Here is a 72,089-nt window from a genome sequence, read left to right on the forward strand (position 1 = left end):
TTTTACACAATGCCCACAGTAGTGACCCTTTTACACAATGTCCCCCAGCAGTGGTGCCCCCTATGCAGTCCCCTTAGTAGTAGGGTCCACTATGCAGTGCCCCCAGTAGAATGCCCCCCAGTAGTATGCCCCCCATTAGCAGGCCCCCCAAGTAGTATGCCCCCCATTAGCAGGCCCCCCCAGTAGTATGCCCCCCATTAGCATGCCACCCAGTAGTATGCCCCCCCAGTAGTATGGCCCCCCCAGTAGTAGGCTGCCCCAGTAGTAGTCCCCCCTGTAGTATGGCCCCCCCTGTAGTAGGCTGCCCCAGTAGCAGCCCCCCCCCAGTAGTAGTAAGCCCCCCCAGTAGTATGGCCCCCCCAGTAGCAGGCCCCTCAGTAGTATGGCCCCCCCAGTAGCAGACCCCCCCAGTAGTATAGCCCCCCCCAGTAGCAGGCCCCTCTGTAGTATGGCCCCCCAGTAGTATAGCCCCCCCAGTAGCGCAGATCCCCCCCAGTAGCAGACCCCCCCCCAGTAGTATAGCCCCCCCCAGTAGCAGGCCCCTCTGTAGTATGGCCCCCCCAGTAGTATAGCCCCCCCCAGTAGCAGACCCCCCCCCAGTAGTGCAGACCCCCCCCCCAGTAGTGCCCCCGGCCCTTGCACAAATAAAAAATAAAAAACTTACCTGTATCCCCGCTCCCGCGCCGTCCGCTCTGTCACACGCTGAGGAGGGAGCCGGAAGACGGAGCTCATGTGTGAGTCCCAGCCGGCTCCCTCCGTGCAGCAGCCAATGAGAGTCTGTGTGACTCTCATTGGCTGCTGTAACAAACACACAGCTGCCGCTGGCGGCTGTGTGTCTGTGTCTGTGTAGGGCAGAGCGCTATCACTGCGCTCTGCCCTACACGCGAGGAGACCTGATGTCGGATTCTCTAGTGAGAATCCGACATCAGGCGGCCGCCGTTCGGCCCCGAATGGGGATCCGAGTCAGGCGGTGAACACCCGAACAGGGTTCGGGTGGACTCGGATCCCCAATGTTCGGAGCGGTTCGGATTCCACAGAATCCGAACCGCTCATCTCTAGTTTAAAGCTGTGTCTGCTCCTGTTTCCCCCCCGGGTCCACAACAAATACAGACTCTGACAATGAGATTTCCGATATTGTAAAGTAAACTAATCTGATGTGAGTGAACATTGTGCCTTTGAAAAACGGATTCCCAGGCAATTGTCTTGTACAACGAAGGGTGAAGCATAAGAACATTTTGAAAGAACTCCGAAGAGGGTGTGTCTAGTGCCAGCCATTGCATTTGTCTAGTTTCACTTGTATTACTCTCCCCTTCTCCTCTTCCTGCTTATATTATGCTCCCTGTTAAAGGACATCCCATCCCCATTTCACCTGAGAAGGAATTGTTAGTTTATTGGTATACTGTTTGTTCAAACTGTGGGGCCTATTTATCAACGAGTTTTATTATAAGCAACGAGTGATAAAACTCGTTGTGTATGATAATGGTGCTCCAGCCAATCAGCTCCCAACTGTCATCTGTTTGAAACATGACAGCTGGGAGCTGATTGGCTGGAACACCATTTATCATACACAGTGAGTGTGAGTAAAATTCAGACAACTTCATCTACTTGCACTAAGATATACATTACAATTCATGTGAGGTATATAATCCAATGTCCAGGGGTGCCTCCCTCAAAGAACACAATGGTATTATCCAAAAAGTAAAAGAAGGAAAGGGATATATAGTGAAGTACAATTTTAATTAATAGAAACATCAACAGGATGAATACAACAAATCACGGGGATATCCTTAAGTAGCTGTAAAGAGCACAATTACCAGGTGAAGGTAAGAACTGGCAACGGACAGTTCTGATGAGCATGTGGTGTATATCACCGTGTAGTCTCCGGATGCTGCACGGGTCTTTCTGCTCCAATCACTGGGTGTTGAGACCTTTAGAGGCTGCCTGATATCCCCCGTACCGACGCGTTTTGACCCCCATTCTGGGGTCTTTTTCAAGGTAAAATTGACAAGTGAATAACCTCCTCTCCCGCCCAGGTCCTATAAAAAGCCCCACGTGTCCAATTACTGAGGTCCCAGCGTGACAGGATCCCTAAACAAAGCTCAACTACAAGTCCCAAGATCCTCTGTCTCGCCGGGCCGTTTCCAGCGTCATCATGAGGTAACTTCCGGGTGAATACTGGAGAAACGTCCACTCTCTCCTTTGTATTGCTGCGGCTGGGATTTCTATAGCGTAACGTCACTTCCGGGTGGTAACCAAGGTGATCGGTCAAAGCCTTTGCCCGTCAGCTGCTCAGGGGGTCTCATGGTGTGTGTATACTGCCCAGTATGGGCATGTGCATCAACACGGACGTTCATTTGTATGGAAGTTCACCCGATGAATGTATAGAAAATATGAATATAGAAAAACACTGATTAGAATGTTAAAATCTATATATGCTCATGAACAATGGGCATTGAAATATAAAATACATATTTAGAAAGTGCATGGACAAAGTGCAGAATAAAAGTGCAAGTGCCAAAGTGCAAATGGGATCAAAGTACAGAAGCATTGTAGTGACACATAAGGCAATATCTAAAGCTTCTTTATAGGAACCATTTGACCTCGAAATTGAGGTTCAAAGCACCTGGATGTAAGGTGCCTAAATCAAATATATGTTTCATTTCAGCTTTTGCCAGCTGAGTCCATAACTCTCTTCTGCGCCAATGTCCCTTACTATTTTGTAAGCCACTAAAACGTATGTCAGATGTGTTGCTGTTGTGATATTTTTTAAAATGATTGGATAAGCCATGTGTCTCTAGACCTTTTTTCACATTTCTTAAATGTTCTCCTATTCTCACTTTTAAAGGTCTTGAAGTTCTGCCTATATAGAATAAATGACAACTGCATTCAATAGCAATAATAACACTTTTTGTGTCACATGTAATAAAATCCTTTATTGCTAATTTACTTTTATTGATGGTTCCTTCACTTGTTTTACTATGCCCATCCCCTTTGATGCCCCTACATCCTAGACAATACCCGCACCTAAAAAATCCTTTTGATTTAATAACCATCGTGTTTTCTTTTTTCGGTAAAGCACTCCTAACTAGGCGGGAACCTTTGTTGGGAGCTTTCCTATAGATACACTTTGGTACATCATACGCAATGAGATTTATCACTTGTTCTGTATAATCAAACTCGTTGATAAATAGGCCCCTGTGTGAGAATTGGACCCTATTAAACATGAATGGATCATTGCCAACTTCCTCTATAGCGGTCCCACACAGACATTGGGTCTGATGCAGAGATCTACGTAAATTTAATATAACAGTGCAGAGCGTACCCCACTATAGATGATCCCTCACAACCACATAGCTGCTCTTAAAAGGAAGATTGGCTGAACCTTACAAAAAAGTGCTAGTGTGGATATCCTGGAGATTCATTTCAATTTCACAGTAGCAAATGAAACACCAGGGTAGGGAAGCCTGGCATTGAATGGTTGCCGGGCTTCCTACATCAGATCCAGCAATGCGATGGCAACTAGCCATCACATCGCAACAATTCGACAGTATAACCATCATAATGCTTATACTGTGCACATGCGCAGAAGCAGTAATAGCGTCTCGCATGCGCAGTTAGGAAAGGGGGCATGGCCAATGTGAATGGGGCGGAGCCTCACAGCACCCCTGTTCATGTCATTATGGGGGTGTGCCCAGCTCTCTCCTAGATGCTGGGCTGCCCCCAGGCTCCCTCTAACACTGTGAATGCGTACGGCATCTATTCTCTCGCTACTCACCCGCTGCTGCAGCGGTGTGTATGTTCCTCCCCAAAGCCAGCCATTGGATAGAACCATATTGATTATTCACCACTGATTGAAGAAGTCCTTTCTCTATGATCAATTTACACCATAGAATTTATGTCACACTGTTATCTACTATTCATCTGAAAATTATTTTTATTATATGTTATATAATCTAAATATTACTTTTAATATATCCAGGTAATTTTTATGTAATACATTTTTCTGTTTTGTGATTTTGTTTATTATTCAGTAAATGTATCAATATTTATTTAATCTATTTGTGTTGTATAAATCTTAGCCACACAAGTGTTTTTTTCTTTCCCTTTGTGAAGTAAGGGCCTGATTCAGAGCCGGATGCTCTGAACGAGCGCCCGCTCTGAATCAGGGCATGTTTTTTTAATTGCGAAGCGGCCTTTTGGACGCTCGCATAGCTGTGGGTTACCACCCACAGCTTATGTGAGCGTCCATGATGATGGTCGCGATGGTCAAGACCATCGGGCTTGCGACGAGACCCTTGCGGTAGGGTCTCATTGCCGCAAGCCCTGGAGTGATTTTGGCTCTATCAGAGCCAAAATCACTCCCACTGACATCACTAGTGATGTCAGTGGGGCCGGACCCAGACGATAGGCGTTCCCATGGGAACGCCTCAATCTGGGCAGCCACGCCCTCGGCACGCCCACCAAAGGGGGCGTGCTGTCACTCACCATCGACAGCACGCCCCCTTTGGTGCGAGACCTGGAGCGACGGCTTCCCCGTCGATCGCCGGGTCTCGCGCATGCGCACGACGGAGCTCCCTCCGTCGTGCACATGCGCACTTGGGAACCATCGACCCGCTTGCGAGCGGGTCTGAATGAGACCCTAAGTGCAGTATATGATGCTGTGATTAGCATTACTGCTTCACAGCACTGAGGTCTTGGGTTTGAATTCTCACCAAGGCCCTAACTGGAGTTGCTATGTTCTCTCCATGTTTGCATGGGTTTCCTCCATGTGCTCCGGTTCCCTCCCATAATCCAAAAAATGCTGACAGGTTAATTTCATTCCATGAGAATAATTAACCCTAGTGTTACATTTTGTAGGGACTATGGATTGAAAGCTCCACTGTGGCAGGGACTGATGTGAATTACTACATTTTTCTCTCTGTAAGAAGTTGCAGAATACATGTGTGCTATATAAATAACGGTCTATGGTGTTTGTGACTTAGCATGTAAGAGCAAAAGGTTTGACTTGAGATTTGTAGTCAGTAAATATGAGAATTGAAATACTGTAGTGTGTAGAGGGAATAGTAGCGTTCCCACTAGGCTGTTTAACCCTTTTTTGGCGGCATAAAAGGGCCTGTTTGTTTGTCTGTCCATTTATGCATTGGGACACCCCTGCACCAATTTGGATGAAACCAACACAAGGTGGTCCAGTTGGATCCTGGCCAGGTTTTAAGGCGGTTAGGGTCACGGTCGAACCTCCCGTTGGTGTATGCTGGGCAGAACATTAACCCGGGGAGCTTGTTCTGATACTTCCACTGGATGGATTTGATGAAAACTTCACAGAACAGCAGCATTGGATCCCAGAAGACATACTGTACTAGGCGGTTGAAGTCCCGGTCGGACCTCCCATTGATGTACGCTGGGCAGAGCTTTCACCTGGGGACACTGGGCAGAACTTTGACCCGGGGATCCTTTTCGGTCACCGGGTCACAGTGCAGGATGGGAGACCAGCTGACCGGAGTCACAGAGGACATCACCGGAGCACCGATCACTAAAGGTAAGTGAAACTAAGGAGGGGGGGTCGCGGGGAGGGGGGGCGGAGGCGATCACAGGGGGGTGGCGGCGGCTGGATAAATCCCTGTGATATTGCCCGAATTCGCAATGTGAATTCAGTTGGTAATATCACACTACAATCTGCATTTTAATTAGTCCATCAATTCTATTAGCATATCCTTTAACACGTCTTTCCGCTTAGATGATGCTCCTTTGTCCCCCTCCTATTATGTAACACTTGCCTTATATTATGCTACCCATCAGCTCTTTCACATGTATTATTCCCCTCTTCCTCTCTATCATGTGTATTATGCTCCAATCACCCATATTTGTTTTATGCTCTCTAACCCACCACCTGCTTGTAGTATGCACTCTTATCCTATCTATTCCCCCACTTGTATTACACTACCCTATACTCCTTTTATTATACCCCACTCATTCACTTATATCATGCTTTCCTTGTACCCTGCTTGTTTCATGCCCCCCTTCCCCTATTATTTTATATTCTCCTTTCCCCTGCCCCATTTGCATTATGATCTCCTTCCTCTCACCCACTCACCCACTCACCTCCTACCTTCCTCCACCTACACTCACTGCTGCCTGCACTTCCTTACAGAAGCACCGGCCTGTATGCATCGCTCCAGCACTGACTAATACCCCTTCAGATATAGCCAAAAATCCATGAATTTGTCGGGACACGCCGAGTCGACACGGGTCCTCCTTATGTCTGATGTCCCTTTCACATCTCCAAAATAACCCGGGTTATTGCCGTGTTGAGGCGACTCGACCCGGGTCGAAGTGCAGTCTAATAGCACCACTTTGGAATAACCCGGGTCGAGCACCCCGGCATTTCAAATCCGGTTTTAACTAAGCAGTGTTAAACACGGGTCGGACTTGGGTCTATGTGCACTTAAAAGTGTCTGACCCGGGTTATTCATACTTGCCTACTTATGAAAATTAGTTTCCGGTAGACTATAAATTATATTAGAATGCGCCGCGTGAAGTGCAACATGGCACTGATGGGGCGTGTCATGCTCTGCCCAAAGGGCATGTCTAACTCCACCTATGAGCGTATCTAATGCCACTCAGGGGTTTGTGTGGAACATTCTGACCTGCCTGTTGAATATAATATTGAATTTTTAAGTTGTGCCAGTGAAAACATATCAGCCTACACATGCACGCAGACACAGGGTTCAGAGCCAGCCTACACACATATACACACACACGGGTCAGTGCCAGACTACACACACACCCTACACACAGGGTTCATAGCCAACACATACACACACACACGGGTCAGTGTCAGACTACACACAAATACACATGGGTCAGTGTCAGACTACACACAAACACACCGTACACACAGGGTTCAGAGCCAGCACACACAACGTACACACAGGTTTCAGAGCCAGCACACACACACACACGGGTCAGTGTCAGAATACACACACACACCCTACACACAAACACACAGGGTTCAGAGGCAGTCTACAGACACACACATGGGGCAGTGCCAGCCTATGGAGCTGCTGTAGTTAAAACCCGACACTCACCCTGGGAAACAGGCACTCCTCCTTCTCTGCCCTCTCCTCCGAGCACCCCACCGCTTCATCGCTGCTCCAGATCTGCTCTCCACTGTGGGGCCAGCAGCTCTGCCAGTCCGGACAGCTGCTACCTGACGTGCAGCTCCAGTCCACCAACTTAGCCTTAGTGTGGGGAGATGAGTGTGCCGCAATCACTGTCACTCCCGCCAAACCGCTAGGGAAGTTATCTCTCCTGACCTGTCTCTGTGGGGAGACAGGAACTCTGCAAGCCTGTGCAGATGCTCCACTCCTGCCCCAATTGGAAGTCCCGGGTTGGTTATGATGTGAAGCGCATCGCTCACCTCCCTCCTGCAATCATCGCTGACAAAGCTCTTGGGACAGACTGTAAGTGTCCCTGTACAGACTGGGGTACCAGGTGACCGTGACTCCAATTGCGCGGCGCCGGGCTACGCTACCTCATGTTGTTCTGTTATTCAGGTTCCACCTCATATGATCAGAGGGAGCAGTGGGGAGTCCGGGGTTTTATTTATCTTTCCGGGGCAGCGGGAGACTCCACGGTAAACCGGGAGTCTCCTGCAGGATTCGGGAGTGTAGGCAACTATGGGGTTATTCAACCTGGGGCTCAGGGAAAAGTGCTGATTGGCTGCTTTTTTTTTATGCCTTGATGATGTCAGCAGCCTGATCCCTGCCAGCACACTACACAGAGAGAGAGTGAGCTCTCAGATTTTCAGTACCATGGCAAATTGGGAGTCCAGATGAGGTGAAGGAGCTTCTGAGAATTAGGGGTGAGGCAGAGATTGCCAGACAGCTGACAGGAACTGTAATGGATTCTGTTATATATAAAAATATAGCACAATTGCTGCAGTCAGGGCTCCAACCTTGTTCTCTGTCAGCCATGATTGCTGCAATGCTGTGAGCTGTCCCCACCCCTCTCCTTTTGTTTCATTCTGACACCTCATCTTTCTGAGCCTAAAAGTCCATTTAAAATGACATCCATGGAGATTTGGAAAAGGGCAAACCCATGAATAACCCGGGTCGAAAGTGCAGTGTAATACCTCTTTCACATTGCAAACCTGGGTCGGACCCGAGTTTTGAACCTGGGTCCAATCCGGGTCAGGGCCTTTCACATCGCCATAATAACCCGGGTTATTCCCGGGTTATTGCAGATTTGGTGCCTTTTAACTCAACCCGGGTTGCCCATGTTAAAACAGTGTGATGTAATTTTTAAAGGATTTTATTGGCTCACAATTATGTTTTCAGTAAAGAAAAAGGAGGGGCTGGGGAATGCTTGCAGTGCAGCAATCACGGCCGACAGAGCACATGTCACAGATGCAAAGGGCCTGATTCAGAGACGAACGCTCTGAAATAGCGCTCGCTAGGAATAAGGGCGTATTTTTAATTTTTTTGTTCGGCCTCCTGGCCGCTCGCATAGCTGTGGGTGACCACCCACAGCTATTGCGAGCGGCCAGGTTGATGGTCACGATGGTCAAGACCATCGGGCTCGCGACGAGACCCTTGCGGTCTGGTCTCGTTGGCCGCAAATCCCAGTGAGCTTCCGGCTGTAAACAGAGCCGGAAGCTCACAGTGGGGCCGCCCCCAAACGGCAGGCGTGCCTCCGTTTGGCCAGCCACCCCCCCTGCCCGCCTACCAAACGGGGCGAGCTGTCAATCACCATCGACAGCTCGCCCCCTTTGGTGCGAGACCCGGAGCAACGGAGCACTAGCCGGGTCTTGCGCATGCGCACGACGGAGTCGGCTCCATCGTGTGCATGCCCAGTGGGCAAACATCGACCCGGTTGCAAGCACTCAGCGCTTGCGACCGGGTCTGAATCAGGCCCAAAGTGTGCAGTGCAGGACAGTAATGTAAATACAGAGACGTGCTCTGTGTGCAGGCTGGTCAGCTGACTGGAAAAAGCCAATCAGCACTATTTTCTCAGACCCGGGCGAATATCCCGGGTCTGTACCATTTAAGAGCCAAATAACCCGGGTCCGACCCGTGTTTAACCCTTCTTTTAACCCGGGTTGAAATACCGGGTCGGTCGACCCGGGTTATTCACTTTGGTGCATTTTAAAATCATGTCTACCCGGCAACAACCCGGGTTATTTTGGCGATGTGAAAAGGGTATAAAAGGGTTTGACCCGGGTTCAATATCCCTGGTCGGACCCGGGTTTGAGATGTGAAAGGGGCATTAAAGGATCAGGCCTGGGTCTGCGACCCCACAATCAACCAGGGTCAGTGGCCTGGCTTATGTGTGAATAGCACGATGTAGCTGATTGGCTGTTCAGGACTGCTTGGGGCTGTTACAGATTAGCTCAACAGCGGCAGACGAGAGGACGTCCCCTTTAAATGACTTCACACTGAATGCCAGGGCTGACACGGCTTATATGTGAAAGGGGTCGTCCTGGGAAAAACCTGGGTCTGCGATGTAGCGTGACACGGATTGTCAGAGCTGGGAACTGGGTAACACCCATCTTAAAAAACCTGAGTTGGAGCCGTGCATTTGCCGGGGCATATGTCTAAATGGGGTATAAAATGCCTGCTAGCACTAGGCTCTCTGGGCCTGATTCAGAGCCGGACGCTCTGACCAGAGCGCTCGCTCTGAATCAGGGCTGGCCTAGCTGAAAATGGTGCGGCCTCCTGGCCGCTCGCATAGCTGTGGGTGACCTCTCACAGCTTATGCGAGCGGCCAAAAAGATGGTCGCGATGGTCAAGACCATCGCGACCATCAGGCTTGCGACGAGACCCTTGTGGTAGGGTCTCGTCTGCCGCAAGACCGGAGTGCTTTTGGCTCTATCAGAGCCAAAAGCACTCCCACTGACATCACTAGTGATATCAGTGGGGGCCGGACCCAGACGGTAGGCTTTCCCATGGGAACGTCTCCGTCTGGGCAGCCACGCCCCCGGCGCGCCCACCAAAGGGGGCGAGCTGTCAATCACCATCGACAGCACGCCCCCTTTGGTGCAAGACCCCGAGCGACGGCTTCCCCGTCGCTCGCCGGGTCTCGTGCATGCGCACAACGGAGGGGCCTCCGTCGTGCGCATACGCATTTGGGTAACATCGACCCGCTTGCGAGCGTACAGCGCTCTCGAGCGGGTCTGAATGAGACCCTCTGTTCATCCCCCAACTTCACTCATCCATCTGTTAGTAGTGAGATAGAGAGCAAGAATGCAGTTAGAAATGTTCCTTATGTGTCTGAGTGGGGATATGGTCGTTCCTCTCTGCCACAATCCCAACCCTGCCCTTGCACTAACCTTCACATATACAAACAAAAAAACATTGCCTCCATGACAGGGAGCTTGGTAGGCAGGTCCCTTCATCCCCCCCGCTTAGGTCCCTTCAGGTACCAGGTCCCGTAGCACTTGCACACCACTTACCACTTTATACAACTAAAGTACTTGGAGCAGTAATAGCCGACCTGCTACATTTCAAGGGCCACTTATGCGTCTCTACAACCTACAATGTGCATTATCCTTAGGCTCTATAATACAAAAAGCCCCAAAATAACATCACTTATTCCAATATACCCCAAATGACACTAAAGGTGCCCATCCACTACTATTACCTTGAGCGATTGAACGATAATGATCGTTATCGTTCATAAATAGTTTGCAAATCGTTAAGAACAATTTCTAAAACGACCAGCGATGCGCGCTCCCTCTGGTCGTTTAGACATCTGTCATCGGGCAAACATGCTGGACAACCTGACGATAACGTCAGGCTCAGCATGTTTGCAGATGATTGATGTGATTGGTTGGGAGAGGGACACGCATCCTATTTCAATTGTCAATGTGTAAAAACAAAAGCAACACTATATTTGTGCTGCCTGCAGAATAAATCAGAATTTTCACTACATGGAAAATTGAATAAATTAATTTGTTTTTCCACTTACATGGAGCAAGAGGTTTAAATAAAAGTTTAGAAAAAGAACAGTTTTGCTCAGGGACACAATCTCTACACCTTCTTAATATTATATATAATATGTATGATGCAAACCTATTTTTGCTATGCTGGACCTTCCATGTTTGGTAGATCAGTGCACCTATTCTGTACAGTAGCAGTAAGGAGCAATAGGTATCCCTGCTCAACCGATGATCTAAACAGTTGCTAGTTCAACTATTTACCATGCAAATCTATGTACAGTTCTACAGAATTAAGGACACTTGTCAGCCACTTACAGCTGCTCTGATTGCAGGTTGCAGTAAAACAACAGAAAATGCTGGCTGTATATGACTGTGACTGTGCTGCAAGCTGCATTCCCTAGTGCACTGCTGATACATGACCTGTCATTCTGCATCCAACCAGTAGAGGGAGCCGTGCTACATTTCTAGATGCTGAATCAGAGCTGTGTGGAGATGATAGACCCAACCCAGGATCGCGTTTTGATGATGTAATTAGAGGAGTTCTGATGATGCAAAGAAAACTATGCAGCCTGGGAGCTTTTGACTGACAGTCACAGGCGTCGCATCGTTTCATTTCGTGTTTATTTGTAGTTAGTTATTAGTGTGTGTATACTAAAATAATAGTTGTATTAACTAGCTCGTATAAAGTAGATCGCTATGACAGAGCTGGAGATTGGACAACACTGTGATGTTGAGCACTGTGGTCAGCTAGGTAATGTCATATCAGTCATCAGTCATTTTCATTTCATGAGCTGTTATGTTCATATTTTGTGTCTCTTTATAATATTCTGATTGGGCTCAGTGGATGCTGGAACTGTATGATTGTTAGGGGCAGATCTACTAAGCTCTGAAAAGTGATAAATTGGAGAGTGATCAGCTACCAACCAATCATTTTTCAAACACAGCCTGTAACATTACAGGAGTTGAGAGCTTCTAGTTTATCACTTTCCAATTTATCACTTTACAGAGCCTTTAGCTGATATGTCACGTCCGTTATTAGTATATTTTTTGGTATGTAAATTACCTATACTATGTGCACACACTGGTTACGTTTGATGATTATAATTGTTAATTTCTATAATTGGTTATGGCTAACCCGATCAGAAATGTTAAGCTGTCTGCAAAATGTATAATGCCATGACCAGAATTAAGACATTTTATTGTGCTTAGGTAGTTTAAAGCACAATCATGTACAGTTATGGTTTCCCCAATGCATTTCCACTTGCAATATCCTGAGTTGCATCAGTAATTCGATTTAAAAAATAGAAGTCCTTTCATACATCTGAGAGTTTATAAACCGGCCAGATCACACAGGATTCTTGCCTGACCTCTTCCAGTGGTATGACCATAGTAGTCACTAGTCTTCAGGTAGTATTGTTGTCTTCATAGTGCCAGGCAAGGTGGCATCATTGCTCAGTGACCTGGCTGCTTCCCTTTTGTCTATAGGGTTGACTGTGGCAGTCATTCTCCAAGGCATCTATTTCATATAGGCGCCATATTCTGAATTTCACATCACTCTTTTTCTATTTTTTTGTTGCAGATTTCCTCCCCTTTGTCTGTGATGGCTGCTCCAGGGTGTTTTGGTGAGTATGCCCATTCATATACAGTGCATACACTCGTTACCGGTACATTGTATATGTTCATCATTATCCTGAATTACATCTTTCTTTGTAATTCTGTATATTAATGGGTGCTGTGATGTTTATTATGTGGCCTATATAATTATTTTCACCTAACATTATTCAAAGGAGCAAAACTATAGCTAGATGTCTGCAATCAATGTTCATCTATCTAGTAAGACAATGACAGCAAAATGGCTGACTGGTTGTTATGATTGCAGTGCGATTTGAGCAGTGCTATGCTGGGTACACACTGGCAGATATCTTGTGCCCGTCGGTCAGTGTGTACCAGCGATATGTCTGTGAACGACATAGTTCACAGACATATCGCGTTGGTTGTGCTGCACAGCCGATGCCTAATATATCTGCAGATGCTGTGTATTGGGGCATCGTGCTGTGTGTAGGGGTGGGCAGACGACCGCCCAAACACTTGCAGCAGAGACCGATGGGAGTTTTGGCGTGTCACGCCCCTGGCCAGCGGGACCGGCAGCTAGATGACAGATGATGGATGTTCAGGGTGTATGAACAACCATCATCTGCAAATATATCTGTTAGGTGTGTACCCAGCATTAGTAAATAGCCCCCACAGTGTAATGAGCTGAGACATACTTCTTGTACATGGTGTAGCTATGTGTGAACTATTCTGTGGTGTACACAAATTATGAAGAGTAGATACCAGCGGAAAGAACTATTGAAGCTCACCAGCCGTATAGACTTAACCAGGAGCTTTAGTTTATTTGTAGTGCACGGATATAGTCTAGTTGATACACAGGTGGATAGCGGAGATGGAGCGGAGTATACAGCTGAGCAGCCCGTCATGTATGTAGGCACAGGATATCGCAGGGTCACCCACGGAGCTAAGTGGTGTACAGCTGTTTACCACTGTGGCGCTCAAACACTGTAGTGAGAGAGACAAGATGGCCCGGCAATGCGCAAACTAAGTATCTGCAGCCATCTTGGTAAAGGAAGATGCTTCATTTATGGAGGGAAGTGCAGTAGCACACTCCATATTCTGACACAAGAAATACAGGGATACATTATACATTGCAGGAAGTGGAACATATTGATTTACAGTTTAAATATTTTTTTCACCCTCTTTGCAATTGAAGAGACTGTCCTTTTAAAATAACTAAAGCAACACAGTGGCCATTTAGTTGTGTGTTAAGCTACAGCGAACACACAGTATAATTATCATTGTTTATTTATAGGGTGCCATGAAGGGGCAGATTCAGTTATGTGGGTCCCGGAAGCTTCTGCTCATTAACTGTAGAAGGCAGATTCTGCTCGCAACCTATAGACCAGGGGTTCCCAACCACAGTCCTCAAGGCACACTAACAGTCCAGGTTTTAAGGATAGCCATACTTGAGCACAGGTAATTTAATTAGTATGGGTGATGGGAGGGATCTGCGAATAGAAGCCCATAGGCTTCTATAGGGTAAGATGGCGTCACCCACAGCATCCATTCCGGGGCTTAGTGCATATGAGAAATACTGTCAAACTGCATTTTCAGGAGTGTGACCGCATTTCCCACATTGCTGCAGCCTGCTTCAAGTGACTTAATTAGTACCTCAGTCAATTTGATTTAACCTTCTCGACTCAAGCATGGATATCCTTAACACCTGGACTGTAAAGGTGGTGTTTGGGAAGCTCTGGTCTAGGGGCCAGTAGACTGTATAATGTGTTATAGGCACTGTAATTTGTCATTTTAATTAGGACATCACTATTTATAATTAAGTTTCACGGTGTTGTACGGCGGCTTCCTTGCGGCTGTGCACTACCGTCCATTTCTGAATCTGGCCCATAGAGCGGGAATGAAATCTGAGTCACTTGGGAGAAGAATCCTGTATAACGCTATTGTTATCGCTCTGTTTACAGCCTGACGCACAGGAGCAGGGATTCCCATGGCTGTATCCAGGTAAGTGAGTAACTTGAGCTGAGCCGCGGGGCCCATACAGTGTTATGTACATTATATAGATGAGGAAAGCATCAGGGTGGCTGAGATTATTCAAAACAATGGAAGAGAACCAGTGCTCACCCAAAGTGTCACATTGGGTGAGCGCTGGTTCTCTTCCCTTGCTTTGTCACATTTGTTTTGTGTAGGTGGGGTAGCCTACATTCTTTCCAACTGCCCCCTCATTTCTGTAGGGATCATTATAGTAGCACAGCCTCTCTCTCTTTCTGTATTGGCTGAGATTATTGTTATTGCTTATTTATATAGCACCACAATATTATGCATTATGCAGCACTGTACAGAGTATATTTAATCATTCACATCTGTCCCTGCCCCATTGGAGCTTACAGTCTAAATATGCTCTCTCTCTCTCTCTCTCTCTCTCTCTCTCTCTCTCCCTCTCTCTCTCCCTCTCCCTCTCCCTCTCCCTCTCTCTCCCTCCTTCCTACCAGTACAGTATGTGGGAGGAAACCAGAGCACTCGCAGGACCCCACACACACAAACTGGGAAAACTGTTCCTTGTGACTTTATAATGTGATTTTTGGTATTGTCCACAAAATGCCTGTCATCATTTTGTTTAGCTGGTGGGTATACCTTTTAGGAGACATTCCTCCAAATGACAGGCTTGTGTCATTGTATCCTGTGTTGCTGTTGTTGAAGGTTCCCACGAGTGTCAGCGGTGGTGGAGAATCTGAGGGGAGCACACAGTATCCTTGTACTTATACAAGCTGCAGGGGGAAGGAGCTAGTCCAGGTCTTATGCCCTCTCTGTGAGAACCATTTTTGCTTCAGGTATGTTCAGTGCGATACACCGTATAAACCTCGCTGTATATTATCCCGGTTCCTATGTGGCACGTACAATCTCTTACAGACATCGTCACCAGTCAGACCATGAGTGTGCAAAACTGGAAGCACCGCAACCTCGGATGGCCGCAACCCAGCAGCTCGTGAAAGAAATTGTGGGTATGTGGGTGCGTTATTTTGTTCTCCAGTCATTTAGAAAACAAATTGGATATCAATTTGAAATACAGTATTTTGCAATGTTATGCAGATGTTGGCTAGCTGTACTTTTTTTAAATGTATTATTATTAATTTACCTTTTTTAACACACAGATTTGTTTATTGCCATGTGCTTTGCTCTTGGTTCAGCCCTATTTTGTAGCGGCTCCAAGTCAGTCACAGATTATTATTATCATTTATTTATATGACGCCACAAGTCTTCCGCAGCGCCTTACACAGTACATAAACAAATAGGTGACCAGTGACTTACAGTACAATTCAATGCAGGACAAGGACATGGATAATATACATTGCTACATTAGCAACCATAACATCCACATAAGCAGCAGAGTATAAGCAACCAAGTGTTAGGTGTACTAGTGGGGAGTAAGAAGTGATGAAAGTAAAGTAAGAAGTACAAGAGGGTAGAGGGCCCTGCTCGTAAGAGCTTACATTCTAAAAGGGAGGGGCAGACAAACAGGTGTGACACAGATGGGGTAGGCAGGGAGGAAGGAACATGTAGCAGCAAGTTAGGATGAGAGCTGGAAGGCTTTAATGAAGTAGTGAGTCTTGAGATGAGGTTGAAGAACTTAAGAGGGTCTTTTGTAAAAACCTGTGAGATGCAGGCTCTGGCTAGATTCTGGCAAGCCTGCCCATATTTTTAAAGCGGCAATCATTGAATAGGCAAAACCAGGTTAGCGTTGCCTATTTAAATGTTTGCCACTTTAAAAATATTGGCAGACTTGGCGGAATCTTGCAGACTATTACATAAGCCCCAAAGTTTTATGTCTTTCATTGAAGTTATGAGTCTGCCCATTGTTGAATTACTATACTGTATGTCCTGTTCCCCTTTACAACAACATGGCGATTGAAGTTTTGTATGTTTGTCAGGCAAGCTCTCTCCTGATTCCGCACCAGCCTGGGATTTGTTTATCATCAGCATCCTGCATTGGGGTGTTATGAAAACTAGGCAATATAATAGGTGCTGCCTTCATAAAAGAGTTACACAAGCTGGGTCTTCTCTGCAGTTAGAGATCACTTGTAATAATCCTGTACCGCTGGCTGGCAAGTCATCTAACATTAGACCTCTATTACAAGTGATCTTAAGGTGCCCATCCACTAGACGATTTATGCAAGCGATTGAACGATAACGTAATCATTCATAAATCGCTTGCAAATCGTTTGTAAAAATGTCTTAAACGACCAGCGATGCGTTTGCCCGCTGGTCGTTTAGAATCTATCATTGTACAAACATGCTGGACAATCTGACGATATCGTCAGGTTCAGCATGTTTGCAGGTGATTGATGAGCCTGCACTGAACGACTGCTCGTTCAGTGCAGGCTCATCACAGACTGACGAACGGCTGCACGATTACAATGTCGTTTTCATGTCTGCTAGTGGATGGGCACCTTTACAGTGCTGCAGTGCAGGGGAGACCTAAATCCTGCACCACTGCATCCCTAACAAACACAAAGAAAATCCAGCTATAAGAATAAAAAAAAAGTCTTAAAAAAAATAATCTCCAATCACCTCCCGGATATCATACAGTATGACTGTGCCACCAACTCAGGGACACTGTCACATTTTGTCTCTGTCTCATGCAGTCATATACAAAGCATTAGTGTCACCCGCAGATGAATTGTGTTACGTACATTTCTAAGAAGCATAAACGGAAGTTGGGAAAAATAACCTGTTTAGTAACAGAATCAGTATAAATATGGATAACAAGGTGAAAATTCTAAATGAATCAGTAAATGGTGCTGGCTGTAGGGATTGTACATGTGTTTTTAATTTCCCGGCAATTTCCCATATTGCCGCAGTTTGATTTCTCCACCGATGATTTCTGATCATGGCGTACATTAGCATGGCCATCACCTTCTGCTATGCAATGACACGAATCCCTTGCTTCACTTTCAAGCCATTAATCCCAACCATCTAACTAATATGGAATGAGTGATTATTTGCTCATTCATCTATAATTTTTATTATTATTGTTATGGTTTTGGGCAGGAATTGCTGCTTTCACCCATATAGTGATTAGTACAACAACGATCGCTCCCGCTCAGAAGAGAGAGCCGTTATGTGACAAGTGGCTGTTCAGTACAAGGACAGGACTATCGCTGACAGGAGTCTATCTCTGTATGAGCAGCAAGATGACAGTAAGGATGTCCTGTTATTTATATGTATTTACTGCACATGAATGTTTTTTTTTTTACTTCTGTTAATTTATCCTAATAGGTTTGTTAATGTTACATAAGTGATCTAACAACATCATCAGAGTTGTATGAATTCATGTATAGGATGGTCACGTGGGTACTACTTATATCTATGTATGTAGGATCTATATCTGTGTATTAGTTGTATCTGAAATTGAATCTGTGTATACTCAGAAAAAAAATGACACGTGTGATATGAATGTTCTCGGGGCCATAACTAGGGGTGTGCAACCAGTTCCGCTGCGCAGGGCACTGTGGGCGGCATTGTCGCTGCCCCATGACTTTTCCTTCTGGCTAGCATGGTGCCTGGAACTGCACCCTGCATCCAGTATCGCGGCGGCAGTGTTACCCATAGCGTTCACAGGCAGGCACCCTGCATTGAGTACAGCTGCCCAGAGTGTCTTGTAAGACGCTACACTTCCAGGTGCTGACAGCCCCGTCCCCTATGATGTCGTGCACAAAGGGGGGCAGTGCCAGCACAGGGCGCTGTTAAGCCCTGTATGTTCTATATCCTTATATTTGGTAGATAGTGATTGCCGCTGACACACATGACTCAATGGGGCGCATTTCAATTCAGTGCAATATTGCCACTCCGGAATGGAAAATCACGTACTCCACACTGCAAGTTTTTCCTCTCACACCATAGAGGTGCGCAGGAAAACTTGCGATGTCGAGGGCACCTTAACTGGCTGATATGTGCGCATTGCGTCTATGCTAGGTGGCACATCACCAGTAATTAAATTCCCCCCCATGTGTAAGTGCTCCATGATGGCATTTATAATTAACAATGAAGATAAAAGCCCACCTCATATGAGTAATGTACTTTTTGTATTAAAGGAATAATAAACCGCTTACTATAAATATAAATATACCTTACTATAACTATAATATACCTTACTATAAATATAAAGTACCTTACTATAAATATAATTTACCTTACTATAAATATAATATACCTTACTATAAATATAATTTACCTTACTATAAATATAAAGTACCTTACTATAAATATAAAGTACCTTACTATAAATATAAAGTACCTTACTATAAATATAATATACCTTACTATAAATATAATATGCCTTACTATAACTATAATATACCTTACTATAAATATAAAGTACCTTACTATATATATAATATACCTTACTATAAATATAATATGCCTTACTATAACTATAATATACCTTACTATAAATATAAAGTACCTTACTATAAATATAAAGTACCTTACTATAAATATAATTTACCTTACTATAAATATAATATACCTTACTATAAATATAAAGTACCTTACTATAAATATAATGTACCTTACTATAAATATAATATACCTTACTATAAATATAAAGTACCTTACTATAAATATAATGTACCTTACTATAAATATAATTTACCTTACTATAAATATAATATACCTTACTATAAATATAAAGTACCTTACTATAAATATAAAGTACCTTACTATAAATATAATGTACCTTACTATAAATATAATATACCTTACTATAAATATAATGTACCTTACTATAAATATAATATACCTTACTATAAATATAATATGCCTTACTATAACTATAATATACCTTACTATAAATATAAAGTACCTTACTATATATATAATATACCTTACTATAAATATAATATGCCTTACTATAACTATAATATACCTTACTATAAATATAAAGTACCTTACTATAAATATAAAGTACCTTACTATAAATATAATTTACCTTACTATAAATATAATATACCTTACTATAAATATAAAGTACCTTACTATAAATATAATGTACCTTACTATAAATATAATATACCTTACTATAAATATAAAGTACCTTACTATAAATATAATGTACCTTACTATAAATATAATTTACCTTACTATAAATATAATATACCTTACTATAAATATAAAGTACCTTACTATAAATATAAAGTACCTTACTATAAATATAATGTACCTTACTATAAATATAATATACCTTACTATAAATATAATGTACCTTACTATAAATATAATATACCTTACTATAACTATAATTTACCTTACTATAAATATAATATACCTTACTATAACTATAAATATAAAGTACCTTACTATATATATAATATACCTTACTATAACTATAAATATAAAGTACCTTACTATAAATATAATATACCTTACTATAAATATAATATACCTTACTATAAATATAAAGTGCAGTTGAAGTCACCTTGGAGTTCTGTGATCTGTCATAAAACTACTCCATGGCTTCTGTTATCACTATATTTTTAAGTAGGGGATGAATTGTTCATGATTTTCATTTGAGCTGAAGACAGCCATCCGAAAAATATATACGCCGACCCCTATAGAAGAAAAAGAAACCAGGAGCGGGGCAGCCTCTAATAATGATAAAAATAGATATACTTCAGCAGATGTTTTCCAGTGCTCTACAATATCATCTAACTGTTACGCTGGGTACACACTATACAATCCATAGTACGATATAGAGTTCCGTCACGGATCGGAACAATATATTGTATGGATCGTGCAGTGTGTACGACTGAGCGATCGTTCGCGATGGTCGTTCATCACATCGTCCCATCTGCTGTTCTGCACAGCAGATGAGACGATGCAATGAACGACGCCATGTTTCTACATGCAGCATGTAACGATATATATTGTGCTGTCGTGAACGGGATCTTGCAGTGTGTACGGCGTGCATGATGATTCATTACATCTGTCGCTGGGTACACAAATCGTTTATACTGTGTACCCAGCTTTATATTCTAAAATAGATTTGTTTTTTTATTTTTTAGTAGTTTATTTTTATTTTGTGTTTTTTTTTTTAGAACAATTTATTAGATAGTTTTACACCTGTATTTTTTTAAGCTTGTTTGACTAAAGAATTGTGTACGTGGTAAAAAGCTCTATTCTGAGCAATATGCTACGCTATAACGTATGTTTTAAGATTGTCATTTTGTAAACGCAGATTTTTATACTGCACGTTTAACAAAACATGGTGTACAGCATATTTTAAATGCTTATGTATACAACTAGCAAACTTTGTCATACTGTAGGTGGATCAAAACAATTATTATACAAATAAAATAGACTGATGGATTGTTTAATGTTTTCATATGTTGTTTTTCTGTTTTGTGGCCTCATTTTATAAACCCATATATTATACATGTTTTTACAATGCACAGCTGGTCTGGTACATTTGTATGTTTTATGTTTTCCTCTAAGACCCTCAGGAAATATTGCAGCAATGAAGTATTTCAGATGGCAGGTTCTGAATCTGTCCAAAGTCTAAAATCCGATAACAGTGGAGCCAAGAAGACTCCCGGATTACTGCAGCAAGGAAGAAAGACATCGACTGCATGAAATATTGAAACAAACCTTGTTATAATGATGGTAAGTAAGAATCTGAAACAAATGCGCTTTTCTCTTTGTGAAGTCTCTTCTTAAAGAGAAACTTAGCTATATGCAGATGAGAACACAGTAGAGACCCATGTAGCTCCATACACGCATGCAAATTATCCCATGCGTGCACCAATTCCTTAAGGAGATAAACGGCAAATTCTAACCACCAACATTTATTACTTGTCCAACCACGCCACTGACAACCGCGCAATTTCAGCCACCAGCCAATACTCCCCCACTCTCTGCTGATTGCATAAGGTCAAAATTGTTAGCAAATAATACATTTTCTTTTCTTTTACAGTTTCCCAGAGATAATCTCATCATTAAACTCATAATTCCAGTTGCCAGCAACCTCGTCTTCAGACTTTGGACACAATCACACTACAATTTATAATAATATTTTTTCTGTCATAGATTTTTGAATATGATGTTAAAGGTGTACTGTATTTGTACATAATACACGTTTTGTTTATTTTACATTACTAGTTTTATAACATAAATAAACATAACTTTAATATGTTAACAATTGTGTTTAATTGAACAGTTTGTTAATGCTCTTCTTTTTTTATTTGGTAACTAATAAAGTTTAGCATGGTGGTATCCCTATAACAGTCTGAGTATTTCATTGTATTGGGAAAAAACATTATTGTTTACAGTGCAACATAACAAAGTACCAAAGTAAAGTAAAAATGTAACAAAGCATGAAAGATATATGCTTAGTACAGTGGTTCCCAAACTGGGTGATGTGGCATCCTGGGGTGCCATGGGGCACTTGCAGGGTAGGGTTGCCACGAGCTGGTGGTTCAGGACCAAATCCTATTACTTTGGCCAATATGACAGGCAAGACTAGAGCTCCTGGCTGCCAATCATAAAATATGTGGATAAACAGAAGCACAACTCTGTCCTCCACCACACAACTGACCCTAAGGATGACCGCTAAGCACAAGTTACTTAGGGATCCATGTACTAAGAGTACACATACTGCAGTGTTAAAGCTGCTCCTGCTTCACCTGTTATCAGTGCGAAGCAGGAGGTGGCTACTGTGACTTGTACAAAGCAATGTCCTGCCTGCAGAGGGTGAACGGAGGTCACCCCCTCGGTGCTGACAGGCAGCAGAGCAGAGACTGTGGACTCGCCCTCTCTACCTGTAGTGCCGCAGCGGTGAGTTGTTTTGTTTTTTTGTCCAAACTATTGACAACTGGACAAAAGTGACAGAGCTCATTCCTGCTTCTCCACTGCAGGAGGCAGATACCGTCAGCAAGAGGAGGCAAAGCCGGCGATAGAGAAGACCGCCAACGGTCAGTGACCTCTCCCCTTAGTAACAGCTGGCTCACTTAGCGCTGCTATAGATGCCTATGGCACAGCGATATTGTAGCCTGCTGTTATCGCTAGCAGGCAGAAGTCAAAGAAATATCTTTAGTACATATCGAGAAGTGATATGTACAGGAATTTTCTCTGCCTTTTCTTCATTTTGGCCCCTTATATCTCTTTAGTACATGGAAACCTCAATTTAATATTTTTTTTTCTTTTTATTATTATTATTAAGAAACATTTAGACTAGGCTTGCCATGAAAATAAAAATACTGATACTGTAGGGAGCTGTGATTTAAAGATAGTTTGTGAACCACCGTCTTAGCAAATAGGAAAAAGAAATAAATAATTTGTGAAATCTGGAGATGAAAAAAAAACAATTGTTCAATAAAGTAAAAATTAAACAGTGTAAAATAAATGTATACATTTTTCTCTACATGAATGAGGGCTCAGCTTTAGGCGTATATGAAAATATATATTTAGCAAACATGTCATATCCAGGTACTACTGGGTTGCTTGCAGTTGTTGGGTAAGGGAGATTGTAGATTTGTATTCAGTCCTCTGATACTCTTTTGGAGAACACACACATGGGGCGGGATGCATGACACATGGCATTTTGAATGCGATGCATCCCACCACTCATCACAAGCAAAACAGCATTTATTAACGCCGTATGCTTGAAAAAGAATCACAAAGGACAACTCTCCCGGTAAGAGCTGTTATTGCGATAGATGGACTTCCAGGCTTGTAACCTAGGAATCCTTCTGCACATGCTTCGAGTGACGCACGAGCCGCAGGGGGTGGGATCCCTCTCATGGGGAGTTGGTAATAGAAGCCCATAGCCTATTGGGCAACACCATATAAATGGTGTTGCCCACCATATCCAAGCCCTGGAATGTATCACATTCCGGAGTTTGGTGCATATGTGGTAAGTGGCCACACCTCTGAAAACGTCAAGTTTGATCGTAAAATCAGCATTGCTGCATCCCGACGTAGCTTGTTGTCAATGCCCCCCATTTTTTAACTACAATTCCAAATGCACACAGCACACTTCTGCCATCACTAGGCAATCTCAAATTGAAAACTGTTGTAGGATGATTTAGAACATAATAAAAGATTCATAGCTCCTGGGATAGGTGAACTCTAAAGGATATTTAAGGCTAAATTTACTAAGCAATAGCTTCTAAATCCCGCCGATTTCCTAAATTCAAAAGCACTTGGCATACTTTAGAGTTGAATATCAAAGCACCATTGATCTTTTTAGACCAGGGGTGGGGAACCTTTTTTCTGCAGAGGGCTATTGCGCCGCAATTTCTGGTGATTACAGCAATGCCCTAAGCATCCTGAGGATGCTCCGGGAGCTGTAAGGGTAGCAGTGGGACTGTCTGAAACATCCTAAGGACACTCCAGGTGGCACTGCTGCCCATATTCTGGCTGCAGGGTGCCATTCTAGGCACCCTGCTAGCCAGATAAGGCTAGCAGAAAAAAGCTCAGAGGTCCATAAAAGTGTTTCCGCGGGCCTTATATGGCCCCCAGGGCCTGAGGTTCCCCATCCTGGTTTTAGACCATTTAAAGAATAGAATAGAAACCCCCAGATTTATGAGGCAGCGGTTGAAAACCGTCAGGAAACCTGCTGAAAGAAAAAAAAATGACTAGCCTCATACAGGTGTGATTGGTGAAACAGCAGTTAAATGACCTGATTATGACAAGCAAGTTTGATTGACAGGAGTATTATCCAATTGGACTATGGAGGATTATGATGTTTCTCCCCAGACATGAGTGGACTTTAACAGAAATACACAAACAAACAAAAAATAACACAACACACAAACCTAACATACAAAAGAAAGACCTACAGTCTATATGGAAAACACACCTCAATTAGACGATATATATAGAACTAGAAAGACCGTTTTAAAAATAAAACTCACCACAATTAGGAATCACTTTATGGGCGGGATGTACTAAACAAAAACCTGTGGTGAAACCCCCGAAAATGCAGTTTTCGAGGATTTTACCGCATACACCATATGTACAAAGCATCGGCTCGCGATGCATTCTGGTGCTTCGTCCCGGTGAGTAACGCCATCTTCAGGTGGTGCTACCCAATAGAAGCATATGGACGATCCCTCCCATCTCCCCCCGTGGCCGGCGTCCTTCTGCGCATGCGCAGAAGAATATCAGAGACACTTCAAACCCAGAAGTCCCTCTGTCTGGGGGCATCGCTCTTATCGCTAGAGCTGTCCTTTGCGATATCCTAAGTACATACTGCAGTATTAACTGCGGTATGTACCCGAAGACAGGCTGGATGTACCGCATTGCGCATACCATGCTTAATACATCCCGCCTTATATCTTTTTCCTACTACTTTCCTATAACTTTCTCCTTCTCCACATAAACACCTTACAGTCCCACAAAGTGAGAGTAGCCAGTGATCTGTTTCTGTGATGTCAATTGAATGTTGTTTCTATAAAAGCAGCACTAAATTAATGACTAGAATAGTGGTTTCAATAGAAAGCACCCGCCTTATAAACCACGGCGTGGCAGGTTGTCCTTTCTTATCAGACGGGGATTGACTACGGATTATGTTTAGACATCAAAACTGACCTTTGGTAAATGCCAGCAATTTAACATAAAAATCGCCATCAATTCATTGCTTTTCCCGTGAGTTATAAATTACACCAAACTCGCCACCTATTAAATTTAAGGGTTTATGTATGAAGCTGTGAAAAGTGTGGAGAAGTTGCCCATAGCAGCCAATCAGCTCCTACCTATTATTTTATAGACTGTAGTTGATAATTGCTACTTCAAAGCTCTTTGGATGCTACTGTATGGGCAAATTCTCAACTGGTCCACACCTTTGACTGATTGATACATAAACCCTTTAGGGGTCTATGCACTGAGCCTTGGAGAGTGATAAAGTGGACGGAGATAAGGTACCAACTAATCAGCTCCTAACTGTCATTTTTTTTCAAACCGAGCCTGTAACATGACAGGAGCTGATTGGTTGGTACTTTATCTCCGTCCACTTTTGTCACTGTACAAGGCTTAGTACATAGACCCCTAAGTCCTTTAATGTTTCAGCAAACAGAAGATTAGCCTTTAGTGCAGTGTCATCTGCCTTTAGTATGTCACAAAAAAAAATAATATATACAAACCTGCCCATATATACTTAGGGACTGATGCAGAGTGAGTACTACACACATTTGCACAGTATATCTTGCATATGTCCGCTCTGCGCATGTTCAGAAAGCGGACGTGTGCCTGTGTGTAATTGCAGCCAGCACCATCTGACGTCACTCATTTCTGTGGGGTGGGTACGGTAAAGGCGTCTTTTCACAAATGTGCCTCCTGCAGACGAGCAGTACAGGTCAGGTGCAAATATAAGAAAAAATGAGGTGGAAAGCGCTGCACAAACACACATAGAATCAGAAAAGTGTAATAAATCACTTTTTAATACTCAGTAATACACAATAGTAGGTCTCCAGTATGCTAATACTAGAAGATAAATGTCTGAAGTAGCATGGAAAACTGCTAACATAAATACATAATGTCACAATACCACTGGATACAATAATAAAAAATGACGAATAAGTAGTAGATAAAATGACTAAATAGTCCCTCCTACATAAAAATAAAGTTACTAGTAGGACCATAATATTTGTCCATAGGAAAAATTTTTTTAAGTATATGCTTATAGGCCACACTATAGATGAAGCGATGGTGGCTCTGCTAGATGAATGAATCAGGACAAATGATGGCTATTGTTAGCTGATGAAATGTCCACATATATTGCACATACCCACAGCGTTTCCTCAGGTAGACAGATCTGTCACCGCCGCAATTGATATATCCTCCGGCAGCACAGTGGGATCGCTGTTCCTACCAGCTGTATAGTGACCCTGCGGTCAGTGCTAGGACCCGTCCTCTCCTGTGGATGTGTCCGTGCCGCACCAATGTGAGCCGTGTCCTCACAGCCGAAGTCTGCTGTGTTGTGGAGAGGAAATCCTACGCCACACAGGGCGAGTGGGTCACGTCAGGAGTGTCAGCTATCCGACAGTACAAAGTAGCGGTGCCGGTGAATGCGGCTCCACGGGACAGCAAGCAACAGCTCCAGAGATGTGGGAGTGCACAGGTTGAGCAATCGTGTTCCCTTTAACGCGTTTCCAGATGAAAAATTGGTAATATATTGGATGATTTGACGTATTATACTGTAATGAGAGAGTTCAAAATTATTCAAGACCCAATCGGCTGCACTCATTTGATACAAGCCAAATGTATATTTGGATTATCGCAAAGGTTGCAGAGATGGTATATTTGTAGGAGGGTGAGGAAGCCACCATACAAATCATACTAGCAAACGAAAAGGGAACAATAAATACAAGGAATTATTAATTCCTCTCAAGCCATTTATTTAGAGCAGAAAAATCCAGATACAAAATTAGATCTATTCGTATTATAATATTAACTGAAGACTCATCAATAATGATAAAAATGGCTGATAAGGGTGGAGGTGTGGTCATTCAGGACACCATAGATTATGTTAAGGAAGCCCATAGACAACTGTCGGATATATCCTTTTATAGGAGCCTTTCCTCAGATCAACAATACAGTTTCAAAAATAACTGAAATCTCTTCTCACTTCTGCAATGGATGACAATGTCATTTCAAAGGAACAATTTCACTTTTTCCTTCACATCCTGTCACTCCTATTTACTATCACCTCCCCAAAATTCACAAGTCCCTTCACCATCCACCGGGGCGACCTATTATTTCAGGGATTGGGGGTTTGACATCTAACTTATCATTTTTTGTTGACCATTTTCTTCAGCCACACGCTGCCTCTCTGAGATCCTACATCTGTGACAGCACACAATTCATTAAATTGGTGGAGGGGAAACCCTGGAAATCTAATTATCTGTTTGTGACTTGTGACGTACAAGCTCTCTATACCAATATTCCCCCATGGTAAGGGAGTAGAAGCAACCGACTGGTATTTGAGCCGTGATAGTGGGATCTCGGAGGGACAGCGTAAATTTATTTTGTCATCCATTTTATTTATTTTTAGTCACAATTATTTTTTGTTTGATCACCGTCCCTATCTACAGACACTTGGCACGGCGATTGGGGACCAGGTTCGCGCCGAGCTTCGCAAATCTTTACATGGGTCGCCTCGAGGATGAGCTTGTGTGGGGCGGGGAGTTCGCCGCGAACCTGGTCCTTTTCTGCCGATATATTGATGATTTGTTTATCATTTGGGATGGGGATGTTTCTTCTATCACGAATTTTATTAGTTATTTGAATAATAACACTTTTGGTTTATCATTTACACACGTTTGTCACCCTTCACTGATAAACTATTTGGACATCACATTGGAAGTGATAGAGAATAAGGTTTCGGTTTCTACATTTAGAAAAACAGTAGATGTCTCCTAGCTTTATACCATACACCAGCAATCATAAAAAGAAATGGCTTAATAATGTTCCGAAAAGTCAGTTTTACAGAATTCGTAGAAATTGTACATCGGTAAATAAATTTAGTGAGCATGTGGATGAACTGATGAAAGATTTTTCCATGAAAGAATATCCACAAACAGTTTTGGATGAAGCATTTGACTTCTCACAATCTTTAGATAGAGAATCTATTTTGGGTCTTGATAAGGAAGGTACTAATAAGAATATTAAGAAAGATAGGAAAAATAAGGAAAATATAGATACTAACTTCAATACTTTGAGACCAACATTTATCTCTAAATACAATGTAGCCGCAAATAAAATATGTGGTATCATGAGAAACAACTATAAACTACTGTTAACAGATCCTATCCTGAAGACCACCCTTGAACACAAACCATCTTTAGTGTTTAAAAAGGCCGCAAATTTAAGAAACATCTTAGCTCCCAGTTGTTTTTAGTAGCAAACATGACCCAGATGTTACTTCAGTGCAAAAAACCATTATGGGCCCTAAAGTACTTGGGTGCTTTAAATGTAATCACAACAAATGTATCACTTGTTCTCATATTCTAAATAAAACTAAACATGTGTCGGCTTCGGTGGCTCCAACTAAATTTGAGATTAGGTCATTTATTAACTGTAACTCACAATTTGTGATATATCTGTTAATATGCCCATGTAATTTATACTACATCGATCGTACAATCAGGCCACTTAAGCAAAGATTCCTTGAGCACAGACGGAATATTATTAAGAAATGTGTCAACCATAGGGTACCTAGACACTTTTTGGAACATCACTCTAGTAACCCTAGCGGTCTTAAGGTGGTGGGGGTAGAGCAGATTCCACAGATGCCAAGGGGCGGTGACAGGTTCAGACACTTATGCAGACAAGAGGCCGCATGGATTCTTAAAATGCAGACATTAAGCCCGCAGGGTCTCAATGAGACAATAGATCTTGAATTCATCTAAACATATAGTCTACTGTTCCCGTCACATTTATTTCTGCAATTCAAGGTGCTCACCCTGGATACACTTGGTTTGTGTATTTTCTAGGGTTAGCAAACCTGAGTACCTATATTTACCTGTGCTATTTATATTTACCATCTGATGTGTGATTGAATAGAGATGTAGCTAGCTATCCCTTTCATCTTCTTATTTCCCTTTGGTCTCTCTTAACTCCCCTCTATACATACATATGGTACTTCTGTACAATTAAATATCTTTCAATTCAGACTTTATTGCTGGGTATTGTATAGACCTGCTTTGTGTATGAACTCTAGTATATACATGTACCCTTTTTATCAATATTTATGTCTATACATGTATTTTTCTCAACATCAGCAAACTAGAGATATAGTTAGATATTCATCTTGTTTTGGTTCCCCTCATATCCGTGTATAAATGTGTATGATATTTTTATAAATGTTTATGAGATTTTGACTACTGTAAAATATCTTTTAGTTTAGATTTAATCGCTGGGCATTGTCTATACGCGTTTATATGTGTATTATAGAAATATAAGTTCAATACGAATAGATCTAATTTTGTATCTGGATTTTTCTGCTCTATATAAATGGCTTGAGAGGAATTAATAATTCCTTGTATTTATTGTTCTCTTTTCGTATGCTAGTATGATTTGTATGGTGGCTTCCTCACCCTCTTACAAATATACCATCTCTGCAACCTTTGCGATAATCCAAATATACATTTGGCTTGTATCAAATGAGTGCAGCCGATTGGGTCTTGAATAATTTTGAACTCTCTCATTACAGTATAATACGTCAAATCATCCAATATATTACCAATTTTTCATCTGGAAACGCGTTAAAGGGAACACGATTGCTCAACCTGTGCACTCCCACATCTCTGGAGCTGTTGCTTGCTGTCCCGTGGAGCCGCTACTTTGTACTGTCGGATAGCTGACACTCCTGACGTGACCCACTCACCCTGTGTGGCGTAGGATTTCCTCTCCACAACACAGCAGACTTCGGCTGTGAGGACACGGCTCACATTGGTGCGGCACGGACACATCCACAGGAGAGGACGGGTCCTAGCACTGACCGCAGGGTCACTATACAGCTGGTAGGAACAGCGATCCCACTGTGCTGCCGGAGGATATATCAATTGCGGCAGTGACAGATCTGTCAACCTGAGGAAACGCTGTGGGTATGTGCAATATATGTGGACATTTCATCAGCTAACAATAGCCATCATTTGTCCTGATTTATTCATCTAGCAGAGCCACCATCGCTTCATCTATAGTGTGGCCTATAAGCATATACTTAAAATAAATTTTCCTATGGACAAATATTATGGTCCTACTAGTAACTTTATTTTTATGTAGGAGGGACTATTTAGTCATTTTATCTACTACTTATTCGTAATTTTTTATTATTGTATCCAGTGGTATTGTGACATTATGTATTTATGTTAGCAGTTTTCCATGCTACTTCAGACATTTATCTTTTAGTATTAGCATACTGGACACATACTATTGTGTATTATTACTGAGTATTAAAAAGTGATTTATTACACTTTTCTGATTCTATGCGTGTTTGTGCAGCACGTTCCACCTAATTTTTTCTTATTCTTACTGTTGGGAAGATTGGCAATTATTCCCAGGTGGCAAGCGGCAGCATATATCACCTGTATATTTTTACTTCATCAGTGACTGCTTGGCGCCTGATATATTGTATCTATTTAACATTTCAGGTGCAAATATACACAGATTGCTATGGGGTGTCAGGTGCAAATATACACAGATTGCTATGGGGTGTCATAAACTTGGTGCATGTGCTGCCAATATAAGAACATATGCATCCCGCGATACATATGGGAAATACGCTATATTGTGGGCACTTGGAGTGATATAAGCATATTTTGCTGCCAACACTGCATCTGCCTCTTATTGCGCAGCGTAAAGATTAATTTTCCTTATGATACATTTACTGTAATGTCACAGAGATCCGCTCGTGTGTTGAACTCTTAATTGACGCTTATTGGTAACCCAGTGCTGCAGTTGTGGTTTCATCAGCTCCGGAAAGCCATTAAAACTGAGTGTAATCATATAAAAGTAATAGATAAAATGATATGTACACTTCCTGCAATCAGCCAGTGTAATATGATCGCCTGCACTGCAATAACTCTCCAGCCTCCCTTTCATCCTCTCTTTGTAGCACTAGGGGAGGAATGTATGAAACCTTCTAAATACTGTAGTGGAGAAGTTTCCCATAGCAACCAATCAGCTTCTACCGATCATTTTATACAATGTACTTGATAAATACCAGCTAAAAGCTGATCGGTTGCTTATGGGTAACTTGTCCACTCTTTACAAGGTTTGATTAATATTCCCTTAAATAACCACAGCCTGCTATCAACATAGGCCCAACAGTGATTTCCTTTTTCAACATTTAAAGGAAAAATAATCACTCTGCCATTATGGCGAGATGATATTTTGCATAATTGATTACAATAACATTAGTTACTTAGTAACTAATCTCATGACTGTCACTTAAAGTAGAGTGGCGTAAATCTCGTACTCCAAGTGACTTCCTCACATATAGTAGGAAGCCAAACATTTCTCATCCTAACCCTCTGTCCCATGCTCACTATCTACCCCATCTGTGTCACCCCTGTCTGTCTGCGTCTCCCCTTTAGAATGCAAGCTCTCACGAGCAGGGCCCTCTGTGTGCTTTTTCTTACCTTACTTATTCGGGATGTAGTCAGCATCCCGTCGTGCGGGATGCCGACGGTCTGAATATCGGCGCCGAAATCCCGACAGGTTGGGATCCCGGCATCAGTTTCCTGAGCACTGACATCCTGAAGGTAAGTGTCGGGGTGTTAGGGGGAGGTTAGGGTTAGGTAGCGGGGTTAGGGTTAGGCACTGGGTAGGGAGTGTTAGGATGAGGGGGAGGTTAGGTTTAGGCACTAGGGGGGAAGTTAGGGTTAGGCACTGGGTAGGAAGTGTTAGGATGAGGGGGAGGTTAGGTTTAGGCACTAGGGGGGAAGTTAGGGGTAGGCATCGGGGAGGGAGGGTTAGAGTTAGGGTAGGAGTTTGAAAAATACTTACCTGTCTTCCTATGGGTTAGGATTCTGGCTGTTGGAATGCCGCTGTCATTATTCTGACCAGCAGCATCCAGACAGCCTGGATTTCAAAACCAATCCACTTATTCTATTATCTACTCCATACTTCTTACAACAACCCCTAACCCTTAACCTGCAGCAATATTTATATACCACGTACTTGTCCTTAAATGTCTTAGGGGTCTATTTACTAAGCAGTGTTAAGAGACAGAGTGAAAAGTGATAAAGTACCAGCCAATCAGCTCCCAACTGTCATTTTTCAAACACAGCCTGTGAGATGACAGTTGGGAGCTGATTGGCTGGCACCTTATCACTTTCTTATCACTTTTCACTCTGTCTCTTAACACTGCTCACGATTTGGAGTAAGAAATGTCCAATCTGACTTAAGATCTATCGTGCATCCAGTGCATTGTGTCCCAGATTGTGAAATCTGCCATACAGCACAGCAGATCTGAAGATGCGATGTAGGACGAGCGGGGACGCGCATCGTGATCGTGAGTAGAAACTCACAATTTGGGCATATTTTACACGATTCGTCGAAATTGGGCAAAATGTGAAAAAAAATTGCCATGTATGTAGGCACCTTAAGTCACTGTTATCTTGTTCTACTCAACTGTTTATGTACTTTGTTAGGCACTATGGAACCCTTATGGCACTATATAAATAAAGGATAATCTTAGTAATGAAATTTAATAGCATAATCTGAAGATCACTAATGTAGCCTTAGCCAAAAGGAATAAAGACGTAATAAATATCAATATATCCCTAGCAGCCATTCTAATCTGAGTCTACCTAACTCAAAACTAGAGAAGTCTCTCTATGTACAGTTATAGATTTTGTGAGTTGTTTGTTAAATTTCTTTTTGTGCATCATTTGTATGATTGAAATGACATGTTCTGTTTTTCGGTAAATGACCTGAAGTAATTGCCCTCTGCTTCTTAGCAGCATGGTGCATTATGGGATATGTGGCCATGGAAATCTCGCTTGTTTTTGCTTAAACCCAGCAAGATTTTTATACCATAACGACCGCAAATCAGCACCGCTGCAGATGGCATGAAATTCCGACAGAAGCTGGTGCTGTATTGAATCTGCCCCTTGTGCAATTTAATGCAGCTAGTTCCTGTTTTTTTTAAATCACGGTGCTTATTAAAAGAATTGATAAAACAATTTCTTTGTATGGAAAATAACTTTACACAATTTTTTGGAAAGTAGTAAATTCAAAACAAAAGAGAAATTATTTAACCTTATTCGCATAGCTGGATGTGATGATTTCATAAATTGAATATATTCCTTATCCTAGCCTGTTCATAAAATGACCATTTTAATCTCATTTCCAGATTCTAAAAAGTCTGCTCCTCCCAACAAAGTACGAAGAGGAGCGAAAAATGCTGAGACGGCAGCAAAGGTTTCCCTGATGAAGCTGAAGTTACATGCACTGGGGGATAAGTCTTTACCTCAGGTAAATGGGACTGGTTTTATACATAATTTCCTTACACACAGAAACCATTTTCCTGCACATATCTATTAATAAATGAATAATGCCTACAATTGTATTTACTGGGAGGAGAGAAGGGGGAAAGGGGGATGCAATTAACTCTCATAGACAGCAAGGAAACCATGTCATTTAATTGTAAAATTATGAAGAGCAAAGCAGTGATAAACACACCTGCTCCTTACAATTATTATTATTATCATTTATTTATATGGCGCCACAAATGTTCCGCAGCGCCTTACACAGTACATAAGTTGTAGACAAGCGACTCACAGAACAATACAATACAGGACCAGGACATGGATAATATATATTGCTACATTAGTGACTATAACACCCAGATAAGCAACAGAGCATAAGCAACCAAGTTTTAGGTGCCCTAGTGGGGAGAAGTAGATGAAACTAAAGTCGGGAGAAGCACAAGAGGGTAGAGGGCCCTGTTCATAAGAGCTTACATTCTACAAGAGAGTGGCAGACAAACAGGTGTGACACAGATGGGGTAGATGGGGAGGAAGGAGCATGTAGCAGGGAGTTAGAATGATAGCTGGAAGGCTTTGATGAAGTAGTGGGTCTTAAGAGCCCGTCTGAAGGATTGCAAAGAAGTGAAGAGTCTCATCGGGATTGGGAGAGCGTTCCAGAGGTGGGGAGCAGTGCGGGAGTGGGAGGAAGTAATCAGCTGGCATGAAAAGCACCGTGCATTAGTTGAACAAAGAGAGCGGAGAGGAGAGTGAAGGGAGATGAGATCAGAGATGTATATGGGGGAAGATTTGGTGAGGGCTTTGTAAGCGAGCATGAGAACCTTAAATTGGGTTCTAAAAGGGAAGGGGAGCCAGTGGAGGGCTTGTAGGAGAGGGGAGGCAGATGTAGAGCGTTTGGAGAGGAAGATGAGCCGAGCAGCAGCATTAAGGATAGACTGGAGAGGAGAGAGATGGGATTTGGGGAAGCCAGATAGGAGGAGGTTACAATAGTCCAATCTGGAGATGACCAGTGAGTGTATGAGGGTTTTAGTAGCATCCTGAGTGAGATAGGGTCTGATCTTAGAAATATTTTTGAGATGGAAACGACAGGACTGTGAAAGATTCTGGATATGTGGTTTGAAGGAGAGGGATGAGTCCAGGATAACTCCAAGACAGCGCACCTTGGGACTAGATGAGTTAGTTATTCCATCAATTGATAAAGAAAGAGTGGGAAGTGAGGTTATGTGGGAGGGTGGGAAGACGATCAGCTCTGTCTTAGACATATTAAGTTTAAGAAATCGCTGGGACGTCCAGGAAGAGATAGCAGAGAGACAGTTGGAGATACAAGTCAGAAGAGAGGGGGAGAGATCAGGGGAGGAAAGGTAAATTTGAGTATCATCAGCATAGAGATGATAATGGAGGTCAAAAGAGTTCACCTAGAGAGGAAGTATAGAGGGAGAATAGGAGAGGTCCAAGAACAGAACCTTGGGGAACACCTACTGTAAGAGGCTGTGGGGGGGAAGAGGAGTCATGAGAGGAAACTGAGAAAGATCGGTCAGAGAGGTAGGACGACAGCCAGGATAGGGCAGTGTCACGTAGACCAAGGGAGTGAAGAATATGCAGCAGGAGAGGGTGGTCCACAGTGTCAAAAGCAGCAGAGAGATCAAGGAGAATGAGAAGAGATTAGTGGCCTTTGGATTTGGCAGCAAGAAGTTGTTGCTGATTTTCGTGAGGGCAGTTTCAGTGGAGTGGAGAGAACGGAAGCCGGACTGAGAAGGGTCAAGGGGGGAGTGGGAGGAAAGAAAAGTGGTAAGGCGGTTGTAGACAATCCGCTCAAGCAGTTTGGAGGCAAAAGGGAGGAGAGAGATGGGTCGGTAGTTAGAAAGAAGGTTAGGATCAAGGGTAGATTTTTTTTAAGAATGGGGGAGACAAGGACATGATTGAATGCAGAAGGAACAGTGCCAGAAGAGAGGGTGAGGTTAATGAGGTGGGCAAGATGGGAGCAAGCAGAAAGAGAGAGGAAGCGGAGGGGATAGGATCAAGGGGAGAAGTGGAAGGGGGGGGGAACCGGATGAGGGTCATGACTTCCTCTCCAGATAAAGGGGAGAAGGATGTTAGAGTTGGTAAAGTTGATGGGGAGGGGTGATCTGGGAAAGGAGGAGGTGGAGAGCTGGGGGTCTGGTTGAATATGATGTCCTGACGTATGGAATCAATTTTAGATGTAAAGTAGGTAGCAAAGTCAAGGGCAGAGAGCAAGGAGGGGGTGGGCGAAGGAGGGAGTTGAAAGTGGCGAAGAGACGTTGGGGATTAGAGGACTGAGAGGAGATGAGGATTTTGAAATATGACTGTTTAGAGAGGGAGAGGGCAGCACTGTATGATGAGAGCATAAATTTCAAATGGAGAAAATCTGCCTTAAAGCGTGATCTTCTCCACTGTCGCTCGGCGGTTCGAGAACACTTTTTGCAGGTATCTGGTGCATTTGGAATGCCAGGGTTGAGGAGTAGATCTGCGAGTGCGAGTAATGATCGCCGGAGTAACAGAGGGCCTGATTCAGACCCGGTCGCAAGCGCTGAGCGCTCGCAACCGGGTCGATGGTGGCCCAGAGCGCATGCGCACGACAGAGCCGGCTCCGTCGTGCGCATGCGTGAGACCCGGATAGCGACGGGCAATCCGTCGCTCCGGGTCTCGTACCAAAGGGGGCGTGCTGTCGATGTTGAGTGACAGCACGCCCCCTTTGGTGGGCGGGCCGGTGGGGTGGCTGCCCAAACGGAGGCGTTCCCATGTGAACACCTCAGTTTGGGGGCGACTCCACTGTCATCACGAGTGATGTCAGTGGGAGAGATTTCGGCTCTGTTAGAGCCGAAATCTCTCTGGGGCTTGCGGCAATGAGACCCTACCACAAGGGTCTCGTAGCAAGCCCGATGGTCGCAATGGTCTTGACCATCGCGACCATCTTCCTGGCCGCTCGCTATAGCTGTGGGTGGTCACCCACAGCTATGCAAGCGGCCAGGAGGCCGTTCTAAAAAAAAAAAAAAAGACCGGCCCTGATTCAGAGCGACCGGGTCTGAATCAGGGTCAGAGTCCAGAACAGAAGTAAGGGGCTTGTTCAGGGCATGAGAGAGAGGATAGGGGAGAGAAGTGAGTCAAGCAGGGAAGAAAAGGAAACTGTGTCGATAGCGTCAATGTTACGCTTAGTAATGGTGGCTTTTGGAGGCAGAGGAGGGGAAGGAGAGAGGGACAGGTTAAAAGAGAGAAGGTGATGGTCAGAAAGTGGGAATGGGGAATTTGAGTGATCAGAAATATCACATCGGTGAGTGAAGACCAGATCAAGCAAATGGCCACTCACATGGGAGGGTGAGGAGGTCCATTGGGAGAGACCAAGTGAAGATGTGAGGGTGAGGAATTTGGAGGCAGAGGATTCTGGGCCTGATTCAGAGCCGGTCGCTATTTGCGGTCATTCGTTCAACAAAAAGGGGTGGCTATTCAAATGAACCGTTCGCTCTTTGCGGTCTGTTGACGCCTCTATGTCTGAACGAGCAAACAAAACTTGCGGTTGTAATTTTGAAAAAGATGCCCCCTGGCCGCTCGCACCATACATCATGTCCGCTATTTATTAGATTAATCGAGTACATCGAACAGCGTATGAACTGCTCGCTATTCTTGGGGCTGGTGTTTGCTACCACAAATTTGCGAGCAGTTCTGGCTATAAAATAACCCAGTGACGTGGTCAATGACGCTCCAGTATTAATTATGCACACCCTTAAAACGCCCGTTTTGACCTTTAAGCACGCCTGCGTTCTGATTTCCACTCCCCGTTTTCAAGCACCTTCCCCTGTTACCACCCACATACGCCTCCTCCTGTCACTCATATTAGCAGGCATTCGCTATTTAGCGAACAAACGATTTTCGGCCGCACTGACTGGTTCGCGCATGCGTATAACGATCCATACGCATGCGCAGTTGGGCAAACATCGCTCGGAGCGAACGAGCGGCTCTGAATCAGGCCCTCTGTGGGGATATCAGTTGGAATATTGAATTCAATATTGAATACAATTATTGGGGGCAGCCATTTTGTGGGCTATACCAATATTAAGAACACAGCAAAGAACTTGATATAACGAAGGAACGTCACTGGAGCCAGCATTGATAGGAATGCGTCAGTGGTTTATGGGTAGACTGCATTTTCATGAATATTGACTTGACTCAAAATGGCTGCTTCCATGCTAAGCAGCATAAAGAGGCATTTTTAATTAGACTCACATACTGTAATCTTGCAGCTCTATAATTGCCTGACATTTTATGTTATACTGACAGTTAATTAGGAATGACCATGTTGTTTTTTCTTAAATGATAAAGTGACAAGTATAATGCACGGTGGCTGCACTTCTGTATAAGAGTCTGCACACCTCTCAGAAATTAACTATATTAGGTGTCAGTGGCATTGTGATTAGATGATTTAATACAACACATTGGACTCATGATCCTTGTGTAAAATAACCACTCAGTGCATAGTTAGCATCAAATAGAGGATCTCTTGTGACCCATAATAGATAAGGTTATACTTCATCTGTCTTTGTAATGTTAGATTTTTGGACTATGCAATAATATGTTTACCTAAGCTCCCCGCTGATTAATTGATTACAGATACTAGTTGTAAATGGGTGCAGTACATTAATTATTGTGTTCTTCTCCGAGCAAGTGTGATGTGGATGGATGCAATGTGCCATTCCGGAACATCACGTCCATAGTGCTGAACTGAATTTCCCCCTATGAATCTAGGCAGTAAGATAGGGAATTCACTTAAAGGCGATGGAAGGCCCAGAGTTACCATAACTCCCCGAGGGTAGGGTACAGGATGCCGGCGCTCAGGATCCAGACTATCAGAATACCGACAGGGTTAGGATACCGACACCTGTCAGTAAGTATCCTAACCCTACCCTCGGTGTTATTTTTCAGCAGGAACAAGCAGGAACTCTGTTCATGAACCACTCATTAACTATGACGTGATGTCCTGGGCCAATATGTGTTTTCAATAAAATACGTTTTATTTTAAAGGCTCTTCTTTTCTAAATAATATATGTACAGTATATAAAATTGTTTTTCTATAGCTCCACTCCCAGTAGCTTCACCCACAGTTCCTGAACTTATTTTTCAAGAAAAATAGCTCTGCCTACCCCTAAACCTAATTCTCCCTCCCCGCTGCCTAAACCTAACCCTCCCCCCTAGTACCTAACCCTAACCTCCCCCTAATCCCAATACTTACCGTCGGGATGCTGGTGCCGGGATTCTGACTTGTTGGGATTCTGTCGCCGGCATTCTAAGCGCCGGTATCCCAACCGCTGGGATTTAAACTACATCACCTCCCAAATATGTGTGCAGCCAGTCATCACCTGTAATTGTATATCCCCCCCCCCCCTCCCCCAAGTGCAAACATTTAGTAATAGAGCAAAACAGGATCTGTAGAAGCATTCAGTATTGGGCTAATAGTTGAACTGCAATCCTCAGTACAATATATGTGGACAACATATGGTACCAACCCTATGGTACTACGATCTCCTGTCACTTACTTTGGATCAGGACCCACAGAGCTGTCTTTGAGTTCTCTGGATACTGGACTGGGTAACGATGAGGATGAAGATGTCGGAGAATGTTGCAGCATTGTTTTGGTAAGTGGATACACAACACACATACACACAAACACACACACACACACCATGCAGAATGTTCAACAGTACATTGGTGTAAATTGTGCCAGTATTTTTTTACTTAATAAAGTAATTCTGCCGTGGCACTGCCCCCACACCGCTAAAGTATCTGAGGTGGTACTCCTGTACTTGTTTGGCACGTGCAGAGGATGTTGGTGTAACCTCTGCTGTCACAGAAGTCCAGCGATCCAATTCCTTACTGTGCTCTGGCTTATCTGGCATAACTGTGTATGTTGGCTTTTGCTGGTGGGTTTTTCTCCGGAGAAAATTATGCCGTACACAGCATTCCATGACGACCCAGTCTGTCTTGTCTACACACAGATTGATGGCTGTGTGAAAGATGCTGAAGAGATTGCTTAAAATCCCAAAGGCATTTTCCACAATCCGCCATGCTCTTGAAAGTCTGTAGTTAATAAATCTGCCTCTCCTTGGGTGAGTGCCCTTTGTGGATATGGCTTCATGATGTTCTCATGTAGTGCGAAGGCATCATCACCTACAAAGACCTCAGCAGACGGTATATTGAGAGTTTTGGACATCAGCTTCTTGTAGAAAGTGGTATGCTTGAAGGAGCCACCATCAGAAGCTCTAACATTCTTGCCAACGTTCACAAACATACATTTTTATTTAGCGTTGACCACAGCCATCCAAACAATACTAAAGAATCCCTTGTAATTGGCGCATGTGGTTATTTGCACCTTTGCTATCCATGGCTCCCCTGCAGTTTGGGAAGTTCCACTGACCATCCAATTCTTCAGCAATACTTTGTGTATCCTCCACAGTTGTAGGGAACTAAAACAGAAAAGAAAAAAAAAAATCACACCTTACCATATCTTTAATATTTTACAGATTGCAACACCAGAACTGCCGTTGGACCTGTCACCTGAAACCAGCTTGAGCAGCGAGCAGTTGGAATGGGAAGGTGCTGGGCAACCACTGCCACCAAAGAAGAAGATGAAAAAGAATGTGATGGCACAGAGGGGCGACCACTACCAGCTGTGACTGCAAGTGCTAGCCAGTGCACTACAAAGCGTTGCAGATGATTGGGATATTTTTGGTTTACACATCGCATGTAGGGTGCGCCATATGACCGAGGACCAGAGGATGCACTTTAAGCGCCTAGTATATAACCTATTGGTAAAGGGGGCAGCCGGGCTACTTCAGGAAGACACTGAGATCATAAACAAGCCTCAACAGTGTGATACAAGTAGTCTCATACAGCCATCCTCCCATAACCCATCAGTGTCAAATACCCCACAAAGCTAGGGTGGTCAGTCCGGCATTGCTAGTGCCATTTACTCTGCCATGATGCAGTATCCACCAAATACAACTTCACATGGCGTTAGCCCACCTGAGGGTTAATTTATTGTTAGTGCCTTTCTTTATGTAAAAAAGGGACCCATTCATCAACTACTTTTTTCATATGTAACGAGTATTAAAACTCATTGTTTATAATATATAGGGCTCAATTAAATTCAGCGCAATGCTGAATAGACCTGGGAGGGAGCATCCAGAGCTATTCAATTCAGCACGCTGTTTGGTCCGACAGTTGCCAGTTAAGACGGAGAATACCGGTTCTCGCCACTTAACCTGGGTGTTTAGTCGTGTGATCCGGCATTCTCAGACTAAAGTGCCGGCCGCAAGGCTGTTAGCGCCGCACTAAGCCGGAAAACAGCCTCGCGGCCGGCACTTTTGTCGGATTTCTCCTCGCACCCGCAGGGGGGTGCAAAAAGAAATCCTTTAGTTGGACCAAACAGCGCGCTGAATTGAATAGCTCCGGGAGCTCCCTCCCGAGGCTATTCAGCATTGCGCTGAATTGAATAAAGCCCATAGTGTTTTAGCTAATCGGCTCCTAGTTGTCATTTTTCAAACATATGACAGTTATAGTAGCTGATTGGCTGGAGCACCAATTTTCATACGCAATGAGTTTTAACTCTAGTTGCGTATGATATAACTTGCTGATAACTAAGCCTTATCTCAATTCTTCTGGTTTAAAATGTATAGTTCTTGTATTATAAGAGGTATGTTCTACATTTCACAGTTTCCCTCTGCATCTTCTAGTGAGGGGCAGAACCTTCCCTAAATTATTGTCAAGTTGCAGATGATAAAAACTTTGGGGCCCATTTATCAACAAATGTTATCATAAAAGTTTTAAAACTCATTGCGTATGATATATGATGCTCCAGCCATTCAGCTCCTATAACTGTCACATGTTTGAAAAATGACAGTTGGAAGCTGATTGGCTGGAGGAGCATCATATATCATACGCCAACAAGTTTTACAATTTATTGCATTTGATAAAACTTGTTGATAAATGGGCCCGAAGTTTATTATTTCATATGTGAGAAATGTTGAAAGGTGTATAAAAAAAGTTATTTAAAAAAAAATAATAATTATATGTATTTTTTTATTATGCTGTAAATGCTATTTTACACTATAAAAATAAATTCTAAAAGTTATTTAAGAAAAAAATAACACTTTTGTATTATATAATAATTTTTTATTATATTGCATGATTTATATGGTGCTAATTTCCTAGTACTCTTTTTAATAAAAAATGTAAAAAAAAAATTTCACAAAAATAACAGACTTGTGTTTTTTTTACCTTTTAAATACTGCTGTTTTAGGATCTGATTCAGCAGAGGACAGAATTGCAAAGCCACACACAAGTGGTTTTGCAATACTGTTCTGCAAAAATTAAAATGCAGGAGGTGTCTGACACCTCCTTGCTGCATCTGCGATCCCAGCACTACAACCTGGGATCCACATTGCGACCATCGGTCATACTGGTTGCCCCTTGGGTCAGGCTGCGGTAGCTGAAGCTTACCGTAGCCTTGCCGGGTCCTGACAGCCTGCGAGGCCAGGAAGTCTGTGTCAGTGAACGCAGATCCTGGCCTTGCCACTCCCAGAAAACGGGGACGACACCCACGTTTCCGGGAATGCAGGTTGTCCCCGCATCGGCCCGCAAATGCCTTTGCCTGTCAGTCAGGCAGGGGTATACGGGGGCCTCTGTGCGATTTCGCAGGACCCGTTTTAAACATGTGTAGAACGGGTCCTGTCCATGTGCAGATTCTCGATAATCAGGAATCTGCCTTGAGCAGTGAAAGCTGTATCAGACCCTTAGTACAGAAATGACGGCTTTGCAGGTCTCCGGAATAATGTTCCCCAAAGCTTGAGGTGAGATGAGGGAGCAAAATTTCAGGTCAGCCAGGGATTTCCCAGTAGCCAGGAATCGCAGGGTAGCAACCAGCCTCTCCTCAGCAGGGATAGCCCTCCGCAACCTTGTATTCTGCCTCTGGATGGGAGTCACCAGATGCGGTAAATCCTGGAAGGTGCCATCATCCATATGCAGGAAATCACGATAATCCTTGGGATTATTTTTCCGAATCTCCTGAAGCAAAGGCATGTGAGAGACATGATCTCTCTGCAGCAGCATTCGCTCCTTTGTCCAGCAGGACCTCTGCACTCTTCTCCTCTTCTGTGCCCTCATCATATCACCATACCCACAGTGTATGATGCCCAAACTTGATAGCGAAAAGTATCCATCACAAACAAGTATAGTGTAATACCCCGAAAAGGTGAGAATACAAATGTCAAGGTGTGGGAGAAAGCTGGAGTTACCTCTGTGGTGGATCAGTCTTCTTAGTTCTTCCTTTGGTGCAACTCTCAACTCAGACCAAACAGAATTGCAGCCACAATGTATGCCAATCATTTTTGTATTTATTAAGAATGACACCAAACGATGGCTGGAATGGTTCAGATTTACTAAAATTAATCAATGAAGTAGTTCACACATAACGTTCAATATGCACAACCTCACTTTCATTATGAATTATCTGGCTCTGCACAATGAGCCTAACATAACAATATTACTACAGACTTAACTAACAGGGACTATAATACCTGCAGTTCTAGGTCACATTTGAGTTCCTGTGTGTACACGTTGGGGCCTGTAATTGCATGCATCCACAAAATAGTTTTCTGCTTAAACAGTATTGTTGCAGCAGCAGCAGCGCTGTTGTTGAGATAATAGCAGCTATATCGATGCCACAAAACGACTGCCTGTGACTGTAACCAATAAGCTTTCTCTCACCAAATCCCAGGTAGGATCTCAGGATGCAACTGCCCCTCCGGAAGGTAGGCACAGCTTACTGGAACACATTTGCTTTGTGCTAACCACATTAAAACAGACTCTGGCACTGCAAGTCCCAGCCACTCTTTTGCTGCAGCTGGTTTCCTCTGCTTCTGTACAGGACCCTCACTCTCAGCACACACAGACCCCTCATGTGTAATGGCCGCAGCCTCTGTCAGCTTCTCCTCCAAATGCCATTTTAGCCTGCTGGCCATAACTCTCCTCACCCCAACTGTCTTTTTTTCTTTTAGATCAATTTTATTAAAAAATGTCACTGGCCTCTAACTCCCTTTTCCAAGATGGCCAATGAGATCTCATCTCTTATAGATAACCGTTGACCGAAACATCTGTAAGATAATAGTCTGCAATGGCGGGGTATTATCTGTGGCTGGGGCAGGTCTTTAAGTGATACCACGCACCTTCACAATAGAAGCACTTTGTTGAGGCAAGCAAAACAAAGCAGAGCAGTAAACTTTATGTACAGCATTCAGCAGGTATAAACCAAGCCACACTAGTCACAGAGCATAACTGCAGATACCTAGAAAAGGGTCTTGTTTTTCGTCCCTAGAAAGTACAGCCTGTTATTTTAAATTTTGAAAAAATCTTTAAGATGGTCATCTGGTGTTTTAAAAGCAAACAATGTATTGATAACGACCTAACGACTGAATGTCGTAAGATATATCGTTCAGTCGTTTGAAAGATTGCACAGTATGGCCCTGATTTAGAGCCGGATGCTCTGACCAGAGCGCTCGCTCTGAATCAGGGCCCACCTCCATTAAAATGGAGCGTCCTCCTGGACGCTCGTATAGCTGTGGGTCACCACCCACGGCATATACGAGCGTCCAACAAGATGGTCGCGATGGTCTTGACCATCGCGACCATCGGACTTGCGAGTGAAACCCTGTGGTCGGGTTTCTCAACCGCAAGGCCAGGAGTGATTTTGGCTCTATCAGAGCCAAAATCACTCCCACTGACATCACTAGTGATGTCAGTGGGGCCGGCTTCAGACGGTAGGCGTTCCCATAGGAACGCCTCCGTCTGGCAGGCCCGCCCCCGGAACGCCCACCAAAGGCGGCGTGCTGTCAATCAAAATCGACAGCACGCCCCCTTTGGTGCGAGACCCGGAGCGATGGAAAGTCCTTCGCTCGCCGGGTCTCGCGCATGCACACGACGGAGCTCCCTCCGTCGTGCGCATGCGCAGTGGGGACCATCGACCCACTTGCGAGCGTACTGCCGCTCGCGAGTGGGTCTGAATGACCCCCTATGTACTCATTATGGGGCTGATTCAGCAGTGCATGCAAGTGTACTGCTGATCGCAGATTCCTGATTATCGGGAACTGCTTAGCGGTGCGAGGTCAGTCGGCATTCCCGGAAATGGAGGCGTGTTCAACCCATTTTCCGGGAGGGACAAGGCCAGGGACTGCATCGACCAACAGTGTCCTGGCCTCACAAGTCCACCAGTCTGAGTAAGCTGAGGTTTACTCAGCTGGCTGGTGGCCCCGCGCCGTCCACATTCGCGACCATCGACCACTGATGGCTGCGATGGTGATCCCAGCCTGCGACCTTCGTCGCAGTGCTGGAGATCGCAAATGCAGCAGGGGGGGGTGCAGCTTTGCAATTGCGATCCTTGCTGAATAACATTCTGTATCATCTGTTCTGGGGTTTAAGGAAAATCGGGACGACCGTCGGCGTCGTTTGCACATCGTCTTGTGTGTACCCAGCTTTAGATGTTATAATTGAGATGTCTATAGCAGTGATTCGCAAACTCTGTCCTCAGGACCCCAAACAGTGCATGTTTTCCAGGTCCCCTCACAGAATAACAAGTGAAATAATTAGCTCCACCCGTGAATCTTTTAAAATGTATCGGTGAGTAATGACTACACCTGTGTACCTGCTGGGTGACCTGGAAAACGTGAACTGTGTGGGATCCCGAGGACAGAGTTTGAGAACCTCTGATCTAGAGCATTATGCTGTGTGCAGCTAATGAGAAGTGCAGATAAGTGACACAGAACTGTCAGCACTATAATTTGACCAGTTACAGTAGATTGAACAATAGCCATTATTCTCGTCATTAAACAGCAATTTATTGGGTCATGTTTTCACATATCATTTTTGCAGCTGTCAGTTGGATTCATGTTCGATTTTAGTGTATAACACAGAAGGAGAGACGTGATGTAGAATACTTTTCTCTTTGACTTTCAACTTGAACAATGGCCTGACACTTGATATTTTGTTCATTTTAGCCGGAAAGGGTCTACTTTCAAGTCTACTTGCCCAAGGGTGGGAAAGAGAGGAGCGCGCCCATGTTCTTCTCTAAGAAGTGGAGTATTGGGAAGGTTGTGGATTATGCAGCTTCTATAGCAAGCCTGAGAAATGAGAACAACAAGGCAGCATCCAAGGTGCGTTATATATACAGATAACGGTTACTCCTCTAATACAGAATTTTATCTTAGCACTAAATAATTGTTATTGGAATGACTGCATGATAACACCTCCTCTCACTGTCATTATATTTATTACCCATCTACTAAATGATGCCTGTGCAATTATATGTTCTGAAAGCTTCTAGTGTAATAAAAAAAATAATAATAAAACTGACCAATGACTGACTGTATATTATGCATGCTAGTGGCTCCTAGAATTAGATCCACATCTCTCACATGGAAAAACAGACAATCGCTTCTTTATATATTAATAAAGTGTAACCTGGCTCCAAAGGCCTGATTGAGAATGGAGCGCAATCCGACCATAATTGCTCCCACATTGCATACACCGAACTACATGCCAGGGCCGAAGCTAGGATTTTTGGCACTCGGGACAAGACAGTAATTTGGCGCACCCCCTGGTAATTCCCCCATATTAATGCCCACTGCAGCAGTGCCCCTATAGTAATGCCCCCTTCAGCAGTGCACCTATAGTAGCCCCTGTAGTAGTGCCCATATAGTAATTCCCCTGTAGTAGTGCCCATATGGTAATGCCCCTGTAGTGCCGCTTACACAAAAAAAAAAAAAAAATACTTACCTTAAACCCCACTCCTATGTCCGTCGCCATCCGGTCTGCCCGGCTGCTCCTCGGAACTATGGGAGAGACATCATGACGTCTCTCCCATAGTGCCTGTGGGGAGAGCCGGAAGCTGGAGTTCAAGAGAGAACTCTGGCTACCGCGGCGCTGCAGGGAAGGAGCTGGGCGCCCGCTGGTGATAAAATCTCAGCGGGCGTTCGGCTTGGAGCCCCCCTGCGGCGTGGAGCTGGGGAACACCGGCAGCAGGTGCAGCGGCACACCCGATGCACGTGCACCTCCAGCCCCCTCCATAGTTGCAGCCCTGTACATGCGTATGTTCCTCTATATACAGAGTTGGACTCATCTGTGTGGCTGGACTGCCCCCATGCACGTGCACCAGCCCCATACAAAGCGTATTAGTAGTAGTATTCTCTCTACGTCTCATGGCCTTTGACCTCATTGTGTCATAGGTCCCCATTCAAAGTTGGACGCTACTCTGATGCTTGCACAGTTGGCCAATGTTCTTTGTGCTGAGCATGCATCTGAGTTGCACTGCGTATGTGTTGCGATGGTTTACAGACGGCAGCTGTAGTGAGAATTTGGACGCGGAGTGATTGACAGTCAGTATGCCGTCATGGGAGGTAAAGGGGGGTGGGTAGACAAATGCGGGCGTTATGAAACTCCTGCACTATTACATTAGAGCCCCTTTATGGAGGGTCTTGTGCTGTTAACCACCCACTGTTCCTTTAGTGTTGGACGCACACACCAGTACTTAGGCGACCGCTAGGTTTTGTACCTCAGAACAGTAGGTGCTTATGCAACAGACAGGTGATCAGTGGGTAATAACTGGAGTAGTAGTGTATAAGCAACAGTAATATGGCAAGGACACCGTTAACTGAAGTACTGTCAACAACCACTAGTTTTGTCTAGTACACTGGAACAGGTAGTAGCAAGGGTATAATATGCAGACAGGAAATGGACATCATGTAGAGTAATACAATTCTTGAAGTGCAGCATAGTACTTAACCACAGGTGGAATGCAAGTAATAGTACACTGAGATCTGCACCACAGTTCTTAATGTAGTAGCAATGGCTAAATACAGCAGCAGCATAGTACAGCAACCCAATGTAGAAAAGCAGTGGTATTGAAACAGTGATTCCAGCAAGGTACAGGTGAATAATGAATGAACAGGTCACACAGCAGTATACTAAGGAAAATATATCAGCAGGGGTAATGCACAGTAGGGAAACACTTAGCTGAATAAATCCTTCAGGAAGACAGCTAGCGTTATCTGGAACAGTAACCAAGAACGGGGTCCGAATTACAAGGCTCCAAGAAGAACTATCACCAGCATAGAAGTGTGGAACCGACTGCCTTTTAACAGCACTGAAAGCCAATCAGCACTTTAATTAAACATATGAATTGCAGCTGCTGGGCTGCACATAGCAGTAACAAAGACAGGACCAGAAGGCGCTGCGACTGCAAAGAGTCCTGGTAGCCTAGCCACCACTGGCACCACCAGATAATGCAACTTGCATGATGCGGCGTCCCGGTCGCCTAGCAATGCCCGGGACTCGCGATGGAGGAGTGCTGCAACGGTGGGTCATAACACGCAGCCAGTGACTGCGTCTGTATACGCAGATTCACTGGCCCTGGCGACTTGGTTCCAAGGGACATTCTGAGCAGCCATAGGGTTACTCAGACGTCTGATGGTGTGACTGATGGTGTGTCTTTGTACATAAGCTGCAGATTAGAGTCACAGCCAGTGACAGAAAATTACAGCAGCTGCTTCATTAGCATAAATTCTCTGTATCGCTGCATACAAAGACGCAGTCGCGACGGGATCAGCCTCCACCTCTGAATCAGGCCCATAGTGCTATAACATGAGATTGTATGGTTCCTCTTTTCATCTCGCATCTATATACATATCTCATGTACATATGTTGTCACTGTTCCCCTGCAGAAGCTGAGAGTGTGTCACGCTGCGACGGGAGAGACGCTACCACTGGACAGCTCCGTGGAAATGTGGCTCTCTAGTTCCGAGAATCCCTTATACAATGGGGGGACCATCATCATAGAGTATCTGGATAATGAGGGCAGCGCCATTGAAGATACCAATTCATATTTAATATAATGTCAGAACATTGAATATAGACATTGAGAAATGTTCATATCCATTCAATAAATGTTTATTTTCTTTAAATGTTTTTATGTTGTTCCTATTAAACATTTTCTTTTTTTTTTTTAATCATTTTGTTTTTATTAAGAACAAGTTTCTAGAGTTTCAAAAGTATAAACAATTCAAAACAAAACACACAGTCATCAGCAGCATATATAACAAAAATACATATGCAGAAAAATCACGTTCACTGAATAAAACGCATGTAAAACATATACAGTACATTCATATAACAGACTTACAAATTTCCGAGAAAATCGCCTAATAAAAAAAAAATACAACAAATATCAGTACTTAAACATAAAGACCCACTACGATATTCAGTATATTGCTAGATGAGTAAACATAACAATTGCCTACGCCCAAGCCCACGCATACATATCCCACCCATGCAAAAAATTAAATAAAAATAGTTATATATTTGCAGCAACATCATTAAATCTACCTAATCTTGAGTGACACCATCTATCCCACTTATCATGAAATTTAGACAGATTATTACGGGATCTGAACATATGTTTTTCATGTCTGATTACATCTCCTACCAGGATTCTCCACTTAAGTATGTCAGGCGGGTCAGATGCAAACCATTTTCGAGCCACAATGACCTTGGCCAAAGTAGAAAGACACATGACATAACGATATATAATACCAAAGAGTATGTTTCATCTAAATCGAGTCCAAATAAACATAGCTCAGGACTGAATCTTGGTAAAGAGGGTTCCGTTACCAGGATATCCCTCCATACCAGTTCCCAAAATTTAAAAACTAGCGGGCATTCCCATAAGTACCAAAACCCAGCATTTTCATCCTGACATCGGGGGCACATAGAATCTTCCCTAAGGCCAGCACGGTGCAAAAAAACAGGTGTACGATAAACTCCTATGCAGGACATAAAAATGGACCTGTTGGTATCTAACACATGGTGTAGTATATTTAATTGAGCCTAGTAATTGAGACCAGTGTTCAACCGAGAGTGGGCCCAAATCTCTTTCCCATTTTAACTTAAGAGGCAAAAATAATTCTGGACCGAGATTATCATTAAGAACTGAATAAATAGAGGGCACCCTACCCCTAGACCCCAGCAATAAAACTAAGGACTTGACAGGAGACTGTGAGAGTACAGGAGAAGCACCTGCAAATTGTGTGCGAACAGCATGTTGCATGTGCAGATAACGAAAATATGCTGTATTTGGGATATCAAAATCAGATTGTAACTGCTGGAATGACTTAAGACTTTAGGTCAAATATATGAGGATGGAAATTTTAACACACTTCAGAATCCAAATATTATCTGCCGATAGTTTATGTAGTTCAAAGTAAAATATATTAAACCAAAGAGGGAAGTCAGCCTCTACATCAGACCAGTCAAAAAGGGTGTGAGCATATCGCCAAATTAACAAAGCCTGACGAAGTAGAGGAGGTAGTCTAGAGGCAGACATACCAGAGAGTAGAAACAATAAGGGGACAAGGAAAGCTCCCACACGCTCAGCCAGGAACCCCAGTAATGTTGCACCCGCGGATCCAGACACTGACTCACCCAGATGGGCCAATTGAGCGGCCATGTAATATAACCGAAGATTAGGTAAAGCCAACCCTCCAGCAACTCTAGACCTACTAAGGGCTTTAGTAGAAATTCTAGCAGGCCCATGACCCCATATAAAAGACGCAAGTATACTCTCAACAACTGAAAACACCCTCTTGGCAACATATACTGGAGAAAGTTGTAAAATATACAAATATTTGGGTTGAATACACATCTTAAATAGATTTATTCCCCCCAAAACTGATAGGGGCAATTTTTCCATACATGAACCTTCGTTTTAAAAGTAGCTGTTAAAGGGTCAATATTTTGTGAAATATAATCCGAGGCTAAGGACGTAATCCATACACCCAGGTATTTAAATCTTAAGGTCTACTGCAAGGGACAGGACCACCGCTCTCGGTCAGGAATATGGCCAGAAATAGGGAATATGCTGGATTTATGCCAATTGATAAGTAGCCCTGAAAAAACACCAAACAATTCAATAATATGCAGCATTGACTTCAATGGGGGTCATTCAGACCCACTCGCGAGCGGCAGTACGCTCGCAAGTGGGTCGATGTTCCCCACTGCGCATGCGCACGACGGAGGGAGCTCCGTCATGCGCATGCACGAGACCCGGCGAGCGACGGGCTTTCCATCGCTCGGGGTCTCACACCAAAGGGGGCGTGCTGTCGATGTTGATTGACAGCACGCCCCCTTTGGTGGGCGTGCCGGGGGCGTGCCTGCCAGACGGAGGCGTTCCCATGGGAACGCCTACCGTCTGAAGCCGGCCCCACTGACATCACTAGTGATGTCAGTGGGAGTGATTTTGGCTCTGATAGAGCCAAAATTACTCCTGGGCTTGCGGCTGGGAAACCCGACCGCAGGGTTTCCCTCGCAAGTCCGATCGTCGCGATGGTCAAGACCATCGCGACCATCTTTTTGCACGCTCGTATATGCTGTGGGTGGTGACCCACAGCTATACGAGCGTCCAGGAGGACGCTCCATTTTAATGGAGGAGGGCCCTGATTCAGAGCGAGCGCTCTGGTCAGAGCGTCCGGCTCTGAATCAGGGCCAATATCCTCAACTACACCAACTTTAATACCTTGAACATCTGGATCAACACGCAGCAAACAAGTCAGAGGCTCAATAGCTATGGCGAAAAGGGCAGGGGATAACTGGCAACCCTGATGAGTCCCCCACGCTAAAGGAAAAGAAGCAGACATATACCCATTTACAGATACTCGGGCTGCCAGAGAAGAATTCGGGAGACGAATCCAATAAATGAAGCGGGCCAAAAGCAAACCTGTGAAGCACGGCCCACAAATAAGCCCACTCCACTGAGTCAAAGGCCTTAGCGGCATCCAAAGACACCACCAGAGCTGGCCCTAGGCATAGGCATTATAAGCAAATGCCTAGGGGCAACTCAGAATGCTAGGGGCATTCCAGGGCTCTGCCTGTCTGTCCCCCTCCACCGCCTGCCGCTAGCCCCCACCTCCTCCGGCGCCTGCCGCTGGTGTAACTTAATGAGCACTGCCCCAAGAGCGTCATCTACAAAAGGGGATCCATCTCTTCCCCCTTCTCGGCAGCTGCTACTGGGTCCATTGAAGCTGCTGCTGCTGCACCTGTAACGCTGTACAACATGCAGCGGCAGCCTGCTGCACAGAAGTGCACACACTGCACTGTGGGCTGAACCAGGAGGGAGGCTCTTCACAAAGTCCCGCCCCCTGCTGTTTCCCCTCTTTCCTCCCCTTTCCTTCCCGCTCCTCCACTGCGCTGTACCTGACCCCTCCTTCGCTGGAAGCAGGGGAAACCTGTAAGTGCAGAGCAGTGACGTCAGGCACATATCGGCAGGAGCAGGACTTGGGACATCAGCGGGAGAAGGGAGTCGGAGTACCGGTGATGAGTACAGAGGTACCTCAGAGCGTCCTTGCTGTGTGGATGGCGGGTGGCAGCCAGGAAGCGGGACTCCCAGATGCGGCCAGCACTTGGTGGCTCTACAGTGCGCCAGGTAAGAAAGAATGGGGGTAAGTCTGCCTGGAAAGGGGGGAAGGGTTCTAAGTGTGCCCAGTAATGGAAGGGGGGTGCTAAATATAGCCACTTAGTGAGGGGTTGCTATGTGTGCCCAGTAAAAGGGGGAGGATTAATAAGTGTGCCCAGAAAGGGAAGGGAGGGTGGTACCAAGTGAGCCCAAGATGGGGTTGGCACCAGAGGAGTAGCATGGAATCATGGTGCCCGGAGAAAGTGCAGGTCATAGCGCCCCCCCCCCCCCCCCTCCCTGTACTGAACAGTGCTAGTGGGGTATGGCCAGCCTGCGGGGGAATACTGAAGTGAAGAGAAAAGCAGCAAACAGTGGCAGTATCATGCTGGGCATTGAGGTCCCACTGGGGGAATAGAACGCTTTGGTGACCTGACATTAAGGAGTAGCTACTTTGACACTGTTTATTTATGTATAGCACCTAGGATCTGACTTTTATCTCCTTTGCATCATTGTTGTCAGTCAATAGAGGAGATTGTATTATATATTCTGATCATTTAACTTAAAGTGACAGAATACATGTGCTAGAGTGAGATTCCACAGGGTGCATAGCTAATGCAGCGATTACTGCACCAAGCTGCTGTCACTGGAGTGTGAACACCTATTGCAAATATACATTGCACCTATATTAATGTGAGTGCTACTAACCATGTCATGTTCTGTCTACCACCATTATTATTATTCCAGGTCTCCTAATAATATATTTTAAAAATCCGTAACTTATTTAGGATATAGAGCAAACTAACCGAGATAAAACTAACAGGCGGTCGTCATACTATGTAGCTCCCCATTTTGGCGCCCGGAGCTCATGCTCCACTGGAACCACCGTCGCTACTCCCCTGGGTGGCACTGTCTCCTCTGTCCTGATCCTGTTCCTGTCACCTCTAGGCCTTTAACCCCTGTCCTGGGTTTTGTCTCCTCTGTCCTACCCTGCCCTTTTTGTCCCTCTTTCCTGGCTCTGTCACCTCTGTCCTGTCACCTCTGCCCTGGCCCTATCCCCTTTTTCCTGGCCCTGTCACCTCTATTCTGGCCCCTCTGTCCTGGCCCTGTCACCTCTATCCGGGCCCCTCTGTCCTGTCCCCACTGTCCTGTCACCTCTGCCCTGCCCTATCCCCTTTTTCTTGGCTCTGTCACCTCTGTCCTGTCACCTCTTCTCTGGCCCTATCCCCTTTTTCCTGGCCCTGTCACCTCTATCCTGGCCCCTCTGTCCCTGTCCCCACTGTCCTGTCACCTCTGCCCTGGCCCTATCCCCTCTTTCTGCAGATATATCCATCAGCTGTGTACCCACTTTAAGATTGGTGGTGGATTATCTTCTAGGGGGCACCAGCCAAAATCTTGCCTAGGGCACCAAATTGGCTAGGGCCGGCCCTGGACACCACCACTGCCTCCTTCCCGAGCAAATCACTTCTTTGTAAATGATAAAATAATCTGCGAAGATTCTGGACCGGCATAAAACCAGTCTGGTCAGGGTGTATAAGGGACGTAATTACTGAATTCAAACGTGTAGCAAGAATTTTTACATCCGTAGCTAACAAAGAAATCGGACGGTAAGATTCAGGTAGAGTAGGGTCCTTCCCAGGTTTGGCCAGCACTACAATAATGGCTTCAGACATAGAAGGTGGCAAAGATCCCCCTTCAAATAAAGAACTAAACAAATCTAATAAATACGGAACAAAATAGTCTTTAAATTGTCTGTATACTTCCACAGGAATCCCATCACTGCCAGGAGTCAGAGGCGGGAAAGGAAGAAATAGCTGCATCAATTTCCTCCAACGTGAATGGGGCATCTAAATATGTAATAGCCTCTTGAGTAAACTTCGGCAGGGTAACCCGATCCAAGTAATACTGCAGCTGGTCAGTTGAATAAGAAACTCTGGTAGCATGCAGAGAGGAATAGTAGTCGCAAAACACCTCCGGTATATCAGCACCCAAACTACACGGCTGACCACTAGAATTAAGAATACACTGAATAATATTAGTATGGGAGTCCTCCTTAGCCAGAAAAGCCAAATAACGTCATCCAGCCTGATAATAATAATTATGTCTAGGGAAGAGTAACCTGCGCCTGGATTTCTCAAAAAGATACTCCGACCACTCCCTCTGAGCGCCCAGCCACAATTCCCGATCCAAGGGCAATTGGGATAGAGTGTATTGAGACTCCAACTGTAAGCACAATATTTCAAGTCGAGATTCCTCCTTTCTGTTATGCATTTTTATTTCAGAAATACATTTAATGAAGGAGTCCCGCATACAGTATATGCTTTAAATGCATCATGCCTAGTATTAGAATTTGGATGGGAGAGATGATCTAAATTAAAATCTTTCCATGCTGCAATAAGCTCAGAACTGGCTCCCATTACGGACAGCCAAAATGGGTGTAACTTCCAAAAGCTAACCCCTCTATCCTGGGACAAAGCTAAGGTGAGTAGCACAGGAAAGTGATCGGAGATACCTCTGGATAAATAATCCACCCCAGACACCATGGGCAATATATTAGGGGAAATCAAAAACAAGTCAATGCGAGACAACGTATGAAAAGAAGCAGATTGACATGAGTATTGGAGAGTATCTGGGTTCCTGCAATGCCAGACATCAATCAAATCTAGTTCTGCAACAAGATTAGCAAACGGAGTGAGTGAAGGGGAAGGCATAACGGTATTAGCACATTCCCTCCACCTGTCCAACCGTCGGTCCATAACGTTATTAAAATCACCCGTACATATCACAGGAGTACCAGGGGATTGACCAATAAATAAAGCAGCTTGTCGGAGAACTTCATTGTTATATGGAGGTGGAATGTTTATAGCCAATATGTGGAGAAGCATATGATTAATAGTGACCCGGAGGAAAACAAACCTACCATAAGAATCCACTAGACTAGATTCTAAATTGAATTGTAAGGATTTTTTAATTAAGACTGACACCGCCCTTGCATTGTGAGAAAATGTAGAATGGTACATATGTCCTACCCAAGGTTTCCTGAGTGCCAAGACTTTACTACCACATAAGTGTGTTTCTGACAAACATATAACTTCAGCGTGATACTTCTTAATGTGAGACATAACCAACGAGCGTTTAATTTTATCATTCAAGCCCCGAACGTTCCTACTAAGAAGTCAGAATGTACCTCCACAAGCAGTCATCAAATCTCAAAAAGCAGAATAATATATCACATGGAGCAAGTTGATCCAGTACGGGCCCGAGCAGCCATATCAAACATAAATAGCATAGTAGATGACATACTGTACATACATACTGATGTCAGAAAATAAAAACAAACAAACTGCCCTAACCCACCCTGTATGACCTACAAAACCTGAGGTATACCTAATCCCCATGCCCTTACCACCCCCCTATAAAATAGCTAAACAACTATGAATCCAATCTAAAATCTATATAGAGCACAGAGTACTGGGGGTATAGAAAATTATTTCCTATAACTATATCCAGCAGGAAACTCCCTTAAAATATAATTATAACCGGTCCCCTGGTGGAACAATCTTATATAAATTTTGCATCTAGAAAACAAGCTTACAATATCAACCAAGTCAGAGAGCTATACATTACAGTGTTGCACAAATTACTACAAAACCTGTAGCACTGTATATACTAAACATTGAAAATAAAAATTCAAATAATTTGAGACAGAGGTTTCAACTTGGAGCACGGGGCTGCCTCTCCAACCATGCCTCTGCATCTCTAGGAGTATTAAAAAAATGGGTACGATTATTATGTATCACCCGCAGTCTCGCAGGAAACAACATTGAGTACTGCATATTGCTGTCCCGGAGTTTACGCTTGACCTGCAGGAACGACTTTTCTGCACCTCCAATGTGAAATCCGGGAAAACTGAAATAGAATGGTTCTCCAACTGTGACGGCCCCTTAATGCAGGCCAAACGAAAAACAGTTGCCCGATCTTTAAAGTGTAACAGTCGTGCAATGAAAGTCCTAGCAGGAGCTCCAGGTGGAGGAGGTCTAGGGGGGGAGCCGATGAGCACGCTCCACAGCAAATTGGGGACTGAAGAGCTCACGGGTAAATGACTGAATTAGCCAGTCCTCGAGAAATTTCTCATGATTAGGACCCTCCGACCTTTCAGGAAGCCCAACAAGACGTATATTGTTGCATCTGAGCCGACCATCAACATCGGAAAGTTTAGTTTGAATAGATGCTACCTGAGAAGATAAATCCTCATCCTTATGATTTAGCGGGGAGGTGACATCCTCTAAATCTGAAATGTTTTGTTCTGTTTCACCCACTATTTCCCGTATTTCTTGCAAATCCTGATGGAGTAAAGACACATCAATCTGAACCTGGCCAATTTTTTCAGTGACTCTTTTCTCAGAAGTAGAGAGAGCCTGCAGAATTGCTGAGTGGAATGTGATGCATTATTATGATCAGCTTCACCCTCAAGTGATGGAGGGGAGGGGGGGTCAGCCACAGCCTGATGAGATGATTGAGGTGCCTGAGAGGTTCTGGCATATTTCTCCAATCTGGCAGCAGCCCCTGTGGCATTGCCAGTTTTACCCATATTGATACTAATAATATGGGAGCACTGCACACACACTATAATATATGAGCAGCACTACAAAGAGCAGCAATTAAACAGGTGCTAACTATACCTCAACAAACTGCAATATAGTCGCTGTATTATGTGTGTGTAATAAGTTCCGCTTAGTAGGGTTCAGGAGATACTCTTAATCAGACAGGATGGGTATGTTCCAGCTAGTCCCCAGTAATGAGGGACTCTGTATATTAACAGCTGCAGCAGAGCAGCACCTCACAGCAGGATAATGGAGGATCATTTCTGCCTGGGTTTTTATAGGACCCAAGATGGCGGCCGCAAGTGACTCACCATACCAGAGACCCAGCAGAGCGGCAGCGTGCAGTGGACATCCCCGACAGCGGACCGGAGCACCTCAGACGGGACACCACATCAACGGGGGAAGGTAATACAGAGCCTCTCTACAGCTGCCCGCTGTAGTCGACAGGAGCGCACACAGCCAGGAGAGCGGACTCCGTCACAGGCCCCAGGACGCTGCACAACGAATACAGCCGCAGCCAGACAGCGGAGAAACCCTTGGAAGGCACCGGAGACAGGAGCTCTACTGGGTAAGTAGCCAGCCCTAGACCACCAGGGGAACAGGATTAAATTCCGGATAGTCCGCAGGAGCTACAGCGCTACGCTGCTACTCCATACTCTGCCAAGCCACGCCCCCTCCTATTAAACATTTTCTTACGTTTGTATCATGATTGCTAAAGCATCAGTGACGTGCGGTGAGGTCAATGGCGGGGGAGGCACACATGTATAAAACACAGTTTTTATATCAAAACTCTGGAGCATGACGGGGAGTATGATAGGGGAGGCTCTGCGTGGCCCAATCATTATGACCACCAGGTTAGTACTTTATTGGGCCACCCTTAAAACGTAAACTTCTAGGAGATACGGTATGATTTACCGCCGGCGGTTCAAATCACGGCAGCGACAGGCCGACACAGGTGGAAATCCCGAACGTCAGAAGGCAAGTATAAACTAACCTATTCTACACCCTAACCCTCCCTTAGGGGTGCCTAACCCTAACCTCCCCCCAAGTGCCTAAACTTAATCCCCCCCTCTAAGTGCCTAAACCTAACCCCCCATTCCCCGCCACCTAAACCGAGGGGGTGCCTAACCCTAACCTCCCCCGGGGGTGCCTAACCCTAAGTCCCCCCCGGGAGCCCTAAACCGGGCCTCCACATGGAGGAATGATGATGTTTGTCCATGAAAGATGACGTTTTGCCTCTTTCTGAAACCCGATTTTTGGCGGGAAAAATCCGAACTTGGTGGGAAAATACAAACTAATCCGAGCCTGCACATCCCTAGTTTCTACTAACTGTCTGTATGTTTCGTGGGGAATGTTAGCTCAAATGCCAAAGGCCACTCAGAGTATATACAGATATACCTTTTGTGACCACTAGGGGGAGCCAATGTGATTGCATTTCTAGAAACCTGCATTTTCTTCAAGGAAATGTTTTCCCTTTTGTCCGTACTCATAAACTTATGTGTGTGAACAAATGGCTGCTTATTAAGCTGTCTCTGTTAGATTAACTGGGATTGCTAACATACTAAGGGATATATTTGGTGACGCTCATATAGATTTGTTTCAAAATAGTTTTTTGCTAGACACAAGTCTGCTCCATCGTTACTGCTCTGGCAGCCTCAGTGTCTGTGAGTCTGGCATGTTTATTCTGGACACTAGCCGCTGGACACTCTTTCCTCTTTTTTATTGTGACATTGTTTTTAGAGAATCCTCCTCTCCTATATCTCTATCTCTTTCCACATGTACAAAATTTACAGCAAGTTAAGCTAATTTGCATAAGTGCAAAAATGCGAAGTCACATACTTACTTTTATGCAAATGCAGCTGTTCTTACAGGTAGGAACCCTGCTTTGTGGACTGTGATAGAAGCATCCACAAATCCACATGTGACAGGAGGTGTTCCGTGAATCGGAGGCATATGTACATCAGTAAGTAAAATACTGTATTTTTCTCTTTCCTAAGAACCTGATTTTTGCACCTTGTAAACTGGCAGAGATTGGGCCTGTGTGACTCATGGCACCTTCCATTTCCTCCCTGTGAGATGGCAGAGATTGGGCCTGTGTGACTCATGGCACCTTCCATTTCCTCCCTGTGAGATGGCAGAGATTGGACCTGTGTGACTCATGGCACCTTCCATTTCCTCCCTGTGAGATGGCAGAGATTGGGCCTGTGTGACTCATGGCACCTTCCATTTCCTCCCTGTGAGATGGCAGAGATTGGGCCTGTGTGACTTATGGCACCTTCCATTGCACCCTGTAAAATGGCAGAGATTGGGCCTGTGTGACTCATGGCACCTTCCATTTCCTCCCTGTGAGATGGCAGAGATTGGGCCTGTGTGACTCATGGCACCTTCCATTTCCTCCCTGCGAGATGGCAGAGATTGGGCCTGTGTGACTTATGGCACCTTCCATTGCACCCTGTAAAATGGCAGAGATTGGGCCCAAGTGACTCATGGCACCTTCAGTTTGCACACTTGCAGAAAAGGAAATTTGTAGGTGAACTTCGAAAAATGAATTACTAACATTTAAACACTCACAAATCAATAAAGAAACTACAATTTTACTTGTTTTCCTGCAGCCTTTGGTTCATTGATCACTATTGGACTGTAATAGTTTTTGATCACGTAATCGCAGTCTGTGAGCTATTGGGCCACTTACCTGACATCTCCCGTGATCTCGCTGTGCTGTGATCAGCAATATTGTCTGTTTGAGCACACTTGTGTTATATGTTGGCATCTTTTCATCTTCTTTAATATTATTAGCAAAATCTGGTGAGATATTGTTGCGTTTATGAGTGCTAGAAAAAAGTATTTACCAGCCTCAGCATTTTATTCATGACAGCCTATTACATGTACATTAAATACGCATTCAATATTTGTATACCTGCACAGCTCAGCTATGTGGAAATCAAGTCCAGGCCGAGATGTGTTCTATAAAGAATGTATGCCTTCAGCTATATTTAACTCTGTACATTTGGGAGGAATTAGGTACAGTAATATTGCTATATGAAAGTGCACATCAGTGGGCTCCTGTGATGTTTGGGTTTGGCTGGTCTCGATGGGGTTTTATTCAAACTAACATTGATTTTACATAGTTTAGTAATGTTATAATGAGATATTCTGCGGGCAGTCAGGATGTTGACAATCAAACTGTCAACATGTTCTGAATGTTGAAACATGACATGTTGACATCTACAGTGTGGACACTGACATAATGTCGATAATTTCAAAATGTCGACATTGCAGTTATTATTATTATCCTTTATATGGCGCCACAAGTTTTCCGCAGCGCCTTACATAGTACATAGAACCAATAGGTGAACAAGAAACAAGTAACTTACAGTACATTACAGTGCAGGACAAGGACACAATATATATACATTGCTGAAATAGTGATTAAAGCACTCACAATAAGCAGCCAGGAGTTGGCAGTCACATGTTAGGTGCCCTTATGGGGAGTAAAGAGTAGAAGAAAATGTAAAGAGAAGCACATGAGGGAAGAGGTCCCTGCTCGTGAGAGCTTACATTCTAGTTACAATTAGGCTACAATTAGGGTTAGGCTGCAATTACAGTTGAGGTTAGTTTTAGGCCAAAATATGAGTGTCGGCATTGTGACTGTCGGCATGCCATATGTCAACATTCTGAACATGTCGCCATCTTGAATGTGAACATTCGGAACATGTCGACATTATATCATACCATACCCATTCTGTGCTATAATAATGGTCCCTCCCCTGATAATTGCATTAAATTCACAGAAGGGTCATACAATGTCAAGTGGGCCAGTTTTGAAGATCGTCCCCACCTGCTGATTGTGCTCTGCGGAGTTGGTGACAGTTGCACTCACCCCCACTTTGAGGACCATACTATTCCATTTTGTGAACTAAAATGTTCACCAAGTGAAGCTGGGTACACACTAAACGACGTATGTACCCAGCGATGCGACACTCAACCAGGTTGCTGACAGGCCGACATATCGTGCGGTCTGTACACACTGGGTGATCCGGTGCCCAACCGCCTGATATGCCGCCCCCCTCCGCATAGTGCATCATGGGATCGTCAGCCGCACCGCCTGATTTCTACTTCAGGGTCCATAGGGGTCCACAGGGTTGACCTTGGGGTATAGCTGGATCTGGATCCATGGGCACCACGCAGTTAAAGCTTTAGCTGCTCCCAGGATGCACTTGGGTCCGTCCTCCTCTATACCCCACCCCCGAGCCACAGCACCTCAGTTTGAGTTGGTGCCCGGCCGGAGTCGGGTCACCTGCGCAGGGGGGCTGCAGGAGCAGCCCCCAAAAGCTTTCTATTTAAAAAAAAAAAAAAAAAAGCCTGTTAGATTTTTTTTTTTTTAAAACAGAGGCTCTCTAGTGTGGCAGCGACGGACTGTCTATGCAGACACCCACGCTGCCGCTCTCCTTCCCCGCTGGCGCCGCGACGCCAGTACTGCACTGGGGATCGCGGCGGGGGGGGCCAGAGTCCGTATTAGCCGGACTCTGGGTCCCTCCCTGGACTGCTGCCGGAGTCGCCGGGGATAAGGTAAGCCGCGAGTCGCCGATTAGCGGCGGCTCGCGGGTATTGCCTGCACATGCAGTCCTTTGCCCCCGGTCCTAGGGGACAGACCGGGGGCCGCTAGCGGTGGCGGCGGGCTCCCCCTCTAAGGAGGAATACCCCGTGGGACCACTAGACCACCAGGGATATATTGGCAAGCGGGAAGCCGGCAAGCCCTGGGGTTAATAGGCTAGCCAGGGGAGGAAGCCTTCCCTGTCTTGCGGCTCCTCCCCTCAGCTCAGCGCGCCTTTCAGCACGCAGTCTGGCGTCGCTGAGCTGCAGACTCTTCGGCCACTCCTCCTCTGAGGTCTCTGGTGGCCATTTTCTCTGTGGCAGCGCAGATACTCTCAGGGAGCACGCGGACCGGCCCCCCTGTGTACCTCTCCCCCGATTTAAGGACAGCGTACACAGCACTATAGCCCTCCCAGACACTGAATCTGGGCAGGTTGATTGTAGTGGAAAGGTGCAGTGAGTATATCTTCTCTGCATGGTATGTGACTATTGCTAGTGCTGCCTGTCTGTGCTTATTTTCCGCTTACTGTCAGCTTATACCTATCCCTTTACTTCTCCTACAAGCCCTACAGGTGTGTGGGGGAGGGGCGTTTCTACAGACCTCACCTATATAAATCACGTATTTGTGAGGTTCGTCACATACAGATGTGTGCTATACAGTGCCATATTGTGGGCTGTTGTTCAGCACATCGGTGAGTGCGTTTTCTTCTGCCCAGTTGCCAGATATATTTTTTGACTATATAATATATTCTGTCATGTCAGACGAGGAGGTTGAGCGCTCAGTGGCTCCGGTGTTGGCCTCCTGCGGACGCTGTTCTGCAGGAGTGGATAGGGAGGATTTGTCACAGGATGGCCTGTGTAGTCGGTGCCAGGTGGCTCCTGGCCCATCCAGACCTTCTCTGACGCAGGAACCACTGTGGGCGATGTTTTCTCAAGTTCTGGTGTCTATTGCGGACCGTCTGTCGGTCCCGACTGCTCTCCCTACTAGGGCGTTACCCCAGCCGTCCATCCCCCATTCCCCGGGTGTCCCGCAGTTGTTGCGGAGTCCTCCTGGGTCTCAGTCTGTGGGTCCATATACGGGGTTGCCTATGTATAAACAGGCTTCCCCTGTGCTGCAGCAGCCTGCGGTACCTTTTCAGGCCCCTATGGCGACTCCTCCACCCTGGGTGGATGTGCTCTCCAACTCCGTGCAAAATTTGGCGGCCGCGTCCTCGGCTTTTCAGTCAATGTTGCAGACTGACATGCCTTCTAGGGTTTCAAAACGCCCACTCATGGCGCGGGCGGCTCAGGTATCGGACTCAGAGGGTTCCTCAGATGATGGGGAGGTCCCTGAATACACTGACTCGAACGCCTCGGTCCAGGAAATGGATACCAAGTCGTCCATTAATGTGTGAGCAGTGGTTAGGGCGGTGCGAGCCATTCTTCTTATAGAGGATGAGGCACCGGGTCCTAAGTCGAAGTATCCTAGTTTAAAAAAAAAAAGGTGGCTTCTGCGGTGTTTCCCCTGTCGGATCAGTTGACGGATCATATGGCGGTAGCTTGGCAGGCGCCCAGTAAGAGATTCCTTCCTCAGAAGCGGTTGGCTTCTAATTATCCCTTCCCTGAGGCACATTGTAAAAAATGGGAAACTCCACTGGCGGTGGATTCCCATGTCACCCGTTTAATAAGGAGCTCTACTTTGCCATTACCGTCTATATCCTCGCTGAAGGATCCCACGGACAGGAAAGTTGAGACTTGCTTAAAGTCTATTTACTCCCTCTCCAGGGCGGTGGCCCGACTGTCCATGGCCATCTCCTGGGTGGCCAAGGCCATTGAGGGATGGGCCAATGCATTGGAAGATACCTTCCCGGACGACACTTCGGATATCCAGAGGGCGTTGTTGGGTCAGATGAGGGACGCTGCTTCTTACATTGGGGAAGCCTCTTTAGATGCTAGTTTGCTGACTTCACGTGTATCGGCTGCAGCGGTGTCTGCCCGCCGATCCTTATGGTTGCTGTCCTGGAGAGCGGACTCTGATTCAAAGAAAGGCCTGGAGGCCTTACCTTTCAATGGGGAATTACTATTTGGTCCGGACTTGGACAAAATAGTGGATACTCTGGCTAAATCCAAGTCGGCTTTCCTCCCTTCGGCGGCACTGCCTGCTAAGGTTCGGAGTTCGGCTTTTCGTTCCTTTCGGGTTCAGGGTAAGGCAAAAGGTCAGTCCTTCCCGAGACAGTCGGCGAGTAAGACTGCCTCTAAACCCAAGAAGCAAGCCTGGAGTGCTCGGCGCCCTTCTTCCAAGCAGGAAGATAAACCTGCGGCCTGATGGGACGGGCCTCCCTCTGGGGGACCTCAGAGTGGGAGGCCGACTTCTTCTATTTGCCCAGTGCTGGCACAATACCACCACGGATGCCTGGGTTCGAGAAGTGGTCTCCCAGGGGTACTCCCTGTCTTTTCGGCACAGACCACTCCACCAGTTTTTCTGCACGCGTCCTTCTCAGGACAAGACCAAGGCGTTACAGATTCAGGAGGCTATAGAGTCCTTGCTGAAAGCAGGGGTCATTGTTCCCGTTCCTCAATCACAACGAGGGACGGGGTATTATTCGTCTCTGTTTCTGGTGCAGAAACCCAATCGTTCTCATCGCCCTATCCTCAACTTGAAGTCTCTGAACAAATTCCTCAGAGTTCCCAAGTTCAGGATGGAAACGTTACGTTCCATCATTCTGGCGATGAAACCGGGGGATTACATGGTGTCCCTGGATATCCAGGACGCCTACCTCCATGTTCCGATAGCACCTTCGCACCAGCGGTATCTGAGGTTCGCTATCCTTCAACACCACTATCAGTTCCGGGCGCTACCCTTTGGTCTCTCCACGGCACCGAGGGTGTTCACGAAGATTATGGCGGTCATGGCCGCACATCTTCGGAACCAGAATGTACGGCTGCTGCCGTATCTGGACGACCTCCTGTTGCTGGCGAGCTCCCCGGAGGTACTGCTTCAACATCTCCACCTGACGATCGCTTGCCTGCAAGCACACGGGTGGTTGATAAATTGGAAAAAGTCCTCCCTGATTCCATCACAGCGGATGGTTCATTTGGGAGCCCTGCTGGATTCGCGTCAGCAAAGGATCTTCCTGACTGCGGAGAAGGTGGCCTCCCTACAGCTGTGGATACGCAGTTGCCTGAGCAGTTGCCACCTGTTGGTCCATTCGGCTATGAGAGTTCTGGGGTCCATGGTGTCGACATTCGACATGGTGGAATTTGCCCAGTTCCATATCCCGGCCCCTGCAGGAGCTGATTCTATCGGAATGGAACGGGTTACATAACCGGATCCGCTCTCAGGTGCTGGTGTTGTCTCCGGACATTCGGCAATCTTTGGCTTGGTGGCTTCAGACAGCTCATCTGGTCGAGGGGCGCCCCTTTTGGATCCCGGACTGAGTACTGCTCATGACGGATGCCAGTCTCCGGGGTTGGGGGGCAGTGACCGGCTAATTGTCTCTCCAGGGTCGTTGGTCTGCGGAAGAAGCACTTCTTCCCATCAACATCCTGGAACTGCGGGCAGTATACAGGGCCCTGCAGTCGTCCGGCCCCGCTCTTCACGGAAGGGCGGTACAGGTGCAGTCCGACAATGCCACCACGGTGGCGTATATCAACCACCAAGGAGGTACTCGCAGTCGGGCAGCGATGTCGGAGGTATCTCGCATCCTGACTTGGGCGGAGGGTCACATTCCAGCGATCTCGGCGGTCTTCATCCCCGGAGTCCTCAATTGGGAAGCGGACTTCCTCAGCCGTCACGACGTGCATCCCGGGGAATGGTCGCTTCACCCAGAGGTGTTTCAGCTACTCGTGGACAGGTGGGGACTGCCGGAGCTGGACTTGATGGCCTCCCGTCACAATCACAAGTTGCCCGTTTACGGGTCAAGGACAAGAGACGCAGGCGCAAGTCTGGTGGACGCGCTGTCGGTGAAATGGAGTTTCACCTGGCGTATCTGTTTCCTCCGATATCCCTACTTCCTCGGGTTCTGCGGAAATTCAAGCAGGACGGCGGCACGCTCGTGCTGGTGGCTCCGGCGTGGCCCAGATGTCCTTGGTACTCCGATCTCAGGAGCCTCTCCATCGACGCTCCGTACCTTCTTCCTCAGCATCGGGACCTGTTGTCTCAGGGGCCCTGCCTTTACCCGGATCTGGGTCGGCTGTCTTTGACGGCGTGGCTCTTGAGACAGCCGTCTTGAGGTCTCGGGGCTTCTCCAGTTCGGTTATTGGTACCATGCTCAGGGCACGCAAGCCTGCTTCAGCACGGATTTATCACAGGGTGTGGCACACTTACTTTCAGTGGTGTGAGTCCAGACATTATGATGCTCAGGTGTTCCGAGTTTCTAGGATCTTGGAATTTCTTCAATCAGGATTGGACCTCGGCTTACGCCTTGCATCTCTGAAGGTTCATGTGTCCGCCTTGTCCGTGTGGTTTCAACGGCGGATTGCTATACTGCCGGATGTTCACACCTTTTTCCAAGGTGTTCTCAGGATCCAGCCTCCCTTTGTGCCTCCTGTGGCTCCTTGGGACTTGGCGGTGGTTCTACGGGTCCTGCAGGGTCCTCCGTTTGAGCCTCTTGAGTCGGTGGAGCTCAAGTGGCTGACATTTAAGACTGTTTTTCTCCTGGCAATTGCTTCGGCCAGGAGGGTGTCTGAATTGGGGGCGCTTTCCTGTCGCCCTCCTGTCCTGATTTTTCACCAGGACAGAGCGGTGCTCCGCACTCGTCCTGAGGTTTTGCCCAAAGTGGTCTCGAAGTTCCACATTAATCAGGAACTTGTTGTGCCAGCTTTTCAGTCCCCTGATCTTTCAGCTGGTGAGACTTCCTTAGATGTGGTCCAGGCGCTTAGAATTTATGTGGACCGGACGGCTTCGGTTAGGAAGTCTGATTCCTTGTTTATCCTCTTTGGTTTTCACAAGAGGGGTTAGCCTGCCAACAAACAAACGTTAGCCCGTTGGCTTCGTTCCATTATTTGTGAGGCTTATGCACAGGAGGGTTTACTTGTGCCAGCCTCTGTTAAGGCTCATTACACTCGTTCTGTGGGTCCCTCTTGGGCTGCTAGACGTGGCGCCTCTGCTGTTCAGCTGTGTAAGGCGGCCACTTGGTCTTCAATTCAAACGTTTTTGAGGTTCTATGCGTTTGACACCTTCGCCTCTCAGGATGCATCCTTTGGGCGCCGGGTGCTCCTTTCAGCACCGGAGCGTCCCCGCCCTTAGTTGAACTGCTTTGGGACATCCCCAAGGTCAACCCTGTGGACCCCATAGGGTCCACAGGGCTCCCGCCCTGACGCACCTGACTTCAAATGGGCTGTGTGGCTGGTCACCGGTTTTCCGTCTCCCATTTCTGTGAGTATGGTTTCTTGTGTGTTCCAGTCTTCCTTCTCTCTGTTTAGTCTCCTCCTCCAGCCTTGGCTGCTTACCAACTGAGGTGCTGTGGCTCGGGGGCGGGGTATAGAGGAGGACGGACCCAAGTGCATCCTGGGAGCAGCTAAAGCTTTAACTGCGTGGTGCCCATGGATCCAGATCCAGCTATACCCCAAGGTCAACCCTGTGGACCCTATGGACTTCGTAGAAACAGAGATAACAAAGGTAAGTTCTTACCATATCTCTTGTTTGTACTGCATGTAAAAAAGATCAGGCAATGCAGCTGATAACCCCACGGGAGCGCACACTATACGATGTAGTGCATACACACTGCACGATATTAACAATATGTCATTCCGGTCAAATCGATATAGTGTACTGTAGTGTGTGCCCAGCTTTAGTCTGACATATACTGTATGCTAACCTTCATGTAACATTTTATCAAAACTGGAGATAGTCAGGTGGGGACCCCTGGTCCACTTGACATGGAAGGGAAGCAATCAGGAAGCCGACTGCCTATATACCGGCAGCCGGCTTCCCGACTGTCTTATCCCGGCAAGGGTGAAATGGCGGGCGTCTAGATGTAGGCGCCCACATTTCCCCGACGCCGGGAGACCGGCGCCCGGCATCACGATCGTAGTGATGCCGGGCGCCGCGAGCGGACATCCGCCGGGGGGAGGGTTAGGTTTAGGGCTCCCGGGGGGGACTTAGGGTTAGGCACCCCCCCGGGAGGGTTAGGGTTAGGCTAGGGGGAGGGTTAGGGTTAGGCACCCCCGGGGGGACTTAGGGTTAGGCACCCCCCTGGGGGACTTAGGCTTAGGTATGGAATGACCCAGAATATATGAATTAGCAACAAAGCTTTACCATTGCAGTTTACCTGTGATTGCACTGACTTCACAGTATTTCTAGACATTAATGCATAAAATGGGCAATACCGTAATTGTATGAAATATGATGAGAAATACTCCATGCACAGGCAATGTATGGAAAAGTACAACTGCCTGACCTTTCTGTGTAAAGTATGAAAATTAAGCAGTTGAGTGACCACAAGCACATTCTCTTATAGGGCAAAAAGGGTTATTTACTACTCACCAACTATGGCAAGTTTAGTATAGGTGTGTGCATTCATGTACCTGGAGAATATACAGAAGCACGCCCCATATAACTTTCAGGAACTGCCCCTATGTAATGTGAAAGCGCCTATGTTAGAGGGTTGCAAGCGCACGTGAAAATGCGATGGTATACAGAAGTCACCTCACACATAGTGCAGCTTTCGCTCACTATAGAATAGGGGTGAGCGGGTTCGGATTTCTGAAATCCGAACCCCCCCGAGCCCCCCCGATCCGAGTCCGATCCGAGTCAGGCTCGACTTTTCCCGCCTGACTCGGATCTGAAATCGAGGCAAAACGTCATCTTCCCGCCTTCCGAGTCTCGCGGGTTTTGGATCCTATATAAGGTACACACGTCGGCGCCATTTTCTCACTCGGCTGTGGACAGTGAAGAGGGAGGGTGGGAGTTAGGGCTGTGTAGTGTAGTGTAGTGTAGTGCTGCTGTTGTCCACTACTTCAAAGTCCATAGGGGCTGGCTGTGTTGTGCTGTGCTGCTGTTGTTAATAGGGGCTGTGTCCACTACTTCAAAGTCCATAGGGGCTGGCTGGACTGTGTTGTGCAGTCAGTTCTCCATAGGGGCTGTGTCCACTCCAAAGTCCTGTGCAGTGTCCCAGTCCTAAAGGAGTGCTGTAGTGTTGTCCAGGGGGTGCTCTGTCCATCAGGGGTGCTCCCCCCAAGTGCTAAAAAAATAATATATTTTCTGTGTTTGTGAATTGTGTGCGCAGTAGCCGCACGTGCATCAACAAAGTAGTGCCAAGCGTGCGCCTGTGTCATAAGTAAAGGGCCGGCTGGCTTGACCGTTAAGGGTGCTGTAACCCCCGAAAGTACACTCCAGTCCAAACCAAAAAAAAAATTATTTTCTGTGTTTGTGAATTGTGTGCGCAGTAGCCGCACGTGCATCAACAAAGTAGTGCCAAGCGTGCGCCTGTGTCATAAGTAAAGGGCCGGCTGGCTTGACCGTTAAGGGTGCTGTAACCCCCGAAAGTACACTCCAGTCCAAACCAAAAAAAAATTATTTTCTGTGTTTGTGAATTGTGTGCGCAGTAGCCGCACGTGCATCAACAAAGTAGTGCCAAGCGTGCGCCTGTGTCATAAGTAAAGGGCCGGCTGGCTTGACCGTTAAAGGGTGCTGTAACCCCCAAAGTACACTCCAGTCCAAACCAAAAAAAAATTATTTTCTGTGTTTGTGAATTGTGTGCGCAGTAGCCGCACGTGCATCAACAAAGTAGTGCCAAGAGTGCGCCTGTGTCATAAGTAAAGGGCCGGCTGGCTTGACCGTTAAAGGGTGCTGTAACCCACAAAGTACACTCCAGTCCGAACCAAAAAAAAATTTATTTTCTGTGTTTAGCCGCACGTATATATCAAATCGATATAACATAAATGGAGGACCAAACTTTCTCCGATAAAAATAAAATAGAGAAAGATCAAGAACCACTTCCTCCTAGTGCTGAAGCTGCTGCCACTAGTCATGACATAGACGATAACATGCCATCAACGTCGTCTGCCAAGGCCGATGCCCAATGTCATAGTAGAGGGCACATACAATCCCAAATGGCAAAGTTCAGGAAAATGACCTTGAAAAAGACATTTAAATCAGCTGAAGAGAAACGTAAACTTGCCAATATGCCATTTACGACACGGAGTGGCAAGGAACGGCTAAGGTCGATCCCTAGTATGTTCATGACTAGTGGTTCAGCTTCACATGACGATGGAAGCACTCCTCCCACTAAAAAAATCAAAAGAGTTAAGCTGGCAAAAGCACAGCGAAGAACTGTGCTTTCTAAGAAGATATCACAAATCCCCAAAGAGAGTCCAAGTGTGGTGGTGGTTGCGATGCCTGACCTTCCCAGCACTGGACGGGAAGAGGTGGCTCTTTCCACCATTTGCACGCCCCCTGCAAGTGCTGAAAGGAGCACCCACAGTCCACTTGCTGATATGCAAATTGAAGATGTCACTGTTGAAGTACAACAGGATGAGGATACTGGTGTAGCTGGCGCTGAGGAGGAAGTTGGCGAGGAGGATTCTGATGGTGATGTGGTTTGTTTAAATCAGGCTCCGGGGGAGACAGTTGTTGTCCGTGGGATGAAAAAGCCCATCACGGTCATGCCTGGGCAGAAGACCAAACATTCCACCTCTTTGGTCTGGCAATATTTCTATCCAAATCCGGACAACAACTGTCTTGCCATATGTACCATATGTAAAGGTGAAATAAGTAGGGGTAGGGACGTCAACCACCTAGGAACATCCTCCCTTATACGGCACCTGCAGCGCGTTCATAAAAAGTTACTGTCAAGTTCAGAAACTTTGGCTCAGACCGTAAGCAGTCCAGGGACACCTAAATCCCGTTGTCCTGTTGTATCCAAGCGCCTGCAAACCACACCGTCAACTCCCTCCTCGTCAATTTCCTCCTTAGTCAGGATCGGAAGTAGTCCTGCAGGCCATATCACTGGCATGACTGACTCTCCTATCCGGGATTCCTCCGGAGGATCCTGCATTGCTACGCCTACTGCTGCCGCTGCTGCTGTTGCTGCTGCTGCTGGGAGTCGTTCATCATCCCAGAGAGGAAGTAGGAACACCACTACTTTTACTAAACAATTGACCCTCCAACAGTCCTTAGCGAGGAGGATGAAGTACGACAGCAGTCATCCTGAAGCAAAACGTATAACTGAGGCCTTGACTGCTATGTTGGTGTTAGACGTGCGTCCGGTATCCGCCATTAGTGCAGTGGGATTTAGACAATTGATGGAGGTAGTGTGTCCCCGGTTCCAAATCCCGTCTAGATTCCACTTCACTAGGCAGGCGATACCGAGACTGTACAGAAACGTCAGAAAAAGTGTCCTCAGTGTCCTGAAAAATGCCGTTGTACACAATGTCCACTTAACCACGGACATGTGGACAAGTGGAACAGGGCAGACTAAGGACTATATGACTGTGACAGCCCACTGGGTAGATGTATCACCTTACGCAGCAACAGCAGCAGCGTCACCAGTAGCAGCATCTCAGAAACGCCAGCTCGTTACAAGGCAGGCTACGCTGTGTATCACCGGTTTCAGTAAGAGGCACACCGCCGACAACCTCTTAGAGAAACTGAGGGAAATCATCGCCCAGTGGCTTACCCCACTTAGACTCTCCTGGGGATTTGTGATATCTGACAACGCCACCAATATTGTGCGGGCATTACATCTGGGCAAATTCCAGCACGTCCCATGTTTTGCTCACACAATAAACTTGGTGGTGCAGAATTTTCTGAAAAGCGACAGGGGCGTGCAGGAGACGCTTTGGGTGGCCCGAAAAATTTCTGGCCACTTTCGCCATTCAGCGACTGCGTGCCGAAGACTGGAGCGCCAGCAAACACTCTTGAACCTGCCCCGCCATCACCTGAAGCAAGAGGTTGTGACGCGGTGGAACTCAACCCTCTATATGCTTCAGAGGATGGAGGAGCAGCAAAAGGCCATACAAGCCTATACATCCACCTATGACATAGGCAAAGGAGGGGGTATGCACCTGACTCAAGCGCAGTGGAGAATGATTTCCGTGTTGTGCAAGGTTCTTCAGCCCTTCGAACTTGCCACACGTGAAGTCAGTTCAGACACTGCCAGCTTGAGTCAGGTCATTCCCCTCATCAGGCTTTTGCAGAAGCAGCTGGAGAAAGTGAAGGAGGAGCTAAGACGGAGCGATTCCGCTCGGCATGTGGGACTTGTGGATGAAGCCCTTCATTCGCTTTGCCAGGATTCCAGGGTGGTCAATCTGTTGAAATCAGACCACTACATTTTGGCCACCGTGCTCGATCCTAGGTTTAAAGCCTATGTGGTGTCTCTCTTTCCGGCCGACACAAGCCTGCAGAGGTGCAAAGACCTGCTGGTGAACACACTGTCAGCTGAAGCGGAACGTGACACGTCAACGGCTCCTTCTTCATTTTCTCCCGCAACTGGGGCTGCCAGGAAAAAACTTAGGTATCCTAAGCAACCCGCTGGCGGTGATGCAGGGCAGGCAGGACCAAGTTTGGACATCTGGTCCGGACTGAAGGACCTGGCAACAATTTCTGACATGTCTACTGTCACTGCATATGATACTGTCACCATTGACAGAATGGTGGAGGATTACATCGGTGACAGCATCCAAGTAGGCATGTCAGACAGTCCATACCTGTACTGGCAGGAAAAAGAGGCAATTTGGAGGCCCCTGTACAAACTGGCTCTATTTTACCTGAGTTGCCCCCCCTCCAGTGTGTACTCCGAAAGAGTGTTTAGTGCAGCCGGGAACCTTGTCAGCGAAAGGCGTAGGAGGTTGCTTCCACAGAATGTGGAGAAGATGATGTTCATCAAAATGAATTATCAGCTCTTCCAGGGAGACCAGCCTCCAGAAGGTACAGAGGGACCTGTGGTGGTGGATTCAAGTGGGGACGAGTTAATACTTTGTGA

General features: G+C 45.5%; 1 protein-coding gene and 1 long non-coding RNA gene across 5 annotated transcripts; one reads left to right on the forward strand and one right to left on the reverse strand.

The window, feature by feature from the left end:
- Window positions 1–1,718: 1,718 nt before the first annotated feature.
- LOC148524958 (uncharacterized) lies at window positions 1,719–7,959 on the reverse strand. The gene is made up of 2 exons (XR_015878322.1): window positions 7,086–7,959; window positions 1,719–2,407 (listed from the first exon to the last, which is right to left on the reverse strand). It is a non-coding gene; the product is annotated as an uncharacterized LOC148524958 (long non-coding RNA).
- On the forward strand, window positions 7,123–48,554 carry ZFAND1 (zinc finger AN1-type containing 1). Of its 4 annotated transcripts, none has more exons than XM_088471413.1 (8): window positions 7,123–7,460; window positions 12,516–12,558; window positions 14,470–14,509; window positions 15,206–15,336; window positions 15,416–15,507; window positions 17,555–17,703; window positions 20,996–21,163; window positions 21,474–21,626. In XM_088471413.1, exons 1-7 carry the CDS (start codon window positions 7,355–7,357, stop codon window positions 21,131–21,133), a joined length of 699 nt encoding a protein of 232 aa, XP_088327539.1. In that variant the 5' UTR covers window positions 7,123–7,354; the 3' UTR covers window positions 21,134–21,163; window positions 21,474–21,626. The 4 variants fall into 4 exon arrangements, with proteins under 4 accessions (XP_088327539.1, XP_088327540.1, XP_088327536.1 ...); XM_088471410.1 differs by lacking the exons at window positions 17,555–17,703; window positions 20,996–21,163; window positions 21,474–21,626 and adding exons at window positions 33,360–33,481; window positions 45,549–45,704; window positions 48,270–48,554 and having other exon boundaries at window positions 7,236–7,460; XM_088471412.1 differs by lacking the exons at window positions 7,123–7,460; window positions 17,555–17,703; window positions 20,996–21,163; window positions 21,474–21,626 and adding exons at window positions 11,449–11,687; window positions 33,360–33,481; window positions 45,549–45,704; window positions 48,270–48,554.
- The last annotated feature ends 23,535 nt before the right edge of the window (window positions 48,555–72,089 follow it).

This window comes from Taudactylus pleione, unplaced genomic scaffold (genome assembly GCF_031769625.1).
Source record: "Taudactylus pleione unplaced genomic scaffold, aTauple2 ptg000114l, whole genome shotgun sequence".
In the NCBI taxonomy this organism is placed as follows: domain Eukaryota; kingdom Metazoa; phylum Chordata; class Amphibia; order Anura; family Myobatrachidae; genus Taudactylus; species Taudactylus pleione.

Bases quoted from the DNA above. Each gene is read 5' to 3' on its own strand.
- ZFAND1 (XM_088471410.1), top strand. From the start codon at position 7,355: ATGCTCCACTCCTGCCCCAATTGGAAGTCCCGGGTTGGTTATGATGTG. The intron at 33,482-45,548 runs GTAAATGGGACT...TGTTCATTTTAG, and splicing joins GGGATAAGTCTTTACCTCAG to CCGGAAAGGGTCTACTTTCA. The intron at 45,705-48,269 runs GTGCGTTATATA...GTTCCCCTGCAG, and splicing joins ACAACAAGGCAGCATCCAAG to AAGCTGAGAGTGTGTCACGC.